The sequence below is a fragment of the Ornithodoros turicata genome, chromosome 1 (assembly GCF_037126465.1).
Source record: "Ornithodoros turicata isolate Travis chromosome 1, ASM3712646v1, whole genome shotgun sequence".
In the NCBI taxonomy this organism is placed as follows: Eukaryota; Metazoa; Arthropoda; class Arachnida; order Ixodida; family Argasidae; genus Ornithodoros; species Ornithodoros turicata.
Genome location: NC_088201.1, coordinates 234,650,293 through 234,718,824, shown reverse-complemented (window position 1 = coordinate 234,718,824; position 68,532 = coordinate 234,650,293). Strand labels below are relative to the sequence as shown.

Here is a 68,532-nt window from a genome sequence, read left to right as displayed (position 1 = left end):
GGGGACAAGCCATTTACAGCCATAAGGGTGTTTTTCAGTTTACAGTGAGTAAGCCCACTTCTACGACATCAACTACTGACATAATCTTGAGCGCCTTCACTGTGCTATACGTAGATGGGTAGAAATCCAGCGAACCGGTAGAGATATAGGAGGGGAGTTGCCTCAGGACAGAAGCCGCCGATATTTCGATCAGAGACTGTTCTTCTTCTGGGCACCGTCCTGATCATTGGCATGGTATTTAAAGGGTTAGCTGTAACGTGTTTAAAGGTTCATGCGAGTTGCGGGTCAACAGCCCGGAGGGAAGAAAGGGTGTGTACGGGCTTCTACGGCCGGAGTGAATGGCCGCTTTGTTAGAGTGTGGAGGGGATTATGTGAACGTAGTGATCTAGGCTGCAGACCGGTTACAGAAAAAATGGAAGGCTCACGAACACGTGGACGAAACGGCACAATAGGCAAGAATTGGCAAGCATAACGAAAGATAAGGAGGTTAGTGGTTACGTGGGGAAAATTCCAGGACAAGCAAAGTTTTTTTTTTTAAATAGTATTTGTAATACAAAGTTGTGGCATGCAATAAAGAAAGCAGAAAGCAGTGGCCATGCAGAACATCACAGATGATAATGGAGGTAGAAAGGACAAGGATATTTAATTTGTGAAGTGTTTCTAGGGTGCCTTGTGATTTGTTGATACCGGACAGGTGAAGAGCGTTGAACTTGTATATGAGATAAGACTCCCTATCACGTCTGTCACATGTGGATGTAAACCCGGTTTCTAGAATATATAGCTTAATGTTGTCAAAATTGTGACCAGGAACGTTAAAGTGTTTGGCGACTGCTTTGGGGAGTTTGTTGGACGTGTCGGTTCTGTGTCCGGTAAGGCGGTTGTTCATTTGTTGGCCGGTTTCACCAATGTATTGCGTAGACCAGTCGCCGCATTCAATGCAGTGTATGACACTGGAGCTTGTGCGTGTGAATGCGTGGTTAACGGGATGGGTGTAATTGCTCGCAGTGCTTTTGATGGAGTTAGCGTGTTGAACGTGCTTGCATGTTTTGCAGCGCTGGAGGTTGCAGGGTCGTGTTCCCGTGTACGGGGTGCTCGTTTTGCTGATTTTCGCATTGACCAAGGAGTCTGCCAGGTTTTTTTTGCGCGTCGGTATGGGGTCACCTGTATGGGATGGGTGAATATATTGCTAAGTCGGTCACTGCTTTGGAGGAGGGGCTCGTGCTTCTGTAGAATGGCTTTGATGTTTGGAAGTGCGTTGGAATATCTTGCGATAAAGCTTATTTGGCGCGCGTCAGGATTTTTTCGGTTTTCCAGAACCTCGTTTCGATCGAGTGTGAGTGCCTTGCGACGGAATTCGGTTAGGAGGGAGTCTGGATAGTCCCTTTGGGCAAGTGTACTGCAGAGTTCGTCAAGCTTCTCAGCGTATAATCTGTGTCGTTTGAACAAACTCTGCGTAGTCTTACACTCTGCCCATTAGGAATTCCAACCTTACAGTGACGCGGGTGGTGACTCTTGAAGTGAAGGTATTGTTGTTTGTCAGTTGGCTTTTTGTACAGGGTTGTGGTGTGGTTGCCGTTGTTTAGTGATATTGTGGTGCCGAGGAAGTTCATTAAGTGAGTTGAGTGTTGTGATGTGAACTTTATGTTGCTATGCGCGGTGTTCAGTAGATCTATGAACTTTTGAAATTCATGTTCCCCGTGTTCCCATATTATCAGTATATCATCGATGTATCGAAGGTACACAGTGAGTTTTAATGAGCGGGCGCTGAGAACTTTGTTTTCTAAGAAGCCCATGAAGATATTTGCGTATGTGGCTGCAACAGGTGTGCCCATACTTGTACCGTGTATTTGTAGGTAGTATTCGCCATTGAACTGGAAGTAGTTCAGTTTAAGGACCAAGTCCATTAGAGCGAGTATGGTTTCCGTGTCTTTTCTGGTGTTTGTTGTAGAAAGGGTATTCAGAGGGCTGTGATTCCGTCATTGTGTGGGATGTTAGTATACAGTGATGTCACATCCAGCGTGGCTAGTATTGTGTCCCTACCAAATGTACGAGTGTTGTTTATATCTCTGATTATTCTGAGGAGGTGGGGTGTGTCTTGTACATGCGATGGCAGTGTTGTCGGAATATGGTTTAAATAGTGGTCCAGGAATTTCGAGAGTCTTTCTGTTGGTGTGTTGTTATTAGATACAATTGGCTTGCCGGGGATGTCAGCCGTATAGAGCTCGTTCGCGTGTACCTTGTGGATTTTGGGCAGTAAATAGAAACGACCTGCGTCTGTGTTTGATGGGGTGAGATATCTGAGGTTATCACGTGTGATGAGCTTTCGTTCGTGGAGGTCCTGTATATGGTATGGGTTATTAGCGCCGTGTACTCCTTTGTTGGATCATGGTCCAGTTTGAAGTAGTGTTGCGTATTGTTGAGTTGCCTATGAGCTTCAGAAATATGGCCGGTACGCACCCTTTCTTCCCTCCGGGCTGTTGACCCACAACTCGCATGAACCTTTAAACACGTCACAGATAACCCTTTAAATACTATGTTCATGATAAGGAAGGTGCCCGGAAGAAGAACATTCTCTGTTCGAAATATCGGCGGCTTCCGTCCTGAGGCAACTCCGTTCCTTCACTGTGCTATAGTGTGCTGAGCACGACCATTCATTTGTGTTACAGACGTTTTTCTTTTTTGTACACAGTAAATTCAAAAACACCCTTTCTGGGTAAAAAAAAGGTGTTTTTAAGCAAATACACCACATTTTATTCCACAAAGATAACCAAAGGCCGCAAAAATGGTGCTAAAAAAGGTGTATGAGAAAATACACTCTTTATTACACCAAGTGCTGTATCAAAAAGGGTGTTTTTATGCGTTTACACCTGTCTTTACACCCTTCAAGTAACACTGGTGTCGAAAAAGGTGTTTACGTTATATACACCCTTTCTACACTGGTGTTGAAAACGGTGTTTTCATTCGTGAGAGAAAAATTACATTGGCTTGACAGCTCCGCTCATTAGGTAATCACATTATGGACGCTAGCTTGAGTTGAAAACACAATATTTGACAGGGAGGGATGTCAGGAAGCTCGCTGATAGCTTTGACTTGTTACAGGCGTACGTGTTAATTGCAAAGACACATGTTCGTCACCGTTACAGACGAGTTTTACCGCACTAAGCTTAGCGAATATACTCCAACGAACTGCATTTCAGTATATGATCAATCTGGTACGCCAATTTAGGCCACCGAGAGTGCTCGGGCTCATTACAGGCATCGTCTGAAGATGGCAGCATCGTAACGCCGCTCATTTCACGAGCACGGACGGCGTTACGATGTTGCGATCTTCACCTCTTGCCTTACATATGTCCAACTTTTTTGTTTTCATTTTATTTGAATTGTTCTTTTTTTTTTTTGCTCACTCACAGTGTTGCTAGGACGATGAGGGTTGCCAGTGACGCACTGCGCTCCAGTTTAGGTTCTGCTGTGGAACCACGGCTGGAACTGTGCCGTCGCATGGCTCGGCATGCTGCCGCGGGAGCTTACACCCTTTCGAAAGGGTGTAAGAGTGTTAAACACCCTCCTAAAAGGGTGTTTAAACCGGTGTTTTTTGCACAATACACCTTTTTGAAAGGGTGTTACAGTTGATGCGGTGTAAAAAAGGGGTGCGAGCCATAGGACAAAAAGGTGTAAGCGGTTTATACCCAAAAGGGTGTTTTTGAATTTACTGCGTACAACTCATTTGAAAATGGTGAGAAACGTGTTATTCAAAATGTTTTCACGCGGCATTACCATTTCGGTCCCGTTTGTAAGCCAAAGTATCCATCTCGCGTTGCTATTTATTTCTCGTATCTCCAAGGGGTTCAAGAATATGCATTCACTTGTTAGTCTCTATTATAGCCTTGTGAGAAGCAAATGGGAGTTTTCTTCTGTAGTTTGGAACAGCTTATCGGGATGCTCGTCGGACAATTTGGAAACTATACAAAAGAGACTTGTCAGAATTGTTTTTACGACAGATTTGTGAGTCGGACGTGGTACTTCAGCTATAACAATATTCTATCTAAGCTGAGCATGATGCCCCTAAGTAATAGACGACAGCTGCGTGATGTGATATTTTTTTCACAAGCTTGTTCATGGAACAATGGATGCTCCAGCACCTTTTGTCTGAGGTTTGCTTTTACGCCCCTCCAAGACGAGCCAAGTTTCCTTCTACATTTTACCCTGGTTTCCCTTATACATCCTCTCCGATTGTTCGAATGCCGGGTTTATTACAATAATTTCCAAAATAATGACGTTGATTTTTTTTTATTTCAAGGTTTTTAGAACTGCTCTCTATTCTTGTTTGTGTGTCTAATGTTGCCTAGCGCTTTCCTGTCTTATCTGTATTATTTACTGTATGGGTGGTTTTCAAGTTGAGAAGTGGCGCTACGCATGCTGGGTCTTCGAACTTCCGGTCCGAAATTGCGCTCAATTGGAGCAAAGCAAAACTTCTACCATCTGTCTTAAAAGACAACCAAGATGAGTTTTCCTGGGAATGCCTGCACACCAAAGAACTAAGGTACTGTAACGAATACTTCGCACGTGCTTTTCTTGCGACAAAGATAATATTTCGTGACACGTCGTGCATATTTCGGTTTCGTTCGGCGTGCGCTTCAAATTCGCAATCTTTTGCTACGGGAAATGTTCTGTTACAGTGCGGTCAATTTGACGCTTCAAATAACAAAGATATCAGGCAACATTTCAGATATGGCGCAACAAAATGTGCAGGCAGTATTTTACGGTGCAATCTTTGGCACTCTGACGATAGTACGCATGTAATCGTTTTATTTTAGTCTGGGAAGAAGCTGTGGCTTTAGTAATATTCTATTCACATTATGAGTTGATAATCTTATCACAGCCACGCACAATTCAACGTGATAAGTACACAGCACGACATTTGGTGACAAGTGCCTACACCCCTTAGTTCAATTTTCGCTTACGTTGACAACATTTTTCCAAAGGCGCAGGATCCAAGGGTATGCGATACATTATATGTCCATTTTCCGCAGAATTAGTGCGTTTACGCCCGTAACATTAGCTTATTTTAGGTTGAAAATCGCACTGGCTCTATAAGACTCCAGCAGAACTTCGGACCGGAAGAGTAAATCCATGCGACATTGCAAATTCCCTTACGTCATTTTGACAGGAAGTTGCAAACCACCCATTGGTGTTTTGTCAATTAGAGTGCACCTCGGTGTAGGCTACAGGTGTTGGTGGGCACTTACAATAAATAACTGAATAAATAAATAAATACTGGAGGAGGCAGTTTCCTGTCCTGTCGCGACATTGTTAGTAAGTTTGTATGCTCTAGACCGGTGCTCACAACTCGAAATTATCGTTTTTGGTATCGTTCGAAAAGCAGCAGCCGTATCTGAGCTGTCGCATTGCAGCGCGCGCCTGGCCCGCGATACTGTCCGATGCTGGAACTCAACGGGAGGGTACGTGCAACCTACGCGCAATATGTTCACTGAAAAAAAAAAGAATATATATATATATATATATATACAGTCAACCCTCGATTTATGAACCTTCGATTTATGAATTCCCTCGTTTTATGAACACGAACACGGGGAACCAAACTTTTTCCATTCATTTTTCCCTCGTTTTATGAACCTCGATATTCGAATAATGAACGGAATTTCTGGGAACGAACTAGGAGTTACCCAGCGTTTTTGCCCTCAATTTATGAACGGATCGTTCTGAGGCCAACAAAACCCTTCAAAGGGATTATTCGTGGTCTTATGAATGACGCCTGAACAGACAAAACGTTTTCGAGGTATTGCACCCTCGGTTCTTAACCCCTCGAAATCCGAACAACAAACGTGTTTTCCGGGGTCGCACAAGGTGCGACCAAGTGTTCCTCGCCTCAGTTGATGAATATGGTGGTCGCTGTCACCCGGAGATTAATAAACAGAGGTTAGAAATCCCGGAGGAAATCCGAGACCAGTCCAGTGCGAATGTGGTGACATCTCTTATTTCCAAGATTGACACAGCGGAAGGTATGGTCCAAAGCAAAATTAAACAATTTAGTATTGCATAATAAACAGAGTGTGAATGCGCTAACGTCTGTTCTTTGTGATATTGATACAGCAGAAGGCATGGTCAAAAGCAAAATTACACAATATATGGCATTATAGATACAATCCCAACTCGGAAATACTGTTGCATTTGCTCGATAGTGCTCAGTTAACTGAATTTTCGATTTACGAATCCCTCGATTTATGAACGCTTTTTCGGGGAACCGAGGGTGTTCATAAATCGAGGGTTGACTGTATATGTATATTTTTTATATGTTTTGGCTGAGGGTTTCCTTTACCCAGTGCATACCAAATGACTCTTCTATGACGACCGCTTCCCTTTGTTTTGTTTTGTTTATTATACGTTCAAGACCCTCACGTGAGGACGTTACAGAACAGAGTGAGTATGTACAAAATACATGCGTAAATAGTGGCAACGACACAGACAACATCCCGACAAGAAAACACAACACGGGGAAAAAATAATATTGCTGATGCACAGATTGACGAGCATTGTATTGTAACTTAGTCTGTTGACGATGGTGCAGATGAAAGATAGGAAATCAATGCCTGCTTGAAGTGTGTCATGGAAGTTTGTGAGACAATGGATTGGGGAAGTGAGTTCCACTCTCTTATGGTGCGGGGAGGAAAGGATGCATCATATATTAACGTTCGACGGAGAGTGCGATTTAGTTTGAAGCAATGGTCTAGTCGTGATGAGATGTGTACTGCAGACGTTAGGAATTCAGGCTGTGATGGACAAAGAAAAAATAACTTGTACAACAAGCACTATCGCGCTACCGCACGTCTGTCTGAAAGGCTAGGAATATTAAGTTCAGATTTCATGCTTGATGTAGATGCGTGACAATCATAGTTAGAGAGTATGAATCTGAATGCACGGTTCTGAACGGCTTCAATGGAATTAGTGAGATATTGTTGGTGCGGATCCCAGATGGACGAAGCGTACTCTAACTTTGGACGAACAATCGCTAGGTATTATAGCCGTTTTAGGTCGGATGGAGCATGTTTAAAATTACGGCGTAAGTATCCAAGAGCTTGATTGGCTGTGCAAATGATGTGGTTTACATGACACGTCCATGAGATGTCGGGTTTTCAAAATGAATAGAACAGCATACGACCAAACATAACAAGCGTCAATTTTTTTCATTAAAAAAACTAGCGAAATATTTTTTGCTGTCAAAAATATATCAAGATTAATGTAACTATATGTTACATATAGTAATGTTACTGATTTGGGGCACAGAGATGTGCAGTTGTCTCTAGTACGTGCCTTGCTGTTACATGTGTATTATTCTCGTGCATTCTTTTCATGTATTATGTTTTTATGTATTTCGTGTATTATGCTTGTGTATTGTCTTTTATCTTTGCATTTGCTTTCATGGCTCTAATTTTTATATGTCACACGGAAGACCCTTTAACCGGGATACTTTTCGCTCTAGGTGTTCCATCTGTATAAATTGTACTACTCATTAAGCATTGTAAAGTTTAAATAAACTCAAACATTAAAATAATTGGCCGTAAGAACGTCAAACTCAGCGAAAATCGCCAGGTTTAAGGTCTACTATGGCAAAAACTACTGCATTGACGGCTTCGAAAACCAGCTGGATTGTAGAATGGGTGCTCTTGAACGGCCATAAATTTTCAAGAATTCGAGCTGGTACGTAAGGTATATTATAAAAAAATCGCAAAGTCGCTGGAAAAGTCCCAAAGATTGCTTTTTCAGGACGTTTCCCGAACCCAGGCTTAGTCTTAGGGTTACTCTTAGGCCAGTCTTAGCACCATAATTATGCATGTAACTCGAGGGATGCGCCCGCCCGATTATTTCATACGTACTATGCTTTTCGGGCTTGCCGAAAACTTTGGCCCTGCGTAAAATGACGGGGGCTCAATATTTTCCAGTAAAACTTTGAGGAATCTCTATTCATACCACAGGGTATCGACGATAATTTTTTTTTTCTTTGTCCAGAAGTGCGGGGGGTCGAGCAGAACCTTTGGATCATTTGACGTGGAATGACCCCACAGTCTTTCGTTCTTCAGGTATAGGAACAAATTGAAGATCATGAATGCAGCTTGGCCAACGTTCATTGCCTTTCAAGAGTAATGTATTCCCAAAGTTCTTGTCTGTATGGCTGCCACGTCTCCCTCTCATAACAAGACCACCGACGTCAAAGAGACGCTCCACCACCAGTGCACTGCTGGGCAGCCCAACGTTGTACTTTACGAACACCTCTAGCACACAAGGATGACCTTTCAAGCACTCTGACGATCTCCCCAAGTACAACGCCAACTCCTTTTCCCACGGTGCAGGAGCTTTCCCCCTTTCCACATTCGAATGTGAAAAAATCTGCACCGAAAGATACGAAGGGAGTTGCCTCAGGTCAAGAGCCGACGATATTTCGAACAGAGAAATCGAAAAGTTTCGAACAGTTCGAAATATCGGTGCCTCTTGTCCTGAGGCAACTCCCTTCGAAGTTTCCCTACCAGTTCGCTGGATTCCTGCCTATGCATTCCTATGATTCCTATGCACCGAAAGATGTACCCACCTGAATCGAGTCGTTGTGAAAAAAAAAAAGAAGGAAAGAAAAGAAAGCAGAAGAAAAAGAGAAAGAAAAAAAAACGTTGTGGAACTTACGCAAACTTTAAAGATTCGGCCTTCCCAGATAGTATTCAAAGTAATTCTGAAAGTACCGTATTTTCACGCGTATTAGCCGCGGCTTATGCGCGATTTTTTTGTTTTCCCGGACGCTCTGCGGCTTATCCGCGGGTGCGGCTTATCTGGTGACTATTTTTCCCTGGTACTTTCCCCATACCAGCTGGCAGGGAGTAATGCATACAGGGCAGCTGGCAGGGAGTATGGCGCTGACGAGCGTTGAGCGTCTCTGTTGATTTTGTATGTGCATCACTGGTTTAGCGCACAAAGCAGTCGCGTCGTATTACCCGCGGCTTATCTGCGAGTGCGGCTTATCTGCAAAAACATTTTCAAAATGTATCTAAAAACGAGTCCTGCGGCTTATCTGCGGTGCGGCTAATACGCGTGAAAATACGGTAATCCAAAATGCGTTACGCGTTACTAGTAAAAGTCATTCGATTGCAGTTACAATTACATAAAAACATAATGTAATTCAGGAAGTAATTCCTTACAAAAAGCAGTTAATTATAGTAATTGAATTACTCGTAATTAGTAACTCTACAGGTCTGCGTCTCTATACATCGCACGTGCCCAAGCTCAGCACCATATAAGGCGCGAATTAATCCAACCCAGCGGTAGTAAAATAGCGAAAGGAAACTGCGTCTCGTTAAGACCTCATAGCTCAGGATATCCTTCCAACGTGTGACCCTCTACAGTAACGAAGGGACATGCAGGAAACGCAAGCGTGCAAAACTGTGCGCAAATTGTTTCCTGAACGCTCCGAAAGGAAATTGATAGCTTGAGTCTTTCGATAATATTCACCGCCCGACGAAGTCTTGCAGGTCGCGGATCGCCCATTCCACGTGTCGTTCGCACTAAGGGGAATAAAAATGCTGTATCGAAAATGAACGCAATGCCTTGTATCCATCATCAACATCATCATCGTTATATAAATGCCTAAAATAAATTAAATGCGTCCAATATAAAAGTATAGAGGAGGGAACAATAGAACGAGGTTGTTCTTTCCCCTGTTGTTCTTGCCCCGAACACATAGCGTTGTAGAGTTGTACACGTCACTCGAAAAAAGTAATTGATTACAGTTACTGTTACTGCTGCACGAAAAGTAACTCTTTACCGTTACAAATTACTTAATCAAAAATGTAATACGTTACTTTTCCCGTTACTTTTAAATTGTAGCAAAGCCAACAAGCCTGCAGTGAATGCAACCATGGAGCTCTTGTTGCAAATTCTAATATGAGACACCCACATACATGATAAGTGAAATTCACAAATACATTTGAAAGCAACATACTAAACACATACACGCGTTTATTACACATTTATACATACATTTAAAACAACATCGAAACTTCGGCTTCGTTTTTGTTGCTGTTGTTATGTTCAGCCCCCACAATTTATCAATGCAGTCACCTATTGTACTGTTGCTCTAGTAGGTCGCGGTTGGAATATTATTATATAATTATATTATCGCGGTTGTATCATATTGCTGTGGTAATAACGCGTGTGTATAACACGTGTGGACTAGAGACGGACGTCACAGTGACCTCTGCGTCATTGCTTCAGTCGAACTGGTGGTGGAACAGAAGAACAGATTGGCTTGCTGAAAAGGGTTGCCATTGTTGACGGAAGGTTAAAGAAGTAATCAATTACTCAGTAATTGATTACCGCAAATTGTAATCGGATTACTTGGAAAATTACTTGCTCACAAAATTAATTGATTACGTTAAAAAAATACTCAAAAAAGTAATTGACAACTAGTAACGCAATTACTAGTAACGCGTTACGTACAACTCTGCATAGCATAGATGGGTAGAAATGCAGCGAACCGGTAGAGATGTAGGAAGGGGGTTGCCTCAGCACAGAAGCCGCCGATATTTCGAACACAGACTGTTCTTCCTCTGCATAGCAGTTGTAGTTTTTTGTCTTGTCCGGTCTGGTTCGCTTTTTTATCCCTTTTTTTTAACTCCCTTCGCGAGATAGTGGTCTTTCTTTGTGCTTCGCTTTTCTATTTCCCTTCGCTATTTACTTCTTTCCTTCATTCTCTACTGGTATGCAGGGTGTTCAAAATTAAGCTTTCACGAGCGCTACGCAAACACAGCGGTGACAGGAAACCGGATGATAACGTTACGCTACTCGTGTAAGAAACAGGTGCTGCTAATTATGTAGCACCTGTTTCTTATACTCAAGGAACAGAAAAAATAGCACCACTTTTCTTTTGTTCGCCTATTTATAAAGTGCTATTGAAAGCTTAATTTTGAACACCCTGTATAGACGATATACGTCCCGTTGTGCGGCTACACTTTAACCCGATGAAGCGCAGGCTCTGCACTAAAGTCTCGTTCATTTTAATCCTAATGAATCGTTCCTACCGTTTCTTCCTGGGTAGTTTCATTTATAATCGAATGATGCCCGCCGGTCACATTTTTTATTTCTCTCGAAAAAAATATAAGTTATTCCACCCACAAAGAGATGCAAAAGATGCCTGACCGCAGGTCTCTGCGGTATTTTCTTGTCCGTCCACGGCGCTTCGAAGCAACCGGCGCGAATTCGCGTCTTAATTTTTTTTTCAAATTTGTGACCTTGTATCTCTTGAACGAGATGTCTCATTTGAACGAATTTTTTTTTTTTGCTGACAGCGTGGATGGTGAACGTTCCACCGTGGGCTATTAAATTGATATGGTCAAGAGAAAAGTATACGAAAAAAAAATCCCGAAAATGCAACAAAGAGGCTTTTGACCACACGTTTGGAAGGTCATGGCAGAGGCCCTGGGTCTCTGACTGTGATGTTCTTCGCATGAGCAGAAAGATCTTTCTTTGCTCTTTCGTTTGACATTAAATACATTGCTTTATCTTCACCCATTACCCCGTAACAATGCCGTGAACACGGAAGGGTAGGAGAAAATTCTCATTTTCGCGGCAGTTTTTACCCAAAAAGGACATCTTCAAATTTTCCGATAGTTTGTACTAACATAGGTGAGATATAGCTCTTTCAGGATATGCAATAACATTTTTGCTTATTTTGGTCCCACAGGGCGTGCAATTTTTTTTTTTCGCACCCCTACTGGGTAGCGCTCGCAGGGGTGAAACACACGTACAAAGAGTGGACTTCTACCCCACCACCTGTCTTTTTTTTTTTTTTTTTTGCTTTCGGTGAGGGTGTTGTCATGCCGAAGGCCGACTATAGTAATATGCACAGATCACTATGATGTCCGCAGACAAGCAAAAGTTCATTGCTTAGGCTTTCCCACCCTTAATCCCTTCCGGTTAATCCCTTCAAGGTCACGTGCCTGAAGGAAATCGTACGTGGGAACATGGCATGTAAATATTGTAAATAATCCGGCTTTGCCGAGCCGAAGCGCGAGACGTCCATTATCTTGTAATTTTGTTTTCTTATTTGCTGGTTTCTTCTACTTCTGTTTCTTCTACTTCATCTACTACGGGTGCCTCAGTGGGCTCACACCAATATCTTGCTCTGATATGCTCCTGTTCACAGTCTGCACAATTTTGGTGGGGTCACTGAAGTCAGCGTTGTCAGGGCTTGAAGCCGGAGGATCTTGTTCACCTGAAGGTCCTGCCTCAGCAACCTGCAGTCGAAACGTGTTGTCGTCGGTGTAGTGGACATGGACTGCATCCGAGGTGCTCAAGATGGTCTTCAAAAGATCCTATCAACGATACAGGCCTGAAGTTCTTGTTCCAGTGCGTATTACTATAGTCGGCCTCGGCATGACGGCACCCTCACCGAAAAAAAAAAAAAAAGACGGGGTGGGGTAGAAGTCCACTCTTTGTACGTGTGTTTCATTCCTGCGAGCGCTGCCCAATAGGGGTGCGGAAAAAAAAAATTGCGCGCCCTGTGGGACCAAAATAAGCAAACATTTTATTGCATATCCTGAAAGAGTTATGTCTCAGCTATGTTAGTACAAGATATCGAAAAATTTGAAGATGTCCTTTTTGGGTAAAAACTGCTGCGAAAATGAGAATTTTCTCCTAACCTTCCGTGTTCACAGCATTGTTACGGGGTAATGGCTGAAGATAAAGCAATGTATTTAACGTCAAACGAAAGAGCAAAGAATGATATTTCTGCTCATGCAAAAAAAAAAAAAAAAAACAGTCGGAGATCCAGGGTCTCTGCCATAAGCTTCCAAACGTGCGGTAAAAAGGCTCTCTGTTGCGTTTTTGGGATTTTCTTTGGTATACTTTTCTCTTGACCATATAAATTTAATAGCCCACGGTGGAACGTGCACCATCTACTCTGTCAGCAAAAAAAAATTCGTTCAAATGGGACATCTCGTTCAAGAGATACAAGGTCACAAAGTTGGAAAAAATTTAAGCCGCGAAATCGCGCCGGTTGCTTTGAAGCGCCGTGGACGGAGAAGAAAATATCGCAGAGACCTGCGGTCAGGCACCTTTTCCATCTCTTTGTGGGTGGGATAATATATTTTTTTTTCGAGAGAAATAAAAAATGTGACCGGCGGGCATCATTCGATTATAAATGAAACTACCCACCTTCCTTCCCTCAATGTAATCACAGTTAATAGGATAGGATTCTGGCGCTGATTTTTACTTTTGTATTGTATTAGGATTTCCTTTGACAATTCTCACAATCAAGTCCCTGACGTAAAGTTTTGTGGGTCATTTACTGCGAGAAAATGAGAGAGAGAAAGTGAGTGTGCGAGAGAGAGAGAGAAAAGAAACGTGCGATTTCGTTGCCAGGCGCGCTTGCCTTTCCGTGGACATAGTGAATGCCTCGAACCAAAAGCAATATTAATCACAGTCCTCGCGACGATTGTGAAGCAATGCTCCGAGCAATTCCTCACTTCCGCGTTGTCTGTCTGTATGCGTGAATGAATTTACCTCAGACACCTCACCCCTCAATATGCCTCAGAGGCGAGCAGGACTTTCGGATTCGCGGAATCTCTCTAAAAAAAAAAAGAAGAAGAGAAAAGCAGCATATAGTACACGATTGCTATCATATAGGAAGAAAGCGTCACAGCCTTTACATGGGTACTGGATACTTTTCCAGATGCAGTCTGGTGATATTTGTCTGTTTGAGACCCCGGCCTCTGAGGTTGACCTCCTATTTTTTTTAATGCTACACACACTGCCGTTCCACGTGCGCGTTTTCCCAGAGAACCAGAGACGTCTTATGAATATCCATGAGACGAGTAGTCATGGACATTGTGCACGTCTAACAGGAAACCATATTGATCCATTGGATGTTGCTTGGACGTATTATCGACATGTAAAACCCATCCACACCTCGTACTAAGCACTTCTAGTGAACGTAACTACTGGACGTTCGTCACATCTGTTAGGTGTCCGTTCAAAGAACACAGATGTGTGGTGGACACGGCACAATGCTTGGTACAACTCTTAACCCACTGCTGTTTGTTATCGCGCAGCTGTGCCTGTTTATCAGCGATCGTCTCCACGTTTGCACTGCTGCCTTTGATGCTTCAACTCGTTTCGCTTCACCTGTCGGCGCTGATGTCGGCATCGGTACACGTGCTTTTGACGACTTCGACTACCGATCATTCTGCAGGTACAGCGGTACACACTGGGAACCAGGCTACCCAGATCCTATAAGAACAGCATCTTCCTGTCTCAGCGCCAGTGGTGGACACGGCAGAATGCTTGGTACAACGCTTAACCCACTGCTGCACGGACTTTTCTCTTCCACTCTGCTCGGCCCAGTACGAGATAACACACAGCGGTCTATGACCAAAGCAGTTCTGACTTTCTCTAGAGATTCAGGTCTTGTGAACATCCTGTGAACTCAGTCGTGCAATCTCATTCTTCTGTGCCCCACTCTCACCCTCAACACATTAACCTCATGCTTTCCTTTTAAAGTCATCTTCGGTGATCCATCTCATCATTCTTTCACCGTTTGTTAGTCGTCTTTGTCTTTAATCTACCTCATCCTTCTTTCATCATTTGTTAGTTTTTCGTTATTTCCAAATTCGTTTCCTTTTTATTTATTTCTTATTTCTTAATTTTCTTTCTTTATTTATTTCTTATTACTTCCAAATTCGTTTCCTTTTTATTTATTTCTTATTTCTTAATTTTCTTCATTTATTTATTTCTTATTTCTTAATTTTCTTCATTTATTTATTTCTTATTACTTCCTATTTGTTTCTTTCTTTAATTCTTTTCTTTTCTTTTTATTTATTTATTATTTCTTATTTTATTTTATTTATTTATTTCTGGAACAGCAAGCCGACGTCTCGTTTGGCTAACCTTTCCCCGTTTTTTTTTCTTTTCCGTCTCATAAATATATCCCCCCCCCCCCCACTGCTGTTTGTTATCCCGCAGGTGAGGTCTAGCTCAGATCATACAATCCGCAGCAACAGTTTTTTTTTTTTTTTTTTTGTAATTGTGCCGTGTCCACACACGCTTGTCTCCATTTTGTACGATTGTTCCCTTATGTGCCGTATGTTGCTTATGCGATGTGGTGACGTCGAAATGAACCCTGGCCCTCCTGACACATTTGAAAAGAAGCTAAATGAAATTCTGAAAGGACAGTCAGACACTGCTAAAACGTTGAACGACATTCGGCGTGATCAGCGTTCTCTCCAGAAAGCTGTTGAAGAGAATAGCGAGGAGGTTAAACAGCAATCAGCAAGAATATCTAATATGGAAACGCTATTATCCGATTTCACTGAGTTAAAGAGTACTGTCACATCCCTTCAGAACTCAGTTTCACAACTACTGTCAAGGGTCGATGACCTCGAGAACCGTTCTAGGCGGAACAATTTGATTATTCACGGTCTTCAGGAAGAACCTGATGAAACTAATGAAAAGCTGCTTGAACTGGTGAACACTTCTGTCTTCCAAAAAAATCGTCGTAGAAGATCATACGATGGAATGTATCCATCGTCTCGGGGGTAAGCGGCCCAGTTGTAGGCCTGTTATTTTTAGGGTGTGTGATTTTAAAGAGAAGTCTCAAATACTGCGTAACTGTAGCAAATTGAAGGGAACAAGCATTTCTGTGAGTGAAGATCTTTCAAAGAAAATTCAGGAAGCGCGGAGACTGTCGTGGAATAGCTGCTCAGATGAAAGGAGTTCCGGTGTTAAAGCTCGCCTTGCCTATACGACAAACTGTATCTCCGTGACAAGGTCTACTGCTGGGATTGTGTAACTAACTCTCGTAAGGAACTTGTGACGCCAACCGCGACCACGGTTCTGAGTAGCGGACATACTGAGGATTTAAATAAAAATTCCTGATGTACTGGGTCTGACCCTGACGCTCTTTTATGCAAATACTCGCAGCATCTGCTCTAATGATAAGCGTGACTACCTTCTGTCCCACATTGATGATTGTGACGCTGATATTGTGGCCCTCACAGAGACTTGGTTGACAGCCCGTATAAATAATGAAGAAATATTCGCGAACCCATCACTGGTGTAGGAGATCTTTCGATGTGATAGGGCACAACGTATAGGTGGTGGTGTACCCTTGGTAGTCAGGCCATGTTTGAAACCTGTTGTCATTAACCTCTCGGTTGTTGATCTTGAAATGGTGTGGATTTCCTTTCGTTGTGCGAATAATAATTTTGTAGTAGGTGTGTGTTACCGCCCCGTCTGATTCATCGCCATCTTTCGTTTCATCGTTTCATGATGCACTCAACGAAATAGCTGTCAGGTTCCCTTCATCCAGGGATGGGCAGTAATACCCATATTTTGTATTATAATACTAATACATAATACTTCCTAGAAATCGGTATTATAATACTAATACGTAATACTTTGAATCTGAGGTATTATAATACATAATACTAATACTTCTGTGTATTACACGAGTAATACTAGTAATACATTGCTACGTAACTTGGGGAGAAAGAAAGGAATAGAAAATCAGACATCTATATAATTTGCGCATTACTTATCGAGCCAGTCATTCTCCAATGACGTGTTATTTCAGATGCTTACATGTTTAGCATATTCTCAAAGGGTAGTCCTCTATAGGGTATGCCTTTTCCGAATATGATGAGATAGCGCTGGTCAATTCGATCACAGTGAACAGCTTGCTCTCAGTGTGGAAGAGTCTTCATTTCGTCCACCCTGGACGATAAAATGTGGGCCGTTCAAAAGTGTGTAACTGTCCATAGTGCAACCCCGTACAGTGGTGCCTGGACTGGACGCACTCTTTCATACCACAAAGGGCTTGCAATGCGATGACTCATCTTTACGGACGCTGAAATGGAAGGAATGCGAGGAAGCCCCCAGTAACCTCTGGCACTGAGGTCATTCCCTTTGGGATAGTTTGAAGCAAAGGAATAATAGGGACCTTGTTGGTGTCCAGATGTTTGTGGGACACGAAAAATTACTCATAAAGTGACACCTAGGAGGTCTTACATATGACCTCTGGGAAGGTATTACACCTCCAAAAGTATTATAATACATGTAATACTTCGATTTTGTGTATTATAATACAGATACAAATGCATTTCAAAAATGAGTATTATAATACATAATACAAATACTCAAAAGTATTACAGTAATAGTATTATAATACAAAGTATTACTATTACTGCCCACCCCTGCCTTCATCAATAGTATACATCGTCGGCGACTTCAATTTCCCTGATATTGTTTGGGCTCCACTACCCGCCTCGCGTGCCCACAATAAGACTTGTGACGACTTTATTCCAGTCGCATCTGTTTCTAACTTGTCCCATTTAATTTTGCAGCCCACTAGAATTGGCTCTACTCGTTCGAGTATCTTGGACCTTTTGTTCACAACTCACCCGAATACTGTTCATTCTATACAGTTGTTAGCCGGCATTGGTGATCACGCTATCGTAGTTTCTTCTATTGACGTATCTTTCATGCGTGAACCTGTCACCACCAAGACCGTCACTTGTTACTCGAAAGCGAATTTCGATGCTATCAACCATGCCCTTTCTGCTTTTTCCGAAGACTTCCTTTCTTGCTTTTCATCGCGGTCATTAAACGAGAATTGGCTGCTTCTCAAGCGTGAAATCAATCCTGTTGTTGATCTCGGGTTACTGTTCCAGCTTGTAGCCGGTCCCCGTGGCTTAACAAAGAGCTCGAGAGGCTTAGGAATAAGAAAAAGGCGGCTGTTCCGCAGGGCACGTAGCAGTAACGATCCCGACCTTTGGGCTAGATATCACCACAGCGCGAATGAGTTTAAACAGTCTGTACGGTTTGCAAAAACTAGGTACTTCGATGCAACATTGACATCACTTCTTCGTACTAACCCTAAGCTATTTTGGAATTCCGTTCGGCCTCATCATAGTCATACAGTAAACCTCATGGTCAATGATACTGCTGTAACCCCTGATTTGTGCGCGTGTGTTCTTAACAATGAGTTCTCCAAGTCGTACACTGTAAGAGATCCTCAGGCTGTATTACCATCCATAAACGATGCATTCACTACAGCTTTTCCTATGGACCCTGTTATCTTTGACCCTGTTTGTGTATTTTTACTCATTGACAATCTAAGGCTATCTTCCAGCTGTGGAACCGACAACATCACGTCTAAGTTTCTCAAGAGTACAAAGGAGACCATTGCCATTTTATTGTATCCAATATTTTCGCTATCTATTGAGTGCTGTAGGATTCCGGACGACTGGAGGACGGCGAAAGTGGTTCCTGTCTACAAGTCTGGTAGCAACCAAGATCCGGGTAACTACAGACCGATTTAGTTAACTTCCGTCCCCTGCAAACTTCTCGAGCATATCATTTATTCCAATCTTATTCGTTTCCTCTAAGCTAGCTCGTTCTTTTCTATCTTACAACATGGTTTCCGGCAAGGGCTCTCATGTGAGACTCAGTTGGCATGCTTTACGAGCGATCTATTCTCCTCCATGCATTCTAAGTCACTTACTGATGCCATATTCATAGATTTTCGCAAAGCTTTTGACACTGTTCCTCATCATCTCCTTCTTCAGAAGCTGTCAGCCCTGAAAATCGATGCTAAAATTATAGCTTGCATCGGTGACTTCATTCATAACATAATTCAGTTTGTATACGCTAACAATTCATTTTCTCCTTCTACGCTTGTCACTTCAGGGGTTCCCCAGGGTTCCGTCCTCGGGCCTCTCCTATTCCTAATATACATTAACGATTTAGCTTCCTCTATATCATCGCATATAAGGCTCTTTGCTGACGATTGCGTAATATACCGTATTATAAACTCCTCCAGTGACGTGTATGCATTACAAAATGATCTTGACAGCTTATCTTCTTGGTGTAAATCTTGGCTCATGTCCTTGAACGTTAACAAGTGCAAGCACATGGCAATCAGTCACACTAACCACTTTGTTAATTCCTACTTCCTTGGCAACGTTAAGCTGGATAGCGTACTTAGTTACAAATATTTAGGTGTGCACATTTCGAGTGATCTTAGATGGGACATCCACATTAATTATGTGCTCTGCAAAGCCAGCCAAACGCTTGGCTTCATCATACGCAATTACTCAAAGGCACCCTGCGACTTAAAACGGCAGCTTTATGTTACATTAGTCCGCCCAAAATTAGAATACGCATTATCTATTTGGGACCCGCACTAGGATTCTCTCATTAACTAATTAGAAAGCTTACGAAATCGAGCAGTTCGCTTCATATTTTCCGACTACTCCCGACACTCAAGCGTAACGCTACTCAAGAAACACGCCTCCCGTCCGCTTCTTTCTGTTCGTCGCAAAATAGCTCGCCTCACATTGCTTCACAAGTTTTACTACCACAACATTCTGCACAGGTATCTGCTGTTCTCAGCGCCCCATCATATTTCCAACTACCTCGACCACTCAGAGAAACTACTTGTTGCATTTAGTCGCACAAATCACTTCGCCAATTCATTTGTTCCCTGAACAGCGAACGACTGGAACTGTCTTCCCTCCTCCACCTTCATCGTCCGGGACCCTAATAGCTTCCGCAAGCTGGTGGACCAATTACTTTGCATGTAATTCGTTGTATTTTCCTTTTATTATGCCACTCCCCTCTGTAATTCGCTGACCTGAGGGTAAATAAATAAAGAAAGAAAGAAAGAAAGAAAGAAGGAACGAAAGGAGATCTATTAGAATTAACACGGGGTTGAAATAATTTTTATGGGTTTCCGAAAAAAATCCAGCTACCGAAGTACTAATACGCTCCGTGATATCAGGGGCGTATTACGGCAACTTCAGAGAAATATCATAACACGGCCGGTATTCCGAGGTGCAAATTTCCGCAAAACTCGTCTACCGGTTCCTCGTTGCTGTCGTACAAGTAACATTTCAGCTTCGATCGTCCACCTGCTTAAACGCCTAAGCCGCGGCGCAATGCATAACTATTAACATCTGATTGTTAGATCGCGAAACTGAGCAAACTTAAAGAGATGTATGTCTTGCCCTGGGATTTGGATAGTTCAACAGAACCGTCCACCATAGCAAATATGCCAGCATTCCTCTGAAGTGCAGTTTGCGTCCTGCAACCATTTGCCTTTTAAACTTTTTACATGACATTGTTCTTTACTGGGAGTTCGGGAAAACAAAAATAAAAGCTGCAGGAAAAATGCAATGAAATATGCAATGAAATGCACATTTCAATGAAATTTACACTCCAATGAAATGGGTGGTGGCAGAGGTTGAAAAAAAAATAAATAAATTGCAGGTGGAAGAATTCTGGTTTCTACTGAAGTATTTTTAGCTACTTTGAACACACTCTTACTGTCAACTACTTATACGCTCTCTAAGGTAAATCTGTACGTTTTTGCATGGAATGTCTGTTCGCTAGTTGAATAGACTTTCGATAGAACATGACCGGCCAATTTTGTATGGAATGTTCAGTTCAAAATTCTTTTGCAAGCAGTTAGGATCTCTATACACATTTTCTCGACACCTTCTGTGAACATTGCATTGACAGTGGACAAGCTATTTTTGTAAGGGTTTTATTTCACAAAATTTGTCAAATCTTTTTGAGCCTCGATAATTTTCTTTTCTCAATTACTCCATTCAGCAAAGCGCAGCAGCGGATACCGAAATTCTAAAAAACAAAAACAAAAAACGATGGTTGTAAAAAAAAGGGGGGGGAAAGCTAACGAAAAAGTTAGTCTTACTGTTGCAGCGCTGGCGCACCCAACCTCCTCGTCCATGACGCCTTTGCGTGATATAAGGACACCCTCAGGCAGGTTTGTGCTACAGAGGCAGGGAACTTCGAGACGCCTACATCGCCATATCCCCGATCGATCATTATCGGCATTTACAACCAATAATGCTCAGATATCTTCGAAACGGTATACGATATGTATGATATGTATATATATGATACGTATATCGATATGGTATATACATGGTACTCTATTTCCCCATTCTCTATGTTCCCATTCGTTGTGCCTCTGTTAGAGACCCGGGCAATATATCCGTCTGAAACCTCGTTAATATGACCCCCGATAATCTGACATACGAGCTTTACTACCATACTGCTGGGGAACAATGCAGCGAAACCTCTGCAAATCCCCCCCGTTAATATGACAATTCCGCATTCTGAGCAAAATTTTCGGGAACGACCATGGTCGTAGTACTTGCATGAAAACTTAGCACTGAACTGCTAGAAGGGTGCAGGTGCTTTGTCAATCCCGTGCCTTTATTGCAGGCACCTGCAGTTCTGTGTCGTAGAACTCAAGACAAATGACATTGGAAATAATAATAACGAACTTTTATTTCGATTATTATATGCAGCAAGTGTAGTGACCCGCCTAAGGTGGTAAGCTTGTGAGCAGAGCCAGCGGGTGAGTTGGAAGAATATAAACGAATACAAGCAAGCAATTGCATCTACTTACAAGGTTAACTCGATTGACGCACTGGTGCAAAATACAGATAAAGAGCATAAACGCAGAAAATACTAAAATCCTCTTTGAACAGACACGATGCTGGGTGGCTGTAACAGAGCTGGACAATAGAATCACTAAACTCTGAGGAGAAACATCAGTCATGGCAAATGATCATCATTGTTAAGTAAGCGTTGATTTTAAGCAAGACCCCGCTGACTCAGGAGCGCGTTGGCGTCCCTACGCTGTGCCGATGAAAGCCAACAAGCTCGAAACGGCCGTCCACAGCTGGGGAGGGGGGGGGGATATATTTATCGGGGATGTTTTATGGGGGATATATGGGTTATATAAGTATTATGACAAAATATGTATTCTAAATGTAGTGCCCTTCAAATGGTTAAGAAATAAGAAATAAATAAAAAGAAAAAGAATTAGGAGATAAAGGATAAACTAACACAGCTGGGATTGTGGCACGCTTGACTTGTGAACACATGCCTCACGTGCAGCCTTGGAACACTCGATCATTGTTATATTTGTATCTGGAGTATATCGAGTATACGAGCGCAATATAGTATATAACATATATACAATACACATATAGCATAGTATATGTGGAGGCAGGTATATTGTGGCGATTGTGTGAGCTACAAAATACCACTACGTGGAGTGTAGGAAAGAGATGATTTCTCGTCTGCACCTTTTTGAGATGTACGATGGATTTTATTTGGTGTTGGCGTGCTGACGGGTGGAACAACGGCCCGCTTACACACGAGCAGTCTTGTGCCCGTTACCAAAAAATAGGAACTAAATACCGTTACCCGTTACTTCAGAAAAAAGAACTAAAAACGTTACTCGTTACCAACATACAAAACTAACGAGTTCACGTTGCTCACAGGTAACGAGTTACTTTTTCGTTACCGCCGCGTAGTTAAAGGAGCCAACAAACATGCCGTCACTTACCTTCAACTCATTATTAATGAGAGATTGCACTCCGCAAGAAGCTGAGACTCGAAATTTAGATGAGTGATCTTCGTTCTCTTTCGTGTGATGACATCTGCTGCCGGAGTGGGGGTGATCGGAGGTTACGAAAACACAGGAAAAGAGACCGGTTTTCGTAACGTCAGTAACGAGTTACCAATTTTTGTAATTGATTCCATTACTATTACATTTTTTTAAATAAGTAACTGAATCGTTACTTCGTTACCAAAAAAAGTAACCGCTACCAAGTAACGAGTTAGGCACAACTCTGCATATGAGCCAATTGACATCCTGAGGCCGGAACACAGAGAGAGGACAAATACGCAGCAAAGTCTCAAGTCCTTAGGAAAGCAAAGATGAAAGAAAGAAGTCTCTGAAAAAAGGCTAGCCAGCTGTAGGACTCGATCCCACATCTTCTAGATTTCCAGTCGAGGGTTCTGCCAACTGAGCTGAGCTGAAACACACCTCAAATCTAATAGATGTGGGTTTGAGTTCTACAGCTGGCTGACCTTTTTTTCAATGACTTCCTTCGTTCAGCATGGTTGCCCAAGTGACATTTCCCGTATGAGTTTTCGCGTAGCTTACCGAAACCATTGCGGTTGTTTATTGATACAAGACTTACAGTGGACTGCTTATCCAAGAGGCTTATCAATACCTTGTTGTGGTGTCTTGAGGAGATTCATGCTCAGCAAAATGGCTGAAAAGCCTTTTTCAAAGGCAGAGCGAAGCGGTGGTGAAAGGAGGTCACTGACCCAGCCAGAGGGGCGTGGGTGTTCCCCTTCAGAAATGGTACCATTTAGTTTACTTTTGGGACAGGTATGACCGAGGGGAAATTCTCCCCCCACAAAATGTCCTCACAGAACCGCTCCCCACGTATTTTTCTTGATCATAATCGAGCACAGATCTTTATTCTCTTCACTCTACGAACTGAACTTCACCGCGTAGCACGTTTTGCTCGAATGATTGCCCTGAATGATGAGGTTGACGCTTCTGATTCCAAAAGAGAAGGGGGCGTACGCCTTTTTCCGGAAATTTGGGCCATCATAACTGACACAAAAAATGCGTACGCCCCCCTCTCTTTGAGAATGAGAATAATCCTATCTTTAGTGGCAATGGCTTGGGGCAGAGCGTGCTTTGTGGTGAAGTCAGTGTGTTCAAGTTCAGAAATGTGTTCTAGAAAATGATCTACAGCATGGGGTATATTTGGTATACCGGAGGTAAGGGTCGGTGTTGTATGTATTGAGTTGTGACGAATTCATATATAGTGAACAAATAAAATGTATTAGGTGTGACATTCTGAAACTTCCGACAACATTTTTCTCTGTATATCCATCCAACCGAGGTTTCTGCCGATGTTCCATAAACCGGCGTAGTGTACACAAGCGTATCAGAATACGAATATGCGTAGGAGTTGGTCTTCTCCAACCAATCAGCTCAGCGCACGCGAACTTCCTCCCGGATGAATCGGGGGTTTATAAACGACAGCCTTGCCTGCCAGAAGCAACAGTCGTCTGCAAAACTTGTGCTGTCGTCTGCAAACTGTAAGTCCTATTCTGCTCCTTGTCTACATCTCCAGTGTTAATTGGCTATCGATTTGGGTATACCTGGTGTTTCAGTTAAATCCCCGGGCATTTCGTGAACCGGTGCACCAATCGAATAACTTTCTGTTTTACAAGTATCTGTTCAATACCGCCCACAAGATTAGCACCGCTTGAATGGGCGGGAGGCGCTCATTATTTAAATAAAAATTCAAATGAATTTCGTGAAAAAAGCTAATTTCTAAAGCAGGGCGCGGTCGGCATTAAAATGGGTACTACCCCTTCTGGGACCTTCAGTAGATACCTTTTAGAGAAAAATCTGCAACCGAAGCAGGTCATTTGTTGCAGTAATTAATTGGTTTCGGTTTACGTATTTTTGTCGCGGCTGGTCGCGGCGAAGCGCAAAAGGACGTAATTCATTGGTGGACATAGGAGTGAAAGAGCGTCCTTTTGCGCTTCACCGCGATCAGGTGTGTTGGTGTGTTGTTATAGAATAACGGGCCCATGTGTTTGGCGTGAAAACCTTTTTTGTGTGTGTGTGTGTGACTGTCAACGAGCAGCCTAAGTGTTAAAGATAACTATTTCGCAAACTAGCCCAACGTGAAAGAGTAACGAACCGCGAGCCGCCAGTTTGTCCCTCAATGATAATCCTCGACATCGCTCGTCCTTCCAAGACATGGGGCACGTGCAGGTTTCGTGGGCATATGCTGGTCAAGCGCGATGTCCAACTGACCAAAAGCAGTAGAAAACAGGGAGGCCAGATTTGTATTGGGTAATTATTTGGGGTGTGCGTATCCCAATATTTTAAGTCGAATCGAAACCCGAATACCGAATCGAATATCGAATATTCGTGCAAAATTTACAGTATGTGACTTTTAACACTAAACGTTCCATTTTGTAGCCCATGGCCTTAGTGTAATTTTTCTGGCATTAACTATCACAAGAGAGACATGCAATTCTTCTGTTTAAAGCCCCTGCTCTTTAATTTTACATGAGAGTGCTTCCTGCTTTCCAAGTGAGCCTACACTTACTGGAGTACTGGAGTGGTCACCTTCATTTCAAAATTTTATGTCGGGCAGTAGCATGTTACACGGATGAGGCTGTAATTGCTTCAGACAACCACAGGCCATTTGTGAAACAAACGAATTGGCATCCTGCCTCAGCTTTACCATGAACACCCTTTAGTTTCTTTGCACTCACCCTAGGAAGTTGCACTACTGAAATTTTAGATGTAAAGGTCATCTTTAAGACACCCTTCTTGTTCGTGGGTGTAGTCATTATTCAAGAGTCCTAACTTTTTGAAGGCAACCTCACAGACATCAAATTAAAGTCCCTCGTCGGCACCGCTAAACTGCATGTGGGAGGGGCGCCACCCCTTCCACAGACGATGTCTACAAACCTAACCTTGGATAACGTTATCTTAGACTAAACACCGTCTCGCCTGTGTTAGTCCTGCAGCTATAGGGCAATTTCGTAAAGCAGGCTTCACCTCATGCACGGTAGGATCAGGTGAAGCCCACTTTCAGGCTGTGTCGTTCATATTCGTGGAATAGTCGAATATTCGAAAATTCGAATATTGGATATTCGATTCGGGAATCGAATAGTTCGAACGTTTGATATTCGACTCGAATTCGACAACTCGAATATTCGCACACCCCTAGTAATTATACAACCAAACGGCCAGTGTCACTTCTATAGCTCCCAAGTGTCACTAACCGTGACGTCACTCAGCCAACTGCTGCAGCAGAAGGAGAATCACGTGTAAAGCCACTGGTCTTAAAAGGAGACGAGAAATTACGAGCGTTAACGATGTTGCGAAAGTGTCGCGCTTCTCGCCAAAGCGCATGCACAACCAATATGAAACCAATCTGCAGCTCTCATGATCGAATCAATCACCTCAGTTGATTCACGGGCATTTTGTTGCCGTCCAAGAAGTGATTAGACAGGCAAAAGCAGTAGATAGAATAGCACAGAAGGTGTGGGTTCGAGTCCTACAGCCGGCTAACCTTTTCAGCCACTTTCATCTTTCATCGTTAATTTCTTAGGCAATTTGAGGCCTTGTTTGTATTTGTCCCTTCTATGTTGTTGCAGCCTCAGAACATCAGTTCTCTCATGTCGAAACCCTGCTTCATTCGTGCAGCTGTCCACAAGGAGTCACCATGCAAAATATTTCCGATCTGCGGCGTATTGTCATTGCGCAATAAAATTTATAAAAGACAGTCGGAGAACGGCAGTCGCGGCCGAGAGACACGACAGCTTCTACGCGTGACGTAGAATCGGCTCGGTGCCTTTTTTTCTTTGTCTTTTCATCTAGCCTCACGCGCCTGCATTCGATTGCATTCGATTGCCCTCTACACGTATACCATATGCCCATAAAATAGAGAGTGTGAACGCTTTCACGTTTTAGAGAGAATGAATTAAATCCTACGGTTAACCCACATCAGGTTTCGCTTTCGCGGTGACGTCACTGTTGTTCCCGACGTCACAATTTATTTATTTATTTATTTTATTTATTTACAATACTGTTGATCCAGCTTTGGATCGTTACAGTAGTGAGCCGTACACATGCCTTTCCAATTTACCTAAAAACGTAGGCATGCTCTGTTCGGCAACAATTGGTTCAGGAAGGATGTTCCAGTCGTGTACTGTCCTAGGGTAATATGAGTATTTGAACACATCGGTACGGGCCTGAAATTCCTGAAGGGCCGTACTATGTTTGTGTCTTGAAGGCTGACTGTCGGCAGCTAAATAGGGAGAGTAAGGGTTGTGTTTACGTAACAATTGCTTAAAGGGACTATGAAACGATTTTTTTTCTTCGTTTCGTTCGAAAGAAGACATTTTTCTGAGTCTAGAACCGAAATTTTACTTTCGTCGCGCGAGCGGATTTCTCGGGAGCGAATTTAAACGGAGCGGCGAAGGGAGGACAGCTGGCGCCGCGCCGTGACGAGCTGCCGAGCGGAGACACAACGGGTAACTTGACGCGACCACGGCCGGCTCAGCAACACGTCATCGTGACGTGTTGCCGAGCCGAGGAATCCCGCCAGGAGCATGCGCCGTAGGATCCCGCGTATGCGTTCATCGGGAGTGGAAATCTCCATGACAGCAGCTTTCGCGCGATCCGCAGATTTCGGCAGTGGCGGCAGCCACAGCGCGAGCTCGCGGCATTACTTGCCATTGTGCAACACCGGTGACGTAACGGGGAACCGAAGAGCGGTCCGTACAGTTACACCATCGGCAGGGAAATATGCGCGGGAGAGGAGGAACGCGGAAGAGACATTTCCAGCGCGCGCTCCTCGCAGAGTGGAGCGATTTCGTCCGGAGAAATTTGTGGCATATTAGTTTCCCTGCGGGAAGAACAGTTTCCACCGAAAAAAAGTATGGGGGTTCGGGAAATTTCATAGTCCCTTTAAGTCGCTGTATCTTGAAATATAACTCAATTGGGGGCAGCCCCGCCCGTCCACATAAAACAGATGCCGAGGTTGTTGATCTGAAATCCTTATAAACAAATCGTGCTGCTTTACGTTGCACACTTTCCAGTTTCTTCTTATGAATGGCAATATGTGGGTCCCAAACTGTGCAGGCATACTGAACCAACGGGAGAACTAAGTAATTATACGCCGTTAGTCTAACATGCGGTGTGCTTATGCATAACTTACGTCTGAGCTGGAACAGCCTTCGCAACGCTCTCTGGGCAACAAAGTCAACATGAGTACTCCATGAAAGATTCGACTGGAAATAGACCCCAAGATATTTAAAGGAACTGACCTGTTTTAACAAGACATCATCGACATAGTAGTCACAGGATAGCCGGCGTTGTTTTCTTGTCACACACATATACCGGGTGTTTCAGTTAAATCCCCGGGCTAAATAATTCGCGAACGGGTGCACCAATCCACGAACTTTCTGTTTTACAAGTATCTGTCCGATACCACCTACAAGTTGCACACCGTGTGAATGAGTGGGAGGCGCTCATTATTAAAATAAAAATGCAAATGAGTTTCGTAAAAAAGCGTAACTTTTGAAGCAGGGCGCTGTCGGCATTAAAATGGGTACTACCCCTTTTGAGACCTTCAATGGACACCTTTTAGAGAAAAATCTGCCACCGAAGCGGGTCATTTGTTGCAGTAATTAATTGGTTTCGGTTTACGTATTTTTGTCGCGGCTGGTCGCGGCGCAGCGCAAAAAGACGCTCTTTCACTCCCTTATCCATCAATAAATTACGTCCTTACATTAATGAATGACACCAATGAATTACACCAATGAAATACGCCCTTTTGCGCTTCGCCGCGACCAGCCGCGACAAAAATACGTAAACCGAAACCAATATATTACTGCAACAAATGACCCGCTTCGGTGGCAGATTTTTCTCTAAAAGGTGTCCACTGAAGGTCCCAAAATGGGAAGTACCCATTTTAATGCCGACAGCGCCCTGCTTTAGAAGACACGCTTTTTGACGAAACTCATTTGCATTTTTATTTTAATAATGAGCGCCTCCCACTCATTCACACGGTGTGCAGCTTATAGGTGGTATCGGACAGATACTTGTAAAAAAGAAAGTTCGCGGATTGGTGCACCCGTTCGGCGAATTATTTAGCCCGGGGATTTAACTGAAACACCCGGTATACTGTTTTGTTAACATTTATAGTTAATTGAGCAAGTTTGCACCACCCTGCTACACAGTCTAAAGCTCCGGACAATGCAATCTGATCATCAGGGCAAGTAATTTTTCTATAGAGGACAGTGCCATCTGCCCATAGAGACGTAAATTCACTCTATAACTACTGACGTCGGGAATATCACTGATGTACAAGTTAAACAACAGCGGACCGAGCACAGATCTTTGCGGCACCCCGGAAGTTACATCCAGTAGATCTGAATTTGACGTTCCTACCTGTACAAACTGCTTCCGGTAGGCAAGATAAGACTCGACCCAGGTTAAAAGAATTCCGTTTTTCAATATGCTTTTTAATTTGGTCAGTAATTGGAAATGAGGAATCGAATCGAAGGCGCGTTTGAAATCGATGAATATTACGTCAACCTGCTCTCCGTTATCTACAGTTTCAGCCAAGTCGTGATGAAATGCTGTTAATTGTGTAACTGTCGAAAAACCTTCTCTAAAGCCATGTTGCCTGAAGCCTAGTATGCCATGTTCCTCTAAGTATGACATAATGTGTTTGTAGAGCACGTGCTCCATTAATTTACAAGAATTGCATGTCAGTGATATTGGTCGATAATTGGAAGGAAGTAACAGGTCACCCGACTTAAATATCGGTATAACCTTGCTTAGTTTCCAGTCATCTGGAATCTGGCCGGTCTCGTGTGATTTGGAAAAAATTAACTGCAAATATCTAGCGCACCACGGGGCGTATCTGAACAGAAACACATTAGGAATATTGTCAGGACCACTACACTTTTTAGTATTTACACTTAGAAGAAGATTAAGAACGCCATCAACAGTAAACTCTGGATTTGAGATGGGGGCAGCTGACGGTTCGCAACAAATTCTTAAATTGTGATTCTCTTTAGTGAAGACACTCAGAAATTTTTAATTAAACAATTACGCTATCCTCTGTGGGTCTTCAATCCCCTCCTCATTACGGCGAAGTCTGATGTCATCTTTGCGTTTTGGTGACAATTGTCGCCAAAATTTGGAAGGCTCATTTTTCATAAAGTTACTAAGCGTAGTGGTGAAGAAAATTCGTTTAGCATTTTTTAGCTCAATTCTCAGTTGATCCTTAAGGCAGATCATTCTTGATGTTAGCGCCACCGAATTCACTTCCTGCCTAAGTCGCTTTCGAGTTCGGGCTATTCTACGTTTTAACGGGATGATTTTCCGGTTAATCCAGGGGTTGTGCTTTGCAGTCTTCTTGCAGCACTTCGGTATGATTTGGAGGCATTGAACGCTTAAACTCGCGCCATATTTCATCGACCGTAATATCACTTAACGTGCACTGTCTCTGAAATAATTCAACATTGTCCTCAAGGTAAACGAGTATTTCGTTGTCTGGCGCTTGACTGAATCTGTATACAGCGATTGTTTTGTTCTCTGTTGATTCTGCACAGGTATTTACACTTGTATGAACCACCACCATCTGATGGTCCGATATACCATTTTCTACTGTACAGTGAGATTCCACTAGAACGTTGGACACAAACACAAGATCAAGAATGGAGTGTTGGCAATCTGTAACCCTTGTCGGTTTGTCAACAAGTTGTGTCAGGCCATGTAATACACTCATATCCAATAATCGCTGAGAACTTTTACGATCTGAAGAACCAATAGAAAATTGCGACCAGTCTATTCCAGGCAAATTAAAATCTCCGGTTATTAAAACATTCCGAAACGACCTTAGGTTAACAGCTAGATAGTCATTAATGCGATCCACGTAAGAGACATGTGAGCCTGGTGGCCGATATACGTTAATCACAAGCAGTGACATAGAGCCGTACTTTAAGCGACAGCAAACGGATTCAACATCGTCAATACAATCAATTTCCGTACAGAAAATGTCACGTTTAACAATAAGAGCAACTCCCCCGACTCTATTATCCCGGTCTTTTCGAAACATCCTATAACCGGGTGGTAATATCTCAGCGTTATCAACATCTGGTCAATTGTGCAAGAGTACACAACATCGGCGCTTGGTTGAGGGGCAAAATGATATTTTCAGGCCAGACTTGACCCATTTGGTTTAATAACTTATTTTATTCCCAGCTATGTGTGGTATGACATTTGTGATGCAGGTGTCGTGACTGTAAATCGGAGAATCCCGCCCGACAAATGTTTATGCTGTGTTTGCCAAATCTGTGACTACAACGAGGTCGATACTTTAAGAAACACATAATTGTCTCTTCAAAAAGCTTTTTTTACTGCACCGAGCTTTTATCGGGGACGATGGATACTGGCTGCCTGCGACTGTTTTAGGAGGTCGGTCTCCGCAAACTCGTAAGACGACACTCGCGTTGTGGTTTCGTTCCTGTCTTCACGATGCAGTAAACAACACCTATTGCCTCATCCTTCAACACCGTCACACACGCAGTAACCAGTCACTGATAATAAAAGGCAGGAATGCGTATTGAGAGTACGGGAACGCACAAAGCACAACACACAGCCTGCCGACGGGGAGCAGAGCCAGCCAAGCAGACGCCAGAAAGACCGGAGGAAAACGCTCTTGGGCGTCACCATTCTTGCAAATGCGGCTTTCAGTCGGGGGCAAAAGATGCAAGTTGAAAATTCCATTATAAATTCTCGGAGCTGAATACAAACGAAATATTTTGCATGGTGGCATGGGAAGATATAAAGAACCATCTGATAAGGCCTATGCACTTCACATGTGGGGCCCAGACTGTCCGTTTCATCTCCGCCGCTGTGATGTTTCTGCTGACGAGTTACGTGGGCCTCTAGCGATTCACCGCAATTGTTGTATCAGTTGTATTTATTTATTTATTTACCCTCAGGGCTTAAAGCATAGAAGAGGCGAGGGGCATAGGTTACAGTGTTGGTACATAGGTTACACCTAAGACATAAATATCTATTAACAGAGCAGTTGTAATTGAAAAACTGTACTAAACTTACAAAGGTTACAGAACTATACAAGCCTACAAACAACATGTATAAGTGATTTGGTAGTATCAGCATGTTAATAAGTATAGATCTAACCAAACTATGACGGTGATATTAATTAACAACGACGTGAATGATTATTGCAAGTGTAGGTGATCATATAAGGCCTTTTTGAAGTTAGAACTCTCTGAAATCGAAGTTATAAAACCGGGGAGGCCGTTCCATTCTTGGGAAGTCTTAGGCAAGAAGGAGTCAAAACATGATTTGGAACGACAAAATGGAACTTGCACCTTCTGCCTATGGTCAAGTCGAGGCGAGATGTAGGATGGGCGCGATAATAAAGAAGAATGCGGTACTTGATTGTGGTAGTAAATTTTATGAAACAAGGAGAGACGTGCTGCCGTCGTCGTCACCAATGGAAAGTTTATGGTGGACGCCCGGCGTCGCAGTTATATTTACGTGTTGGCAATCTGACAAGAAAGCAAGTGCGTTTTGGAGTGCGACTGTGATATTTGGAAGATGTCTGTTGCTCGACTTGTTTGCACGAATTATCGCACAAAATTGCGTAATCTAATGTTTTTGTTTTGCCTTGTTTCAACCCCTCGTGTTCTTGATTATCATTATCAAAAATCAATTCAAAGCAGCATCGTGCTTTCTAGCGACTTTGATTTACTCTGCAATTCGTGGTCTACAGACGGGACGGGCTGGCTATATTTCCTTCTGTCGGAAGACTTGTTGTTTGCCTAAGAATATGTTTCACGCGAGAATTTGTGTTTTACGAGGTATTCAATGTTGAACACGTCGTAAATCCGAACAGTTAACATTAACAACTACCATGCCTACAGACACTAAACTGTAGCGTATTCTTTAAGAGTATTCTGCACATCGTATTTATTTCAGATAACTGTTTGTTGTTTAACACACTTATTGTTCAACCAGGTTTCCAATACCTTTAATACATCCATAACCAGGAAACGGAGGGACACAATCCGACGACACCAGTTCGCGTGCGTCATTGTCAACATATATTATTGTGTTACATAAGCTTGAAGTCACAAGTTGAGGTACTTGGAAAGAAGCGAAAAGCCCCAGAAGTCACGTAGCATGCCCTATAATTTGCATTTAAAAAACGGTAAGTGCTTGGCACTATTTCCAATGAACTGCTTTATGGTCTTGTGGTGGTTTGAGAGAAGAAAATGAATCACACAGTACGCAACTCCAGTTCCGGTGAGTGTAAAAGGATGTACTCCACCTGAGTAATGATTATAAGATAAGGAACAAAAGTCTGCACCTCTTAAAGGCATCCTAGCTTATTCAAATATCCCCCTGAGTATCATATTTGTGAACATGATGAAGCAAACTGAATAAATCAAATAATGAAACAAAAGAAAAAACTTGTGAACAATATACAGAGCCGGAATGGCAAGACAGTTCTGCAAAGAGGAATCTGGAAGTAGACTGCACAACATTTGTCTGCTCTGAATAGTGGGAAACAATGATCATGCTGTCTCACCTCAGGGGTATCTGCTCTGAATAGTGGGCTGCAGTAATCATGTTGTCTCTTCTCAGGGGTCCCACGCGCCACTGTGGAAGTTACCTGTAAACATGAAAGCAGATGAGTGAAGACAAAAGAACGGAGACATATGTTCAATATATTGCATAAATATTCTGTTAAAGTATGGTTTCTAAGATCCTGCTAAATGATGTCTGCTGTTATCAACAGTGCACCACCTGAGTTTAGTGACTAGATTCGAAGAAAGCGTTTCATGCGGGCGATTGCAAAATGTTCGCGTCATAGCTATGTCGAGGGGATTTTTCAAGCAGTTCAGCATCGTACCTGTTGTAAATCTCCTTGAGTATAGATGCCATCAGACATACAGGACAGTAGTAAAAAATGGAAACAAGGATTTCTTGTCTATGGCGAACCTCGCACCGGAAACGAAGACATACCCTACAAGGAGCGACGTCGCATCGTTAATACCATTCAAGAGTACAGGGTATCGTGACCAAAGTATGTCTGTAGTTTTACCGCGGATATTAAACCAAAATTTCTTTTTCCCTGGTCGTGAAATACCAAACACAAAGATGTTAAAACAATGCGTAATATAAACCTGTCGTTTATTTAGTATTGTAATTTATTGACTCATTCTTTATGATGTACTTTTGATGTTTATGGTGTACCGGTGTTGTTTTTCTTGTGTTTTTCTTCTATGCTGGGTGGTATACATAGCTTCTTGTGTTCCTTGCGTGCGCGTGCGCGCCGTGTTCTATATATGCTTTTTTTTATCTCAAATTACGGTTGTATTTGCTTTCTGTCAGCGTTCTGCACTGTATTTAAGGGGTCTGGACCCTTGCCAAGCTAAGCACTCTTACTTTTTGCTCCAGTATTTTTGCTCCTGTATTTTTTTTTCTCCCTCTCTCTTCCTCATGTGTGCCGTAAGCGGCCGCGAGGTTCAAAGTCACGCAGATGAGAATTAACCCATTTACGCAATCCTGAAATCTGTGATACCATTTGGACCACACGGACTGAGAGATCTTTGTTAGCCCCAATAACGAAGAGTATCCACACTTTTGCGCCGTTTAGGTGGATGTTCTTTCCCCGGTGTGGACAGGTATTGTGATGGTGCTACACCTTGACTGAAACCAAACTGAGTTCGTTATCCAGTACGTTCGGAGAATTCAGCGTCCCCTCGGTAATTGCAATCATGGAAATGTTCGCTACAAACACGAGCAGCCGGCGGCACCGAACCGTCTTTCCATTCAGGCGGTCCGATTGCTTGGTGGCATCAAAAGCTGTCCGTCTCGTCACAGGGAAATATATGACATTGGATGCCGGGCGAATGTTGGCGTGAATTAGAGCAAACAACCATCCAATATATTTTCGTCATGTCGGCGAAAACCACAGGATGCGACTGCGACCATCGCGCCGAAGCTGGCGTCATGGAGGTTTCCACTGTCGATGAACGCATACGCGGGATCCTACAGCGCATGCTCCTGGCGGGACCACTATACGTCACGATGACGTTTCGTGGACACGGCCGTGGTCCCGTCAAGTTGCCCGCTGTGTTCCCGCGCGGCAGCTCGCCACGGCGCGGCGTCAGCCGTGCTCCCCTCGCCCCTCCGTTTAAATTCACTCCCAAGAATACTCCTCGCATGACGAAAGTAAAATATTGGTTCTAGGCTCAGCAAAATGTTCTCTTACTGACGAAAACGAGAAAAAAATCATTTCATAGTCCCTTTAAGATGATGTTGATATTTGGCCGAAATAGGCGGAGAGGTTGGTCTCAGTTATGAGGCTCGCTGTTGTCCGTACCACAGAGGTGGACGACGTCCTCTGCCGACTTCTAAGGGAGCTGTCTGAAGAGTCTGAGGACAACCTCGGACAGTGCGACCTGCACCGTGATTCGAAGCCTGGTACTTCCCAGCCTGCAGTTTTGTGACGCAGTTATGAGGACACCCAATCAAATGAAGGGGGTGATGGCTACTAGAGGCCACTGAGTCACTGGTGCCATAGGGAAAGAGTAGCAGTCAAAACGAGACAAACCCAATCAGTGTCCGTCAGGAATCACAGGAGAGCGCTAATAGTAAAACAGGGGGATGCAGGATTGTTTCCCAGGCCCCTAGAGGAGCTTTCACATTTAACGGGACCGAGCTTGGGGTTACATGAAGGGACAAAAGACAAACACCAAGCAGCTCAAGTCGGCAAATGGCCCTTCGTTACCAGACCACATAAACTGTATGGGAGTACAAAACGTGGGGAAAATCATAAAGAAACCAAGGACAGCTTCAAGGGCTGATGAACCACACTGATACCTCACTGACGCAATCTGCAGACGATTAAATGGCTGAACTGTCCCTCGGCTGACGCTTCCGTTTTGCTTGTTGCAGTCCACCAATAATGAAGGTTTCATTCTGAAGAGGTTCACAATTTTAGCGTAATATCGAGTGAGCGGCTAGAATAAGTTTTTTCTATGCTGACCTAGCCTTTCCCAGCAAACCATATACATCCCAGGTACATCCTGGCGATATCGCAAATTGGATGTTACGATATCCATGGGAGTTTCACAGAGAGCCGGTTTACGTAGAACCTAGATCCATGAGACTGCCAGATTTCTACGGTTTTCACATCCCAGAACGGTCGCATAGACATCTATTCTGGATATTTGGATGTTCCAGGGATATTTTAAAATGTATGCTATTGTTGTGTTGAATCAATTTGAAATTGATAGTGATTGATTGTTATAGCAAATGAATGCTGTACACACTAATTAAACAAAAAGGCATCTGCTTTTGGCAGCACACCCCACTTGGGGAGGGGTCAACTTTCGGCCATAATCCACGACCAATGCAGACCGCGCGATAGTAAATGAGCTTTCGCCTTTCACCACACTGTGAAAAAAAGGGTGGCGTCACGGCTTCCTAAAGGGAGTAAATGGTTTCTCCCAAGGAACACTCCCTTTTGGAGTAAAAGTTACACCCCCTATGGGGAGTAACATGCTACTCCATTTGTGGGGTATAACGGTGACACCCATTGCAGTTTAGAGTCGGAGTACAGGGGAGTACAAATATAGTGCATGGGAGTGACTTCCAAGTGGGGAGGGTAACAGGCACAAAATGGAGTAGCCAACTTAAAAGAGGGAATCAGAATTCTAAGCACAGGAGTGAGTTCTAAGTGTGGGGAGTAAGTGTGGGGAGTAAAATGGAGTAAGAGGAAGGACAAGAATTATGGTCGAAGGAGTGAATTTCGAATGTCGGGAGTAACAGAAATTAAATGGAGTAACTTATAGAGAAGGGGAGTAAAAGTGAGCAGTTACTCCCCCGTTACTCCCTTTTTTAGAGTGCATGTGAGACGCAGGCTCCCTTTCTGGCCCTTCCGCCACGTACGCGGATACCAAGTGATACTAGACCGAGCATATACTGAAATATAAATTATTGGAGTGCGTTCATCACTGTATCGTGGCGTATAGCGTTTGCAACGGTGACAATTAATGTCATTGCAGTTAACTTGAGAGTCTGCAAACGACGTCAGCGTATAGCTGCGAAGATTCCGTACACTCCATCCAGGCAGATATCGTGTTTTTAAGTCAAGCTACCATCTATAATGTGATTACTTGGAAGATAAAGCAGTAAACCTTTTAAATCTTTCTCCGTTCGCTTATGCCTCGCCACTAAAGGTCACGTGTCCTAAATATCTCTGAAAAATAACGTGCGCGCTCGCCTTTCTTTTTACATCTATCAAATGTCCCTAGAGAGTAAGACACTTTTCGAAGTCCCATTGTGGACGTACAGGTAACGTCGCATAGACGTGGCGGACATATACGGCGTGTGCGACCTTTGTGGGACGTAGACTTAGAAATGACTGAGCCGGTACAAGTGTAAACGAACACCACCCTCTGTATCACCTTTGCTTCCTAACTCAGCGAAGGAACAAACAAACAAAACATGTTATCTCAGTGTTGCTGATATAGCGTCTTGTCGCTATCGGTATACATGCCTTTCTATACCACTTCTATAGTTTGTTGCCATCTCGTTGAAACGATATCCGGTTTCGCAGAAAATACGCCCTGTGCCAATCATTACGCCAATTGTTAAAGTTATCGCTCCTTATTTGAGGAGCGAGAGGTCCGTATACGCCTTTTTATGGCAATCTAAATTGTCACAAAAAAGCATACGTCTTCCTTATACTTCAAATCAGGAAAGTGAAAGATGAAAGTCACTGAAAAGGTTAGCCAGCTGTAGGACTCGAACCCACATCTTCTGGATTACCGGTCCAGGGCTCTACCAATTCAGCTAAGCTAACACGCCTTCTCAGCGACATCCGTGTTAGCTTAGCTCAATTGGTAGAGCCCTGGACCGGTAATCCAGAACATCTGGGTTCGAGTCCTACAGCTGGCTAACCTTTTCAGTCACTTTCATCTTTCATGGTTAATTTCTTAGGTAACTTGAGGCCTTGTATGTGATTGTCCCTTCTGTGTTGTTCCAGCCTCAGAACAGCAGTTATCTCAAGTGAAATATGTCATTCTGCATGATAACTGTAAGGACCGGAAGCCTTTGTGGCACCGGAAGTTGTGACTGGGGCTTGTTTACGTTTATCCGGGAATGTCGTGTAGTACATAGTGGTAATTCTGTCTTGTGGTGACAAGACAGGAAGGTGGGTATGAACAACCTTCTTCCCACTGCACTCTTAAAAAAAGGCTGTACTTTAACTCCCTTTTTGCTTGCCACATATATTACTCCCTTTTGAAGAGTACAATTACTCTCAACAAAAGAGTCGCCACACTCCCACAAGGGAGTAACGTTACTCCCTTATTCCCTACGGGAGAGTAATGTTATTCTCCAGTAGGGGGTTAGGGCGTAACCCCTGATCCTAGACGGAGTGAAGAGACTCCTTTTTTGAGAGTAATTGTACTCTTCAAAAGGAAGTAATATATGTGGCAAGAAAAGGGAGTTAAAGTACTCCCTTTTTTTAAGAGTGTGGCTAGGCGTATTCTTAAATTCTGCTAATACTTAGCATGTGCATCTTTCTAATAGAGCGCTGAAGAGCTGCTGAATACGGTGAAGAGCATCCTCCAATCATGAAGGTCTTTCTCCTTTTTCTTCTCGTCATTGGATGTGAGTATCCACGGCAACGCTTACGAAACGTGTCCACATGTTTACAATGCCGTAATTATTCCGTTGCAGTGGCAGTGGCTGAAGCCTGGCTTACAGATATTCGGGCCAGTAGAAGTGCTGATCCAGGTATGACTATACATTTTACACATCTATCGTCGATGGATACCACTAATCAGGTTCCCCAAGGTCGCCATTTTCCCATGTATTTGCCCCTATCCCGATGCGTGCAATGCCGGAGGCCGCCCTTAGATACCCCATTGTTACTAGACGTTGGCTTGCGTTTGATTGTAGCGCGCTAAAGATCCAGTTGAAGCACAATTCAAGCCAGGCCAAGTCACTGAATGAGAAATGGACGACTGCGCCTGCGGCGCCCACTGGCGGCGCCTGGTACGACAGGTACGCTATGTGATGCACGCAGCCGTGCACTAGATCCTTCCGATCGCTCAACACGTTTAAAAACGGGACCAAAAAGTGAAACACGTCACAGAAAGTTGTTATACGCGTTTTATTTGGACATATAAAGGCTAGATTCATTCGCAGAAACAACAAAAACATTTTGCCGCTAAACTTAGCGCGCTGAAGTGATCCGGAACGGCAACAGTGGGGTATCTAGTGGCAGCCTTCTTCGTTGCAAGCTTTTCCGAGGTGAGTTTGGGGGACCTGCCACTAATCTACTGAACTGGTTTCAGTGAAAGGACCTTAGTCGGCTGCCTCAATGTTTCTATTGGGGTTTAGGACCCTCATTGGCTAAATAATACTTCTTAGTCCGTACAGTTTCTCTTTCCTTTACATTTTTCACTGATATAGAAAAAGAAGCGAACACATGGGATCGTTCACACCTTCTGGGAATAACGGCACATAACGGCGTTTATGAAACACGTCCACATGTTTACCATGCCGTAATTATTCCGTTGCAGTGGCAGTGGCTGAAGCCTGGCTTACAGATATTCGGGCCAGTAGAAGTGCTGACCCAGGTATGACCATCATTTTACACATCTATCGTCGATGGACACCACTAATCTACTGAGCTGGTTTTAATGAAAGAACCTTAGTGGGCTGCCTCAATGCTTCTATTGGGGTTTAGGACCCTCATTGGGTAATAATACTTCTTAGTCCATACAGTTTCTCTTTCCTTTACATTTTTCACTGATATAGAAAAAGAAGCGAACACATGGGATCGTTCACACCTTCTGGGAATAACGGCACATAACGGCGTTTATGAAACACGTCCACATGTTTACCATGCCGTAATTATTCCGTTGCAGTGGCAGTAGCTGAAGCCTGGCTTACAGATAGTCGGGCCAGTAGAAGTGCTGATCCAGGTATGACCATCATTTTACACATCTATCGTCGATGGACACCACTAATCTACTGAACTGGTTTCAATGAAAGGACCTTAGTCGGCTGCCTCAATGTTTCTATTGGGGTTTAGGCCCCTCGTTGGGTAATATTACTTCTTAGTCCATACAGTTTCTCTTTCCTTTACATTTTTCACTGATATAGAAAAAGAAGCGAACACATGGAATCGTGCACACCACCTGGGAATAACGGCACAACACTTTCCACCATTCTTTTAGTTTAAACCAGATCCTTTACTTGGTGTACACTCTTAAAAATGAACTTCACCGCATAGCACGCTCTTAGCCAAGCATAATCTCGAATGACAACGTTCTCGCCCCTGATTTGTTGAAAACGGAAGGAGGAGCCTATTTTGTGCCCATTATGCACGGCACAAAATAGGCTCCTCCTCCCGTTTTCAACAAATCAGGGGCGAGAACGTTGTCATTCGAGATTATGGTTGGCTAAGAGCGTGCTATGCGGTGAAATTCATTTTTAAGAGTGTAGTCTCATTGAGAAGGAGATACAATGGCAGACCTGTTGATTTCACTCTTCAAAGCCTCGAGCGATGTATTTCCTAGTAACACTGTAAGCTACTGCAGAGTAAAAACTTTTAAACAGAGTTAAACAGTTACTGCCATTAGATAGAAAGCGGAAACTTGTTCAGGCTGATGTGAATATGGCGTTTACAGTTCAAAATGTCACTGATACCGTTAACCGTATCACTGGTGATTAAAACTTCCAGCTCATCCCAGGCGCTGGGGTCCTACACGTGCACCTACCGGTAAGAATATCATTTTACACTTCGATCGTCGATGGATACTAGTAATATTGTGAACATCTTCTAATGAAAGAACTTTAGGGGCGTCATACGCCATGTTTCTACAGGTTCTATAGGACCCTCATCGTATAATAATAATCCTTGCACTAGACAGTTTCTGTTTCATTAACATTTTTTCACTGGCATAGAAAAACATGAGAACACATGCAATCATTCGCGCCCCCTGCAAATATTGGCACCACCATTTTCGTCGATTCTCTTGGTTTAAAATAACACCTCTAGATGGTGTCGTATCATTAAGGGCGGAAAATAATGACGAGCCTGTTGATTTACTCTTCAAAGACTCGAGCGGTGTATTTCCCAGCAATACTGTGAGCTACTGCAGAGTTAAATCTTTTAAACAGAGTTAAACAGTTGGTGCAATTAGGTGGAAAGCGGGAAGCTGTTTTGGTTGATGTGAATGCGCCGTTTACACTTCAGAATGTCACTGATAACATTAACCGTATCCCTGGTGATTAAAACTTCCAGGTCGTGCCAGCCGTTGGGTCCAAAGAAGTGCTGATCCCGGTAAGAAAATCATTTTACACGTCGATCGTCGAAGAATACTAGTAATATTGTGAACAGCTTCTAATGAAAGATCCTTAGGGGCGTCTGGCGCCATGTTTCTATAGGGTCTATAAGACCCACATTGGATAATAATAATCCTTGCTCTGGACAGTTTCTCTTTGATTAACATTTTTTTCACTGGCCTATGCCAGTGAAACACGAGAACACATGCAATCATTCGCGCCCCCATGCCGCCTGTTGCAAAAAAAATCAGAATGTGATACATTTGCTTAATTTAAAAAATAGTAATAGTAATAATAATTCAGTTTACGGAGAAAGTATACATACAGTCAAACTCCTTTATAGCGAACACCTTTTTAACGAGAATACCACTACAGCGAATTTTTTTGCGGTCCCGCTGGAGCCCTATAGGTCCAATAATGGACATCCTTTTTAACGAAAATACCTTTACAGCGATTTTTTTGCTGTCCCCTGAGTTTCGTTGTAAAGTAGTTTGACTGTATATGATTCTTTTTAAAGGGAGACTCCGACACCAGCACGTGTTGATCCCTTCACCAATCCTCACCGTAGCACAATTTACCGTCCACAAGTGGTTCAGAGAATTTGAAAAGGAATATTTTCCGTTGAGTGATTAGGCGCTCCTGCACGGAAACGTAGTCGGCAACACTGGGCTTAAGCACACCGATATTTCTTCGTGGAGGGATTTCGGTATAGGCTCTGCTTTTACCGGCGGCGAAAATTTTAGAACAAAATCGGCGGAGCGGATGACTGGTCGTCCGTATGCCACGAAGCAGTTACAAAGTGCGTGCCCCCCCCCCCCCCCCCCCCCCCCCAAACTAGGCTGGCGGCGCCACGCGAGACCGCCGGTGAATTCGTGCATGGTACAAGTAGGAGAGGGAACATTGCGAAGTTTCGGTTTCGTTTTAAATTCCCAGCCCTTCTGGGGCAACCGGCCAGCTCGCGACTGGTAAACCATGTTTGTTTCTTATTTCTCAAGTATGTATCCAACTTGATTACACGGCCGTTCTAATTGTTTCGGATTGTCCCGGAATATCCTCCTTTGAATGTGATTTATTTAACATATTGTTCATCGACTACAAGCTATGCATAAACTCCCTCAGTCCGAATTATTTCCATAAATCTAAAGCAAGAACCAAAAGGAAAACCATAGTACTTTTAAACGCGTGTTGTAACCGTTTCAGTGCAGGACAATGTAAACAACGAAACAAGAAAACACCCGTCGGTCAGTGAGGCTTTCCGCGGACTCCGGAGGCTCCAATTTGAAAAAGACACGTACAAACGTGGTTGGTGGATTGCCAATTTGAAAAAAGAAAGGAACAAACGTGGTTGGTGGATTGCCAATTTGAAAAAAGAAAGGAACAAACGTGGTTGGTGGATTGCCAATTTGAACAAGAAAGGAACAAACGTGGTTGGTAGATTGCCGATTTGAACAAGAAAGGAACAAACGTGGTTAGTGGATTGCCAATTTGAAAAAAGAAAGGACCAAACGTGGTTGGTGGATTGCCAATTTGAAAAAGAAAGGAACAAACGTGGTTGGTGGATTCGAAAGATTCGATTCGCCGTTCTGACCAATGGGATTCCGATTCCCCAGTCTCGAATCCCTCCTCAGGATTCGTGGATTTACTTGACACATCCCTAATTCATTTTACACATGGATCGTCGCTGAATAATAGTAATATATACGGAACAGCTTTCAATCAAAGAGCTAGCCTGCGTCGGCTGACTCCATCTAGGACCCTCATTGGATAATAAGAATCATTACACTACACAGTTTCTCCTTTTCGCTGACATAGAAAAATGAACGAAACACACGCAATCATTCGCGCCCCCTGGAGAAGAATGACAGACCACTTTCGTCCATACTCTTGGTTTAAGGGGGAATCACTTCTTCATAAGTCTATGAGCGATTTTCGTTCGCGTAAGACACATGAGCGCCCTAAACTACCATCTTAAGATTGGTACTGGCGTGTTTTCTTAGCTTTTCTCTAGCCAGTGACGTATTTTTTAGGGGGCAAGGTTGAGCCGTTGATTTTAAATGAATTAAAGTTCGGGTGCGTCTCGAACATGTGCTGCCATCTCGTTAGAGTGACGCACACTAAAATATTTGCGAATTCGGGCTCAATACAAATCAACGGATAGTCCTGGAATTCTATAAAATGCGTCATTGACGAGGGTAAAGCAAGGAGAGCACGACAGTGCTTCTGTTTTGACGATATTTTACGCCGTTTCTGAGCGGTGTGCGAACAAACATTCTCTGTTGTCTTGCGCAGAAGTCATTCCCCCTTAAAGCAACTCCTATAGATGGTGTCGTTTCCTTAAGAAGGAAAAAAAAAAACAATGGCGAGCCTGTTTCTTCAACGCCTCGAGCGATGTACTTCCCAGTAACACAGTGATCAACTGCAGAGTTAAACTTTTTAAACAGAGTTAGCTTAAACAGACTGAAACAGAGTTGGTGCAACTTGATTGCAAAGCGGGAACTTACTCTGGCTGATGAGAATGTGCCATGTACAATTCAAAACGTCGCTGATAGCGTTAACCTTATGCCTGGTTATTAAAACTTCCAAGATTATTACCGTTAATGATGATTCATATATACTTCTCAATGATATGATCGATATCACTGATTATCAGTCATGTCTTATCCACTGATTACGCCAGAATAACGTCTGTGATATGAAAGCGGGACGGCCGTGGTATTGGGTCATTGCGACGCAACTGGTTTCATCATTATCGATTGTTGATGACATCGTTATTGAGGTCATTAGGACGTCATTGGCTGTAAGGTTAATCTCCTCACTACTGACTGTTCATGTCAACGTGTCTGCAGCAAAGACCACATGTTTACCGTACTGTAATAATCCCGTTGCAGTGGCAGCAGCTGATCCCGCGAAGTATGGGCACGGATGAAGTGTTGAAAGCTGTAAGAACATCATTTTACTTATCGATCGTAGATCAATACTAGTAAAGTGGAAATGCTGGTGGTGGTGATGATGATGATAGATGCAATATCCAAGTGGTTGCGTATCTGAAACAAAGGAGCGTAGTCAGTCAGTCAGCATAGATTGTTACATGAGAAGTTATCCAGCAGAGTTTTGTATTAAAAAAAAAGAATAAGATAGAACATAGCACGTGGAACATACACTCTTAAAAATGAACTTCACCACATAGCACGCTCCTAGCCAACCATCATCCCGAATGACAACGTTCTCGCCTTAGATTTGTTGAAAACGGGAGGAGGAGCCTATTTTGTGCCGTGCATAATGGGCACAAAGTAGGCTCCTCCTCCCGTTTTCAGCAAATCAGGGGCGAGAACGTTGTCATTCGGGATGATGGTTGGCTAGGAGCGTGCTATGCGGTGAAGTTCATTTTTAAGAGTGTAGTCATACTGCACCGTCTCGCGTTTTCTCGGTGTGGTTCGAGACTGTCCTTGGATGCACGTACTAGACCATGTTGTTCCTGCCTTCCTCTTGTGTATTTACATCGTGCGTGATTGATCACTTTGGACGGAGCGTGCCATTTGGGAGCGTCCGTATATGACCCGGGAAAGCGCATGACTTTTTCGCTGTCTGAGAATGCATCACTTATGGACGAGCAATAATAGTGATACGCGCGGGACAACTGTCAAAGTAAGTACCTCAGTCTATTCCTTCCGTTCCTCTGCTTAGACCAACCGCATCTTTCCGGCGTCGGATGTGCCTGACTGTATACCATAGCCCGCACAAAAGCGACGGCTAAGGCGCCGTCTTTTTTTTTTCACCGAAAAACGCCGAAAACATTACATCGGTCCTCTCTAGATGAAGCAACGAGCCCATATTCTTCGAAGAAACCATCTCCCCATTGGGGGGGTCATTATTATAGTTACGTTTTTCCAACAGTTTTTCCAACACACCCTCCGTGCACGGGACTCTGAATAAACCACTGCGTAAATACACTGTTGAAACAGAACTTCACCGCATAGCACGCTTCTTGCCAACCGTCGTTCCGAATGATATTATTCACTGTCCTTATTTGCTGAAAATGGGAAGAGGCTCCTATCTGGGACGCTTTTATGCTTGTCCCAGGTAGGCTCGTCCCCCCGTTTTTGAACGAACCATTACACAGCGTGATAAGATTCGCCATGGTGGTTGGCTTGGAGCGTGCCATGCGGTGAAGTCCCGTTTTAACTGTGCGGTCGACGCGGACCAGTTTTCCTTTTACCGGCTGAGCTCACATTTTTAACGTCGCTCGAAGTTCTGCCTCTTCCGACGAGGCAGCTTACGAGGTGTGTGGCCGTGCAAAATATTTTTTGCAAAATATTTTCTCCCTACGGTGCGTTCTAGGTGCGCAATCGAGTTTACAAGAAAAAAATAAAGAAATAAAAACGAAAAGGCGGAGAAAGGAGCCGCCCACACGACTCTCCTGCGGCTTACTGGAGGCTCCGTGCCTAGTTCCTTTGTTTTATTTTTTTTTTCATTGCACGTTAAAGAACCCTCAGGCGAGCGTAAGCAATCCACAGACCGAGCCCTGCGGCGTCGCTCAGGAGCTCAGTTGTCGCGGGACGTAAATTGTTATCGTCATCATCATCGTCATCACCATTAGGTTTCATAAATTTGCTGCAGCAAATTCACTAAACCCAGGCAAAACGAAGGCTTTACATATGTCTTCATTTCCCGCACGAACCTTTTCGGTGCTTACTTTGCGTGCAAGATTGACGCGATAAATTCGAAAGGTTGTGATGTAAAAGCCAATTAAGGAATTGTAGTGCATCGTGAATATTCAACTCACGTTTTAGAAAGTGTGGTATCAACAACCGCATTGTTTTTTTTCTCCCCCCTCTCTCTCTCTGTCTCTCTCATTTTTGTTTATCAAATTCAATAGACCTCCTCCCATGAAACGTCACCGTGACATGATCGTGACGTCGATAGCATAACGAAACCGAAACTATGTGGACCGAGACCGTAGTTGTTTCACCACCCCGATTCCATGACGAATGTCGGAGGTGGCTTGCAGAAAGAGCTGTCGAAACGGATGAGCGTAACATGGTAGACTGAAGCAGAGCAAGGCCATACAACTAAAATAGGAAATTATATATATATATATATATATTTTTTAAGAAAACCATCAGATCGTATATGAGTTGGTCTTTCTTATTACTTATCCTCTGTTTTTTAAGCTATAGTGATTCCAGTCTCCAAGTTGGCGGCGCTGTTGTGCCGTTTGACGTCCTTTGTTGATAGACTGATAGGGGTCTATTACCAAAAAGAAAAGCTTATTTTGCAAAGCAGAGAATAACCTTCATGAAAACTTGATAATGGAGAATGCGCGGGCTAGCTGGTGTAACATGGCGATGGAGGTGATACTCTCCACTCTTAGTTATGAACTTCAAACCACGCTCCTAGCCAGCCATCGCCTCCGAACGATATCGTTATCAGTCCTGATTTGTTAAAAACGGGAGGCGTACGCCTTTTTTGCAGGGAAAGGTAACAGAAACGGTAACAGAAACGGAAACGGTATTATACGGGAATTATAGCAGGTAACGGTAACAGAAACGGAAACGGATATCACACAGTTAAAATACCTGAAACAGAAACGGAAACGACAATAATTTACGGTAATAATTCGGGTACCACAGGACCTGAATTATTCCAACTCTTCACCATATCATGTAGATAAATTTATGAAATAAACCTCAATGAAGCAAACTAAAATTAACTTAAGAACTAAAACTAAAGTGAACTATCAAACTGGAGCATATAAGTAGTATACAGTAAATAGAAGAAGCACAGTTCTTATACGCGTATGGTGACCTGGAACTTGCAAGCGTGAGTAATATTCCTGGAAACCATGTTCATATTAGCTATTCACAGAAATCACTTGCATATATGTGTATTTTGAATAAACGTTGTCTCTTGTATGCATGTATCCCTAGAGTCCTCAAAATAGACTTCAGAACAGAGAGGGATTAAGTTTTGTCACGGTCTCAATGGCCTTTAAAAAAAAAGACAGAAAATAAAGAAGGAAAACAAAAAGGCTGGAGGTGGGGCGGTACCGAAAACCGAAACGGAAACGTAACGGAAACGAAAGCAACAATGGTGGTAACCGAAACTGAAACAGAAACAAATAAGGGCCAGTGACGGAGGTGGCAACAGAAACGAAAAAGATTCCGTTACCTTTCCCTGCTTTTTTTATGACAATTATGAGCAGCACAAGTCTCACAAAAAAGGCCTCCCGTTTTCAACAAATCGGGGCAGACAATGATATCGTTCGAGGCGATGGTTGGCTATAGGAGCCTGCTATGCAGTTAGCTTCATTCTTAAGAGTGTGGGACAAGGAGCAAGAAGATGACACAACACAAGTTCTCGTGAAGAGCAGAATGTTGAAATTCTATTCCAAGCCCCTTTAAAGGCAAGTAACTGAGAACAGAGCAAGACAGTGCAACAAAAGGGACGTTTCACGCAGTTTCTTCCACTTTTTTTTTTTGTCACGTAAAACACACGAAGCATCCTTTTTCACGTCGTTCGTTTCTTTTCCAAGGACGACACCAGGGTGTAGGTCCGTCTATAATATGATTATGATTCGAGAATTTATGTCGCCGTCTTCCTCGTTCATTGTCTGAGGACATTCCTCCATGGTTACCAGATTGCATTTCTTGAGCATTCTTGGAAGGGGAAAGATATACTGGACGACAAATATGTTGTTTACGGCAGCGACGGTGAAAAATTTGGAGTGACAGCATGTGCGAGTAGCCGTCGAGAGTGTGGGAGAACGCACACCCTCCCTCCCTCTCTTTTTTTTGTGCTTTCATCGCCGTGTCATCCAAGAGAGGGAAACGGAGGAGAGTTTTCGTGTGCTTAGCGGCTCAAGACATCCTCTAGCCATATGACAACTCAACACGTACCCGCAATGTTTTCAAGTCCAGCCTCTCCTACTCCTGCATCAAAAGATGGCAGCATAAGAAAGGACACCTCTCTGATTCTTGTCAACGCGGCACTCTTCCTTGTTCAATTTGTAGGCGGACGCAGCCGGTGCTTTGAAAGGACCAGCAAAGCATCCTGTCGTCAGTGGCATCGGTTTAAGCAGAAATTATGTTTCTTTTTGACCTTTTGTATGTTTTAACCTGTGTGTTAGAAAAAATAACTGTGACCAGTATTTTTGTATTGCGTCTATTATTATTGCATTATAACCATCTATTGTACGACACGCAAACTAAAGCATGTACATGAGACAAGCGATGTTCTGCTCGCATGTTCATGCCCTAGACCGGTAATCCAGGAGATGTGGGTTCGAGTCCTACAGCTGGCTAACCTTTTCAGTGACTTCCATCATTCATCGTTAAAGCATGTAATTTGTATTTTCCAGGGTGATGACAGACAATAAAAGCACCAGCTGATAAACCTCGAAATGATTTTCTCGTTACCTTCATATCAGTACGGAACCATACAAGGAAACAGCACGCGGAGAGATCACTAAATCGAGTGCTGCTAATTTCAGTGCGCACAGCAACAGTTTGCGACGACTGCAATGCATGTACATTGTAAAGTACATAATAGAATGTCTATAAATGTGTTAGTTGAACATCTGCTGCTCATAACACGGGCGAAGAGAAATGATCACTCTTTTAGGCTGCGCTGCTTAAAGGAGCATGGAAGTGGCATACATTAACGTAACTCGAAACCCTGCTTGATCTATGAAGCTGTCAACCGGGAATCACCATGCAAAATGTTTCCGCTCTGCCGTGTATTGTCACTGCGCAATAAAATTTACAAAGGCAGCCAGAAAACAAGACACACGAGCCCACCGTGACGTAGAAACTGCTCAGTGCCTTTTTCATTCGCGCCTTTTTCTTCTTCTCGGCTCATGCGCCGCTGTACATGATTGAGCTGTGTCGTTGGACATCACTGGTCACGTGCCTGAGGCCGTGATACGTCACCACGACTTCTCATTTGCCGATGCCCTTTTCGTATGCGGAGAGGTTTTTATTTATTTAGGACGTGCGGAAGAGAGCGTCTAGCGTCTAGCTAGTGCACCTGCGCCCTACCTTTCACCGAAGCTCATTTTATTGGTTGAAGATGATCTTGCAGAAAAAAAAAAAAGATATTTTGGGGGTCACTTCGATGCTCCTTTAAAATTTAGAGATTGGAAACCTCGCATAGCGCAAAGACGGTGCTCCTGAAGCACCTAAGGCAACGACGAGCCTCGGGGGACGGGCAGCTTTATTGTGCAAGGGGGGCTCTCATATTCTGGAGCAGTCATCCAAGTCATCCATTTCAAGTGTTGTGAACACGACGGTCCGTCATCCACTTGAGGTAAGTGGCGCTGAGAGGAAGGATGTGGCCAGAGGGTAGGTTCTCGAGGAAAGTAAATCAGGTAATGGGCCTTGTGCAAGAAAATGTAGAGCGCACTGGCTGACTTCGAACATGTCGAATCAACGAGAAACAATCGAGGACGCTCTCCGTCTCCAGCGAAGTCTCCCGACATGGTATTTTTGATATACGACGAGCTCCTTGCCCCAGGTATCGTTAGAAAATAGCCGAGGGCAGTATAGTGAAATCTGCTTTCAGTTCTCGAGATCCTGTGAGTGCCTGAGCACAGAAAGCGTGTAGAGTATTTTAACTATAGTCAGTGACAACTTAACTCCCGCAACTGGGACCGTCCACTCACCGGTGGAAGGCTCCTGTGATTGGCCAGCACAGCCTTTGCACGACGCCCCCGCTCCGTGATGTAGTGCCGTCTCTCTCACTCTCATCGCTTACCCAAAAAAGACCGAATGTCTTCTGGATGTACGAACAATATCCTAACGGGGTCGTACGTCCGACGGATGTTCTGAGGACATCCATCAGACGTACGCATTCGTTGTACGTACATTGTTCGTATATCCAGAGGATATTCAGTGTTGTTGGGGTTAGTTCCCACTTGGTCGCACCGCAGTAGATTCGCGCGCACGCGGAGCGATTCTGGTGTTGGAGCGGGGTGAATTGTATGACTAATGTCGTCACTGATTATAGACAGTTTTTGCGTATTCTGCAGGGTACTGAAATGCAATGATCAGAAATATGAGGCATTCCCAAATCAGAGATTATTCTTACTAATGTCAATCGAGTGAACAATTGAAACAAGCACAAGAGATTATTTATTTCAGTGAGTAACTTTCCAACTCATAGAAGATCAATCGAGTGAACACCTGAAACAAATCTCTATACACAAGCTACTGCAGGTATGGTGCATGTATGTGTTGAAATATAAAAGACAGACCGCTAAAAAAATTTATCGAAGTTGAAAAGTTGAGCAGTTCCTTGCCATAGTTCAATCGACGTTTTTTCGGCATTTCAGGAAAAGTAGTATATGATCAGCTCAAGTATCCGGAAACTCACACAGAGGCCTGGACGCCATTAATTAGCAATTAGAGCAATTTAGAACCCCCACAGTAATGAGCACCCTCCAGGGAGTCATTACACTAATTGGAGAGCATCTAACTCGTGTCGAGACCACTGTCTGAGTTTCCGGCAACTTGAGCTGATAAAAAATAAAAAATAGGAATAAAATAAAATAAATAGATAGAGATAGAGTGGAGAGAAACAAGTTATTCGAAAATCAACGATGTCGTGGCGAAGAAACCGCTCCGGAGTGACCAGCGCCAGCCATGTTGCTTGTTGGCACCCGATACTTGCAGAGATCGAGGACAGGTGGCCACTTGGTTGCTAGGCATCGCACCGGATGGCGCCACCATCATAGCTCTATGCGGAAAAGACAGAGAACAACAAAATACTAGTGGCAGGTAAAATTGCAACACTGCTCAACAAGTCTAGGCATGCGAGAGAAAAGGCCTAACCGCTACTGCTAAACAGCACGGAGGAAACTATACACATCGGGGAGAGGGCGACCGGCTAGGCCTAACCACAGTGTCACCGCACAATGCTACGCGGCTAACACAAGGCGGGACCCACTAGCTACACAACGCTAAACGTGCGTCAACACGGAGCAAAGGCTTGGTCACCGCTAAACAAGTCTAAACATGCGCGTACGGGCCACGGCAAACATGCGAGAAAAGGAGCGCGGTAAAACAACGCGCAAACATCAACAAATCGCACACCTTTTCCCCCGCGGCGACGGTGCGACTGCTTCATCTGGCCGCCAGCGACAAACTGAGACGGGACGGGGACTGCGGAGCAACCGAGCGCACGTCTGCTCTCCACGACAGCCAGCGAGCAAGTGACTGTACGCCACGGCAGCAACGCATGCGCGCGCTTCTAGCCCCCTCTGCGCCGCCTGCCCAGCCGCGGGTGGTTTCTGCTCTCTGCCGCTCTCTGCCCCTTCCACTGCCGCGCTCCTAGCTGTGATGGGTGGCTTCTCCATTTCGGTTTCGCTCTCGTTTCTTTGGGCATGTTTCTTTGTATAAAGGCAGCGCGCACTGCGCTCACGTCATCAATACGTGAAGATGTTCAGCTACCACTCATTACAAAACTGTTCTCGTACCCACGCTTCTTGGGAAGAAGTGGAGAATGAACGTTTCAGCAACGAAAGTCCCCGCAATGAGCTCGTCATCACTGCGTTTCGCTACGTGATAGACATGGTAGGCTTTGGCAATATCAGAGAGATCTCGCCGGGGCCGCTGCAGGAGATGGCGTTACGGATCTACGCCCGTTACAAGAACGTCTGTATAACAGTTACGGACGGACCCCTGGAACTGATGAGTGAATTTGTGAGCTTGGGCAACGCAGAATTCAACTACATCGCTGCAGACATCGTGGACCTTCTCGCTCGTGCCATCGCTCATATTAAGTACGCCCTGCAGAAGCAGCGACATTTGCAAGCGGTCTACATGGCAAACTTTGTCACTGATTTATTGAAATACCGTTTGGTTATTGAAATGCAACGCATTAAACAGTCCGAATAACTTTGAAGAGACTCTGTGTTTTTTTTTTTCACTGAAGCATCTTTATTGAATACATACAAAGGGTGTATCGGTAGATGGCTGCACCCTCCCTAACTTGTCTGATCTCACGAACAGAACATTATGAGATGATAGTCATAAAATGGGTAGTCATAAAATACTGTATCACACTGTTTGAAACTAAACTATAATAAAATATATACTAAATATAATAAACTAAAAAATAAACTATATTCTGGCTTACTCTAGTAGTAAAGAAATTCAACAAGATCACGATAAAATTAGGCAAAACTAGTGATGATAGGAACGAGGAACCGCGGCAGGTCGTTCCACTCGGATATGGTTTTAGAAAAAAAAAGAACGAGTGCATGAAGTAGGAATTGTGGGGAACGGATGGGCTCTACTTTGCAGGAGTGATCTATTATAGCCTAGATGAGGTGTAGTTAGCAAGACGTATGAAATCGGAGCAAATAGAAGAAGCATAGTGTTTGTGAAAATCTGTGTTCTTGGTTAGAAATGTCGGTCAAAAGCGGCACAGCAGAATGACAGACTTTACCCCGTTGAAAGTCAAACCGCGTTTTAAAAAAAATCCCGAAACGCACACGTGCGTTAAAACATCTATCTCCATACTTTGATATGCAAACGACCTGAACCCCCACCCCAAACAAAAAACACACCAAAAACAAACAAAAAACAAAAAAGCGCATCAGGGGAGCACATCACTTTCACTGGTGAACGCTTGTCTGGGCTGGAAAGCGGTTTATCGGGCCGGCTGAGCAGCACCTACTCCAATCATCTCCATTACTACGGATCACGTGGCCCTCTGACGTGGAACGAGCGCTGTGCTCACTGCCTTCCTGGTCGCCGTGGTTTCGGTTTTCGACTTATACTTATTTGCATATGAAAATTCGGGGACGAGTATGTTAACGCACGCGCGTGTTTCAGGACTATTTAAGCGTGAAGTTTCAATGAGGATTATTTCTCATTCTGTCACCACGCTTTTGCCCCTCCCAAAATTTCATAATTAAGACGTTAATTAACAAGTTTTCAGTAACTAGTCGGGTTGAAGTTACACGCTTTCTTCGAGAGGATCTCCACATGGTCATACCGCGGATGCGGAAATGGAATCTATGCTAATCTTTAAAGGAGTACAGAGGGCCGTCCAAAAAAAAATTCAGATTAAGACGTCTGATGAAAGTGTGTGTGTCCTTTTAAAGAATGGCGCTAAACGTTTTGATGTGTGCAAAAAATCACAAACATGGGTTCATGCCTTCACCCTTATATTGCCACCCCGGGTATTAAGAGGAGAGGAGGAGATTGACGTTATAAGGAGAACTCGTTTAGGTTGAACATGAGAGAACTTGATGTTCTGAGCTTGAACAACATACAACCTTTTCAGTGACTTCCATCTTTCATCGTTCTGGTTCGCGGGTCGGTGGGGGTCAGTGCCTTGGCCCTTTGCCGCCGTTAACCAGTTTTGCCAGCTCTCCCAGAGAATCGGGGATAGAAGGAGCGGCCGAATCATTATCGAGTGAGGAGAAAGGCTTTTTGAGAACCCCAAACAGCCGAGTAGCACACGACAGAGGAGTAGCAGACAAGATTTCTCTAGACCAATCAGCGAGCGTTCTCCTTATAGCGTCAGCGCGAGGTTCCAGGCAGATCACAGGCTGGTACTGCTCTTCACCACCATTGCGCACGGTCGCTTTTTGTGGCGTACTTTAAATTCAATTTCTGCGATAATTATGACCATGTGGTGTGAATTACTTCGCATGGTGCATCTGACTGGCTTACTTAGAAGAAAACTAGCTGTTAAGAATGACTTCTGTGCTACTTTAAGAAAAATATGCAGGCCAATAAAAGTGACAGTCTAGGGCATTATTCTCATGAAGCAGGTACATGCTGCAGGTGTGTGTGCGTGTCTGGCCTTCCTATTTGCCTTCCTATTCCCGTCTGGCCTTCATTCTGCAGGTGTATCAATATGGAAATGTCAAGGCTATATTAGCGCCAGAGCGGCCGCGGGATCCCTGCTGCTTTTTTCCCATTTCCTCGTCACTCTTGATGGACATGCTGGTGAATACATTTGGTGTTTTCTACTTGTGCTTCTTAGCTCTCAGATCGGGTATTGGAGCTCCTTACGATGTGTGCTACATAGACCCAAAGACAGGTAATACGAGTGTCATTGCTATGAACCCCATGTGTTAAGCTCGTCCTGTAATTTGAAGCACTAGCTGTGAAAATGAGAAACAAGGGGAAAGTAAGAGCAGCAGTTTGTTAATACTACTAGTTCTTTAGTACAAATAGTAAGTTTTTCTCTGAACTCGGAGGTGCTTCTGAAGGCCCAGCGTCAAAGAACGAAACAAATACTTAACTCGGATCGCTCTCGCTGGAAGCTGTGGAAATCCATTGTTTAGATCTGTTTGCGGTTGTGTGTCGTTGAAGCGCTCTCACTTCTAAAAAACGTTCACCACGCATAGACCACTTTGCTCGCCTGACGTCACACTCTAGAGGAGGCGCTGCGGTCGAGAGGGCGCCCACTTGGTGTGAGCAAAACAACCGTCCTCAATTCTGCTCGTGCGCAAATCGTCAATCACCAAAGCTAGAGATGGGAGGAATCCAGAATTTTGCGAATCCGAATCTAGAAGGTTCCAAATCCGAATCCAAGGAAAGTTCTGCGAAACTACGAATCTTACGAATCTCGAATCTTTCGAATCCTTTCTTAAAAAGTGTTTAAAAACCAAGAAAAAACTTCTACTGAGAGTAGATGGGTAGAAATCCAGAGAACCGGTAGATATGTAGGAAGGGAGTTGCCTCAGGACACAAGCCGCCGATATTTCGAACAGAAACTGTTCTTCTTCTGGGCACCGTCCTCATCATTGGCATGGTATTTAGAGGGTTAGGTGTGACGTGTTTGAAGGTTCAAGCGAATTGTGGGTCAACAGCCCGGAGGGAAGAAAGGGTCCGTACAGGCTTCTACGGCCGGAGTGAATGGCTGCTTTGTTAGAGTGTGGAGGGGATTATGTGAACGTAGTGATCTAGGCTACAGACCGGTTACAGAAAAATGGAACGTTCACGAATACCATGCCAATGATGAGGACGGTGCCCAGAAGAAGAACAGTCTCTGTTCGAAATATCGGCGGCTTCTGTCCTGAGGCAACCCCCTTTCTACTGAGGGTGTTTTGAAGCATAATATAATATACTTTTATTTAATAAAAAAACGGTTCAGTTTCGGGAGAAAGTGTACCCATATAGTTTACTTAACATATTTAACATACTGTTCATCGACTACAAGAAATACATAAATGCTCGAGTCTGAATTATTTCCATAAAGCAAAACCATATTACTTCTAAACCTGCAATGTAGCAGGTCCTGCCTGAACTCTTTCAGTCCAGAGCTATGTAAACAAACAAACAAACAAACAAACAAGAAAACACTCGTCGGTTAATGAGGTTTTGGTGGACTCCAATGGCGCCAATTTGAGAAAAAAAGAATCCAAGAAACGTGGTCGGTGGATTCGAAAGATTCGATTTTGCCCTTTTTGGGCACTAGGATTCGGATTCCCTAATCTCGAATCCCTGCCTAGGATTCGTGGATTCGAGGATTCGCGCATTCGCTTGGCACATCCCTAAGTCCAAAGCCACTGACAACGTCACTGAGGAATACGTCCTCAACGTTCGTGAAAATGATCCTCCTCTTGATCCTCTTACGTTCTTTACCATGTTTCAAAATAACAAGAACAGCTCTCCCTGCTGACCCGAGGCTAGCTTCACGGTTCGATGGAATAGGATGACTTAACTATCATTCCTTTCTCGGCGGTTGGAGCATTAAAAAATTCACATTCTTAACAAAAAATTTCCGTTCGCGGTCGCTCTGGTCGCACCCTATTGCAGCCCGTTCTTAAGAAATGCAACGCGAGGTTGGACCGAAGCTCTAATATCGCGATGACCACACACTCGGAGAAAAATCTATACCTTTAGAGGTATAGATCGCCTGCTCAATAACTTAGCCCTTCTTAGGTACTATTTTATACCCAGCTTACATGTATAAAAAAAATAGTTCTCAACAAAGGGCTGTAAGCCACACCTTTAGGGGTACAGCTCTATACCCCTTGTTTCCCGCACCACTGTGCTGAATAAGGTTATTATTATTATTATTACCCCTGTGAGGGCCTGCACGAGTGCCTTCATGATATTGATTCACACCTAGGCGTGGGCATTTTTAGAGGAGAGAACTAGAAAAATCACCTTTGGAGGGAATACATTTTTTTACATACACACACACACACGTGTACTACAAACGTACGCAAACGCATATGGTTATGAAGTAGAAAGCAATGCTCGTGCACATTACTCCCCATGTAAAACAAAGAAAATATGGAGTTAAAAACTGAAGAAAATTTTCGAGAAGCAAGATCGCCCTGCGCAGTCATCAAGTGTGTATCGCGAGATAGACATTTACAGAGCAACAAATACAGATATACCGGTGGCGACTTGAGAAACTGTGGAGCAACCTTCGTCTGGTGCGCAACCGTACAGGTGAGGACATCTAGATTCAACATTCCAGCAATACCGATATTATGCAGCCATAAACTAACCATGTGGATTCAGATAGTACTGAACTGATGTCTGTGTTTCTTAGTTAAATATCCGTTTAACTTAGCTGATACCGTCTCAAGAAAAAAAATTATGATGTGATACAGCATGTTGCGGAAGTAAAGGTAAAAAAAACACACATAAAGGTATAAAAAATCAGAAGGTATAAGCAGCCTCATACCGTAAAAGGTATAGCCTGGTGGTCGTTCTGGTACCGGATATAAACGCGTAGTGATGACGAATAAATATGGTACAATAGCCCTTCTTTATACCTCTTTCATACCCTTGAGAAGGGTTGGAGGTATAAATAGAAAATTTGTACCTCTTCTATACCCTCGAAAGGTATATATCCGAAACAAAAGGTATAAAATAGATATGAGCGCAGATTATTATACCTTATTTACACATTCTTTTCTAACAGTGTGCAGTTTCTGTTTTCGTTTTATTTCGATTCCAGTCTCCCATTGAGTGGCGATTGAGAAATACAACGAATGCAAACCCGCTCTTCCTGAGAGCTTTTTTGTTTCTTTTCGTTGGCAGCGATGTTTCAAGCAACAGCCATTGGACGAACAACGCATCGTGTCTTTAACGTATGCTATCCAATGATCGCTAAACTTCACAAGAAGCCCGATGCAAATATCCTTAATGACGTGAGTATGCCGCAGAGTATGCAAGGCAACCTCTCTTTGGTGGTTGTGACTAGAGTCACTAAATAAGCTTCGCTTCAGATTATCGACACTGAGGTCCAAGGGAGAGTAGGAGTGCCATCTTGTTTCCGCACCACACCGGTATCATCCGCATTTGAGGATCAAATGACGGCTAACACAATGCTCCCTGTGGGATAGAGAAGCTTGTATGATTGTCTCGCGGTAATCCATGTAATCCATGCGGTAATCCAAGGAGAGCGCCCCGAGGACGGATAGTGAACTCAAGGCCGTCAACTGCTGCTTGCAAACGAAAGGAACATTTCACCCGCGCACGATATATGGCATCGTGCGCCAAAATGCGCATTGCGCGTGCACGTGGGTGGCGTGGCGCTGAAACAAAATGGCGCGTGCTCGTTCTTGGAACTCAGTGTCGATACTCTGAAGCGTAGCTTATTTAGTGATTCTAGTTTTGACCAGGGCGCGCTGTTGCAGTGCGCCAAAGTTGAGCATAAATGCATTTTTAATATACGTGATATTATCTGACTATCTGTCATAAATCATGGTACCATTATCCAAACGTTTCGGAGTTTTCTTGCAGTTTAAATGCATACGGTCGACGTGTCGGTAGCTGTCCATAAGTGCGGTAAGGAACCGATAGCTGCGGCACAATGCGTTGTCGGGAGCAGGACAGGAATATCTAAGTATAACTAGGGAGTGACTTTTTTGGGTTAAATACCTTTCTCAGATTCGGGGGGTTAAAAATCGGGAGCTATTTTTAAATCTGTAATTCGCGAAAAAAATCGAGCTGTAATTGTGCCGTCGGGTGTTATCCGGTGTGTTTTTTTGTTTCTCCTCTTGTCTACTAAGTCATTTCCTTTTTTTTTCTTTTTTTGGGTGACTTACCAGCGCTAATACCCGAAGGCATAGACAGTGCTGACACACATGGGTTTATTTGTGGGAACGTAAGTGACCCATTCTTACATGTGTTACAGGTGGTGACGTTTGTCCGTCTTCAGTGCAAACGTCACTCGAGCATTTCATGGTAACTGGAATTCGGGGAGAAATTGGGTTTAACCCGAATTGGTCGGAGGTCAGTTCGGGGGGGGGGAATAACCGGGCGGAATCGGGTTTAACCCGAAATAGTCACTCTCTATATTTAAACCTTGTGTTGGTTAACATGTTGTAACGTGAAACAATAGCGCAGGGAACTCGTAGCTGACACCTTTCGTAACGCGCTAAGCGTACCGTATCGATTATGGCGGCTAACATGTTGACATGCTCCTCTTCGCTGGCTTGGTTTCTAGTTATTGTGAGAGTTCTATGCGACAAACGCTCTGTTAACTAATTTCGTGGATCAATAGTGCAATTTTCGTGAAACTTCGTACAGTGAACGGAAGTGATCCAGCCTTGTGCACATATCACCACCATTGACTGTTGTACACACCGCATGCTTAACAGTTGTAAATAAATGAAATGTAGTGGCGTTTAATTAGCACCTCAGGTGGTGTGAAGGCGTGAGGCAAAAATCTGGGAAGTGCTCGAGTAGGCTTCAGTTATCGTGCCTTAAATATAGAGAAACAAATCAAAGGGAAACAGCGACAAATTTGAGCAAGTCAATGCTAAGTAAATAAGAAATGAAAGGATCAAACAAAAAATGCAATACACACTATTCATGTTAATCACAACTGCTACACGAAGTGTGCCAAAAAAACGGCATTCTACTCGTAAAACAAAAATAGTTATATCATTAGTGTCAATCGCTATTAATTAGTGCATCGCTGCGTGCAATACCTTTTAAGAAATTGGAATCTGATAAGACAAATAAATAACTGAAATAAATACATTTCATCTCCACCCCATGAATAAAAATGCTAGAATGACCAGAACTACGCTTTACGTAACTAACGAGCGTCATGCAATCTGCGATGTCTACATGCTAACAACAATGAGAATAAGCAGAAATGACGTGATGTAAGTAAGGCAGCATTTTGTTCTCCGGCATACTACTGTACGGGAGTCACGAGAAAAAGATGTTGTCGTAAGTGCCCTATCTCCCCATGTTGCCCGTTCGAACCCTTTCAAACAGTGCACTCGGTTTCTTCGTTCCACCTCGAGCTCTTGAACCTTGTGCTTCTTGCCTCATGCCGCACACGCTTCTTCGCCTGTTATTTTCTTTTCTGCTGTTCTCCCTAAACATGCTATTCCCAAATACCATTACCGCATTTACTTGTACATGTTGCTTCTTCAGATGATAAAATTTGCCTGTGAGAATGGGTATCTCTGCGTCGAGAAGGTTGGAGAGGACATGCCAACGGTAAGACTTGCGGGAACCTTCGTTTACCGCGACCGGAGCCCCAAACTCGCCCGCATCGGCCGTGCATGGCAAGAACGACAAAGGGGGGTCTTATTCACAACAGACCTGGCTTATTCCGTGCCATGCCACAGAACGCTCCCCCGAAAGAGGTACTGGAAATCAAGCTCCCTGTTGACCTTCTGCCTCCCCCTTAAATACCTAGCATAAGAGAACAGCCAGCGCCCCCCCCCCACAGGGGCTTCAATGTCAGGGTAACCACTGGCGCCCCCTCATACTGAATATGAAGAGCTACAATACGTTAGGTGGAAAATTACTAAAAGCAACAGGAAAACGTGGTTCTTTCGTCCTAAAACATAAATGTACTCCACATTTTAGGGAACCCAGGCAAAAATCTAGAGTGGGACCAGCCCAAAGTGGTTTTTGAGACAGGTATCATGCTGGCCCCCCTCCCAGGTGGTCCCAGTAGCGAACCACTCTGGGATGGGAACTGCTTGGGATCTGGAACCAATCAGGAAGTGGGACCACTTGACGGATGGGATTTCAGTGGGACCCGTCTAGGCCCCGATACCAACCCAGGCAAAAATCTGGAGTGGGACCACTTAGTGACTGGGACCAGTCGAAAGTGGAACCAGCTTCACGATGGTCCCACTTGAAGTGGAACCAGTGGAATTGATGCAGTGGTCCCCTCTGCTAAGTGGTCCGGGATCCGGCCACTTAGCAGCTGGGACGACTGAATGCATGAACGAAAATAATGCGTAGAAATGCACATATTACTCAAGTAAATACAGTTTATTTTGCTAAAAGCATACACTGAGCAGAAAGAAATGTTCAATACATCTCTACATGTACATACTACGTAGTATAAGTCTGATCACTCACTGCGTCTAGACAAGACATAAGCCTGACTGTGCGATGCACTCACGGACCACAGGGAGCTTTCGTTCGTTGGCCACCTCACATCTTGTATTTTCTCAGAGAAGGTGACACATGACACTCCTGTTTTCCATCCAGGTCGCGACATACACCCCCTTCCCACCGTACGTTCGTAATCTTCTTATCCTGTTTCTCTTCAGGTTCCTCCTAAGTTTCTTAAATGAAACATCTAATTAATAATCAAAACATCACGGTCATCACTCATACCTGCAAACATTCGCGACGTGCTGTCCGATTGGCGTTTCACAGTGCGTTCTTGCCCCTACGCTGTTTACGTCTTCTTGGCGTGAGAACTCTTCCAGGAAATCGACAATGTGTTGCACAGAAACCACTGTCATCGCATTGTCTTACAAAGCGCACTAAAACACACGCAAATACTGCACAGGAGGGAGGTACACCATCCTTGCGACGGTAACGGAAGACAAAACCAACTTGCCGCGACGCGTCCAAGTTTCAACTGCCACCTGCCAGTCTTGCCGGTGGCGTCTTCACATTGCACCAGCCTCTGCAATTACCTTTTCTTCTTTTTTTCGTTGTCTTTCTTGTAGTTATTTAGTTTAATTTTTGTTGTTGTTGAGATGCATTTTTTTACATTTCTCTGGTACTTAATATGTTATGATATTCATGCACCTTCAGATGAGAATATGTGCACGAATTGGAGTTACAGGGTTATAGTATATTTCATCGCAGACGCGTGCACCTGGATAATCAGCAATAAAAAGAGGTCACGCATGTGCGAAAATAGATCAGAGTAATAGATCAAACAAAACCAGAAGGATATATGGCAAGCATGGACAAGATGAAATCTCAAAGGGGGAAGCTGGAAAGCTGCCCAACTTGGAGTCTCAAGTGACCATATTGGGAACAAAATGGTACCTGTGAGGCTCCAGTTGGAACTTCTGGAACCATCTGAGACCAGAGTGGTACCACTGATGTCAGCAAAGTGGAACCTGCCACCCCACTTGGGAATCTAGCTTGGACCAATCACATTCAACTGGAACCATTCCGGGACCAGTCCAGATTTTCGCCTGGGAAACCACTAAAATCCTGACACACGGTCATGTTTGAACTCCTTAAGCGGGAACCACTTCTGTGCAAGACAATAGAGAACGTTTGTTTGCACAGCGCTCAGAAACGAAGTAAAAATATCGTCCAAACAGAAGTACTGGCTTGTTCTCCTTGCTTTGCCCTTGTCAATGACACATTCAGTAGAATTTTAGGACTATCCGTTGATTTGTATTGAGCCCGAATTCGCAAACATTTTAGTGTGCGACACTCTATCGAGATGGCAGCACATGTTCGAGACGCACCAAACTTTAACTTTTAAAAAATAAATGGCTCAGGCTTGTCCTCTGAAACATACGTCATTGACTAGAGAAAAGCTAAGAGAACATGCCAGTGCCAATCTTATCATGATAGTTTAGAGCGTCCACGTGGGAACAAAAATCACCCATAGATTTCTGAAGAAGTGATTCCCCCTTAACACACAGGGACACCAAACAGAAAGGCATTCCGTGACGTCCAACACAGCAAAGGAGAATCTCCTCTTACGAGGCGCTCCTTTAGGGAAGCTAAGATTGGCGATGTCCTTTGCATTCGTAAAGGCATATGGCGTAGCCTCGAACGAAGGGTGCTACAAAGACAATACTCACGAACGAAGGCTAGACCGTGTTTCATATTTCAGGTCCTCGATGTCCGCATGCAGACATTGCAGTTGCAGTACGTATTTTGAATTCATTGGTCGCGTTGTTACGCTTACTGTTACCATGTCGTTCGTGTAGGCTGTTCTAATGGAAATATCTAGCACGGCATCTTTGGGTGTATTTCTCAAACGAAACACATAAAAGAGTTCTCTCTAGCCGTGCGTCACCGGCACGAACTCCTTTCGTGAAGGTGTCCTTTTGCAGATGTAAAGGACTCCTAATGGAAAGAAGTTCAAATATGCACGGGTGTCAGGGGTATTAAAGAAGCGGATATAAACCGGCAAACCTAAATATATATGGGACATATATATGGAAATTTATTATGAGAATATATAAATATATCAAACAAAGCAATGGTCCGGTCGAGCTGGTAGATACTGACACGAAAATGAAAAAATATATGGGACAAAATGTACTCAGCTGCAATACCCATTGAACCGTTCCTGATGTCATTCCTTGTGTCACACCGCTACATCTGTACTTTGGTTGCCTCTCGTGAATCCACAAATTGAGAAGTCGGGAAATAAATCAGAGTTGGAAGAAGACAACAATGCACAAATCTGAAATCTGATTCAATTCTAACTTACTTGATTCAATCTTTCCTTCTAAAAGAAAAGAGAAACAGCTTTTAAAACCTCTCGATAACGACGCGCTTATTTTTTGCATCCATCGGACGTACCTTATTCTCGAAAATAATAAGAGCATAAACTTATACGAGCCCAGATTTAGGGAACATATGAGGTCACTGGGATGTCGACTATGTTAGTCAGAACAATGGGAAACTAGGGCCGGGTTTCACCAAAGCCGATTACCATTTTAACAGGGCTCAAGGTCCCTTAACTGGAATTTAACCCTGAACGCCGCTTCACTAAAGCCAGTTCTTGTCACTGAAACATTCAAAAACGTCACCATATAAGGCGTGCGAAAAACGAATTTCGTGTCAACTTAGGTTTCAACAACCATTGATCTCCGTTCAAAGTTAAACAGCGTTGATGAAACGAGGCCTAAGTAATTTATTTTCTGCTCGCTTTGCTCGCGAGCTAGTGTTGGTAGGGAATGGTCAGTTCTGAGAGTATAGGTAGTTCTTGGTACCACATATTTTAGAGAGCTCCTGAATCGTAGAACGTGAAAAAAACAATGCGCGAGTTTCCGGCGATAACGGTTCATAAGTAAAGAGAAAGCGGTTTAGAGCATTAAACAGTTTAATTTGCGAAAAAGAAAATAAACGAGACTTCCGTGCAGTAGGCTGCACTTCTTCAGGTTTGGGGACCTGCTACGCAAAGCTCTAGAAAACAAACAATGGGGTTTCGTTCCTTTTTTTTTAAACAAGTTGGCGACCGTTACATGGTACTCCCAATATACGAGTAATTATACGAGGATGGAGCTCCCGAAAAGACTGTGACAGTGTCACCTCATGAGAATGTGGCCCAATGTTCGAACGAGTAATTCTGACATTTGATTTTTGTCTCACAGTTCGGAGAGTGCATGATCGAGTTGTACTTGTCCAACTGGGTAAGTACGTCTACACATATCCGTGCGCGTTCTCGTCTCTTTTCAGCTCTTTGTTAGATTTGTGCGCGCAGCGACCGCAGTGTTGCGGAAGGCACAAAAAAAAAGTCAACGCAGAGAAAGTACAAGCTGGTAGAATCGGGGCGAGGTATTGCATCCGATACTCATCTCCTACCCTGTGGCCTTCTCCTCAGAACTCGTTAATACGATATTGTAATTCAAGTTTGCTATGGCAAACAAAGTTTAGCACAATCATGTTAGTTTACGATTAGAATCGTTTTTGTGTGTGTGTGTAAGTTGATGCAATAATGCATGTATGGACGTACATTTTGCGAGTGCAACTTGCGTGCAATTTGCAAATACGTGTACAGTCTCTATGTGTATATGTATGTATACAGGTAGGTAGGGTGGGTAGGCAGGCGGGTATCTGCAGAGAGAAGGGGAAATGGACTACTGATATACAAGGTGTCTTTTTTTAGGCGATACAGATTTTTCATCGAAAAACTATAAGGGCTATAGACATGCTGTTTCCACTTCTATCATCTCTGGCCGGGCGGACGTTCTTGGCCATATGTTGCTCAACTGTCAAATCACCAGTTACCCAAAAATCGTTAAACGCTACAAGGTTGTCCCAATGAGAACATCTGTTCCTTTCGGTGACCTGATATCGTAGCCGCTTTCAGAACAAAAATCCGTTTCGGGAGATCATCTGCAAAAAATTCGTGAAGGAACATCTTTTTTTTTCTTTATTTTGTTCATTGCGCATCTTCGGAGACCCGTCTTTTCTTCACCACCAATGTGAGAGAGGGAAAGAGCACACTGGTCGCCTCTCGCGTCCTGGAAAAAGATTAACAGAAAATGCAGCCCTAGATAAGGCAGTTCCGATACGGCGCCCCATACATGTGTTTTTGTTTTGTTTCCGCAAGTTAAAGCTCATCTTCGACGCATGAGAAGGCACTGTGACGGCAACTTCGACGCATGAGACTCCTTCACCATCTCACAGGGGGGTGAAGGAAAGACGCGTCTCGGAAGGTGCGCAATGAAGAAAGAAATGGCGTTCCTTCACGAATTTTTTGCAGACGATCTACCGAACGGATTTTCGTTCTGAAAACGGCTACGATATCAGGTCACCGAAAGGAACAGATGTTCTCATTGGGACAGCCTTGTAGCTTTTATAATTAAAAAGTTAATTAACGATTTTAGGTAATTTTTGATTTGACGGTTGAGCAACATAAGGCCAAGAACGTCCGCCGGCCCAGAGATGATAGAAGTGACCACAGGATGTCTATAGCGCTTATAGTTTTTTTACGAAAAATCTGTAACGCCTAAAAAAAAGACACCCTGTATTTTGTGTGTGTTTTATTCCGTGTTAGCGCCGCGGAGCAACTGTGGCTATGAGCGGCATACAGATGTGGACAGATGGAGAAAGGACAGCAGGAAGGCGTGGGGGGACATGGGGGTTAGTATGCGTCCTAGGCCGACTTCAGGGGAACTGTGCCGACATTCGTCTGGAAAGCCTTCGGAAAACCCACGGAAAACCTTGAAGACAGCGTAGCCGGTGCTACGACTCGAACTCACCGAGTCCCATTCTTCAGTACGACTTTGGCTGCCATCAACAAGCGGCACGCCCTAATCCGCTGCGCCATGCCGCTGATGCTACTTGCCTTGTGGAAAGAGCCATAATGTGCGTGAGAAATTTTACAAAGGGTGCAAACGCTCATCGCTTTAGCACAAGCGGTCTGTCCAACACACAGCTCCCTGAAGTCGAACAGGCGAGCACCTAGTGGACCCAGACGACAACCCACCAGTGGCGTAGCCAGAGGGGGGCTAGCGGGGGCTTGAGCGCCCCTACCTGCCTCGGACCGATCCACGAAAATCGTGAAAATCCGAGGAGAAAATAATGTATGGGGGAAGGGGGGTGACAGTGTGACGATCGCGAAAGTTCTTACAATTCATGGCGTCTAAGCAGCACTCTTGAATGGTTTTCAAAGTATGAGCTTTTCAAAATCCTTCCAATCTCGTGACACCACCTCATTGGACATGACAGCCTCTACATGTAATCGTATTGTGCACGTCCAAATCAATTATTTTCGTTCTGTTTTTTTTAAGCCGCATTTTGCGACGTGCACGAGTATGTGTGTGTTCTCGCACCCAGGTTCAGCGAGGGGGGGGCGAGTTTTCGTATCGAGCCCCCCCTACCTTGGAGTTCTGGCTACGCCACTGCAACCCACTGATTACAAATGCCTGGACTAGTTCGACTACAAGAAAGCAAGGAGTGTCCAATGTGTTCTGCTTCTCCGCATGTAGGCCAATTTGAGAAATTCACCTTACGAACCTACCAAAAATTTGTAGCCTGCCACGAGATTTGCTTATCCTAAAAATCACACGCAAAAAGAATCATGGACATCTAATTGTTGATCCTAATTGATCTTAATTGTTGTCCTGATTGAAAGACCCTTTCCCTCTCCTCCTAAAGAGGCGTGATAATGCGGAGAGACCAAGGTTGGGTCACCTCAAACGAACCACAGCAACGACTGGAGGTGTCGTTTGGTAACACAAATCAGAGTCCTGTTCACATTGCCGCGCTTCTTAAAGAAGGAGGGAAAGCAAAGCACGAACGACGCATCCCGTTCCTTTTGTGTTGGTATCAAGGTAACGCTATGTATCAATCCGCGGGAACAAAATTATCACGCTTTGTTGCTTGTTTGCGTTCGTTCTAGGAACTCGAAGTGATAAAGATAATCTATTGTTTCACAGACGGGAGCGGCAGAATTTGATGAACATGACAGAAAGCTGGGGGAAGAAGGCTTGGTGAGTACAATTAGTGCAAGTACAAGAAGTGCAGTAAAGAGTGTTACATTTAAAACACCAGTACGGACTTAATGCTTAAGCTAAACAAACGCTGCCACATGCCTTTTCATGACGCTCTAGGTCAACTCCACTGATTCACGCCAGAGTTTCGGCATCATTGCGGATGTACGAGGGGTAAATACGGCACTCTATTTTCGGTATCTACCGGCACGGATACGACAGTTCATTCAAGGGGGTATAGTTCACTCTTGAAACGTTAACTTGTAGATATAAAGGGTGTCCTACCGAAAAAGGGCCAGGGGCCAAAAGGGCGCCGCGTCTGAGGGAGGAGCACTCTAGGGGAGCGTGGACAACGACGAAGATGGTCACGCGCTTGGAGCCCCAGCCTCAGTTCCATCGGCGCGGCCATGGAAATAGGCCACTGTCATCGCCTCTCCCCGGCATACCATCATCGCCGGTCGCGACTCATTTAGAGAAACTTCACCTCCTCTACAAATACATGACGTTGCAGCATCCATTATTTTTAAACCTTCGTCTTTTTTTTGGGGGGGGGGGACATGCAGAACCATTGGGGCACCCTGTGGTTACCCAACAACATGAGAGTGCCACAGCCCTTGGTTACGAGAGTTTAGCGAATAGCACCGCACGTCATTAAAATCAATATTTCTTTTGCGTTTCAGAGGTGCATGTATAACTCGATGCCAAACATGGATGTGGGACGACATTTGATACTGTACTTTCGAAAAATCCTCGGTTAAATCACTGTACGTGTGCTCCTGTGAAGAAGTTGATGTGAATAAATGAGTGCAAAAGTTTCTAGTCTGGAATACCTTGAAATTAACGATGAAAGATGAGAGTCACTGAAAAGGTTAGCCAGCTGTAGGAGTCGAACCCACATCTTCTGGATTGTTCATTTCTGGATTATTCCATTTGCAGAAATGGACTAGATGAATGTCAGTCCTACTCTATTGAAAATCTACACAGTTACAACCTCAAGTTGTAAAAGAAATGCTTTCAGTTTAGATATCACACTCGCACTACATTTTCCGCGCAGTAGCACGGAGCACACCGCGAGCGTGAATGAATATCCGGCGTTACAGTTCCGGAATCTTAATGAATATGGAATTTGAGCCCTGTACAGGTTTATCCTGCTGGACCATGAAAGGTCGCGTTCGACGGAATCCCTTCCAAAGCGGCACTCTCGAAGGAAAAGTCACGAGTTCAACCAAATTTGGGGCTTAATATCACCTGATATAGGAATGATGTCAAGATGTTCGAAGCTGATTTTGTAAAATGTATACAGGAAGTTTATTGGTATTCGAGGTGTATTATTTTTCGCGAATTTCACGACGGTAGAAAAATTGCCAAAAATTGTACTCACGAATAAAGGTGCACTAGCTGCGACCAAAAAAAGCACACTGTTGCCAACTGAGTAACCACAACAGCGACGAAATATACCGTTATTCTATGTTTAATTTCATCTGTTTGAAACTAGTCCTACTTAGAGCACTGCACGGGCCTAATTTTCAGGCCCGTGCCAGTCCCAGGCCCGGCTGCTACAGAAACCCGGCCCGGGCCCAGTCCACCCAGTAAACCATACACGTCTTGGGGATGTCCACCTGATATCCCAAATTGGATGTTTGGATATCCTATGGATCATTGCAGAGAGCCCGTAGACGTCGCATGTACGTCCTGGCAACTATGGTTTGTCCCACTTTTTCCACATTCCACGGACGTCAACTTTGGGATATTTGGATATTCACAGGATGTTCTCAAATTTGCATATATCACTATAAATGTGTTCTTTCAGAAATGTGCTATATACTATGCAGTGGGGTGCGACACATTCTCATAAGATATGTAACAATGTTTTAGTTGAAGGCTACATTATGGATAGGTTTTTCGCACCATAAGCGTATAGTAGTGAGGTAAATGGCAGCCCAGAGGCCTTTTGGCCCTAATCCAAGACGAATACAGACCGCGCGTTAATAAATGTGCTTTCACCTTTCACCATAGAAGACGCAGGCTCCCTTTTTGGCCCCTCCATCGCGTATGCGGATTTCAAGAGATACCAGAACGAGCATATACTGAAATACAAATTGTTGGAGTACGTTCATCAAGTGTAGCATGGCGTATGACGTTTGCAACGGTGACAACGTCTTTGCAGTGAGCTTGTGAGTCTGCAAACGACGCCAGCGTATACCTGTGAACGTTCCTGACACCCCCATCTTGGCAAATATCATATTTTTAACTCAAGCTACCGTGTATACTGTGATTG

At 43.8% G+C, this 68,532-nt stretch overlaps 1 protein-coding gene across 1 annotated transcript; it reads left to right on the top strand.

Annotated features, from left to right (window-relative positions):
* Positions 1-23,935: 23,935 nt before the first annotated feature.
* LOC135379105 (uncharacterized) lies at positions 23,936-48,258 on the top strand. The gene is made up of 9 exons (XM_064612359.1): positions 23,936-23,997; positions 38,090-38,170; positions 38,240-38,296; positions 39,088-39,144; positions 39,436-39,492; positions 40,254-40,292; positions 40,818-40,856; positions 43,747-43,797; positions 48,216-48,258. Exons 2-8 carry the CDS (start codon positions 38,134-38,136, stop codon positions 43,782-43,784), a joined length of 324 nt encoding a protein of 107 aa, XP_064468429.1. The 5' UTR covers positions 23,936-23,997; positions 38,090-38,133; the 3' UTR covers positions 43,785-43,797; positions 48,216-48,258.
* Positions 48,259-68,532: the final 20,274 nt, after the last annotated feature.

Excerpts from the sequence above, each read along its gene's own strand:
- LOC135379105 (XM_064612359.1), top strand. The coding sequence starts at position 38,134 with ATGAAGGTCTTTCTCCTTTTTCTTCTCGTCATTGGAT. Across the intron at positions 38,171-38,239 it reads TTTTCTTCTCGTCATTGGAT|TGGCAGTGGCTGAAGCCTGG; the intron begins GTGAGTATCCAC and ends ATTCCGTTGCAG. Across the intron at positions 38,297-39,087 it reads CAGTAGAAGTGCTGATCCAG|TGGCAGTGGCTGAAGCCTGG; the intron begins GTATGACTATAC and ends ATTCCGTTGCAG.